Genomic DNA, 72089 nt, shown 5'->3' with positions numbered 1-72089 from the left:
CAGGAACCACTATCTTTCCAGCCTCCAGCTGGTGGATCTTTAAAGCCCTCTGTCCAAACACTTATTTTCCCATTTTACTTGCAGCATTCTGCTACAGATTAGGAATTATGTTTGGCTTCTCATGATATGGACTCAAACACAGGTGCCTTAATAAATTGTTTCACTTTTCTCAAGTAATGGCAAGCTGGGGTGAGGTGACCCAGGGCTGGAACGGAGGATTTGCTATGTCACTGGGGACTCAGGATCTTCCTATCTTTCGGTTCAGTTATCGTGAGCATGTTCTCTCTGACCATATTTCCCAGGCACAAGATGGCTAATCTACTTCTAGCATGCCCTCTGCACTTCTAGCAAGAGAAAGAATGTGAAGGGCAGGAGGCATGTATACACTGAGCACCTATCTGCATCCTTTCAAAGGCCTTTCCCAGAAGTGCCACTGATAACTCATTGGACAGAACTACGTGACCACTGCAGCTCCAGGAAACGGGAAAATGTGTGTTTTTAGCCAAGTCCAGGCATGCTGCCTCTCTGAACTAAGTTGGGATGTTTCAGTAAAAAAAGAAGGGGAGAAAGAATATTGGGGAGGCATCTAGCAGTAACTTCCAGAAAACAATGGCCCACCCAGTACTGGGCTTCATCTCACTATATGAAGATGCATGACTGGCTTCTAAGATTTGATCCTGCAAAGGACCAACCATGGTCTTGAAAACATCAGATCATTACAGATTCGCGTATATCTTCCCAGACACCTATTCTGCTAATAAAGATATTTTCAATTTATATAGGATTCTTTCCCTGGTTATTTAACAAGTTAGTGGGATTTAAAAATGTATTAAAATTGCTTCAGATCCATCACTGTCATGAATGATGTTAGGAAATATTTGCCAGGAGCCAAACATTTGAACAGCTTTAAGCATGGCATCAGAAAAACTACAATTACATTCAGGAAAGAAATGCTTGATGTGTGACATTAAAATGCAGTTCCCAAGGCAACTGAGAGGGAGATATATTCAATAATGACAGAGCTTCCAAGAATTGCTAAGATCCTACAGAATTTGCAACACCTTCTATTTATTTTTCATTGACAGTTAAATTACCACTTGAAAGCATCTACTGACTAGAAAACACATCCTCTACTCTGGATAAACTAGGCATCCTCCAGAAATAACTCCCACGCTAGTTGATAGACGGGACCAGGCAGAAGGCATGAGCAGTGGAAATGTGTGACTGGATATACAGCCTTGCCATCTGACACAGCTGTGTTGGAGATAAATGTTGGTCAGTGTCTAGATCACCTTTGACTCAGATGACAGACTGCCACCCAGTGTTCTCATCATACATGAGTTTGACAACATTTCTTATTGTACTGTGCCATTTCACAATGCCTGGTTGGGAACTCAACAAATTTAGGCTTTACTAGGGAACGATATTCAGCAAAATGCATTGTCTAAAGTATAATTCTGTACTTCCATGATCAGGGGTTGCGCAAAGTGTGCTAAAAAACAACAACAACAAAAGATAAGCCCACAGTATTTACAATACAGTTTTACCTCACTTAACACAATCTATTGCAGAAAAGCTTGAAACAAATCATATTTTTATGGGTTTACATTATAATTTCAGAAATATTTTATTTCAACTTCTGATTAGTTTTCAGTTAGTAAGAGATAACACCAAAGTTTTCTGGTCTGTACTTAGGCTCCCTTAAGTAAATTAGCAATTAAATATTCATTTTTCAAGGGATCTTTCTATAATTAGAATATTCTTTATGTATTTTAAACAGTCTTGCCATTAACAATGGCTAACATTTATCACTCAGTTGTTCTGTCTCTAGTACCATTGCTAAATTCTCTACATAGAGTATCTCAAACTCCCATAACAAGCCTATGACAGATATCCTATTATTATCATACTCATTTTACAGATGAGGAAACGGAGGCTTAAAGAAGCTAGGAAACATGCCCATGGTCACCAAGCTAATAACTGATGGAGCTAAGGGCACGAACCCAGAGAGGGTGACACCTTACGTTGTTTATTAACCACTATATGACATGGCCCTTCTTTTTTCTTTTTTTAAATTAATTAATTAATTTATTGGCCGTGTTGGATCTTTGTTGCTGTGTGAAGGCTTTCTCTAGTTGCGGTGAGCAGGGGCTACTCTTTGTTGCGGTGCGTGGGCTTCTCATTGTGGTAGGTTGTCTTGTTGCAGAGCATGGGCTCTGGGTGCGCAAGCTTCAGTAGTTGTGGCATGGGGCTCAATAGTTGTGGCTCACAGGCTCTAGAGCACAGGCTCAGTAGTTGTGGTGCATGGGCTTAGTCTCCGTGGCGTGTGGCATCTTCCCTACCCAGGGATCAAACCCATATCCCCTGTATTGGCAGGCAGATTCTTTTTTTTTTAACCCTTAGCATTTTCTTTTCTTTCTTTCTTTCCTTTTTAAAATAAATTTATTTATTTAATTTATTTATTTATTTATTTTATTTATTGGCTGCATTGGGTCTTCATTGCTGCACATGGGCTTTCTCTAGTTGATGCAAGCGTGGGCTACTCTTCATTGTGGTGCGTGTGCTCCTCATTGTAGTGGCTTCTCTTGCTGCAGGGCCCAGGCTCTAGGCTCGTGGGCTTCCGTAGTTGCGGCACATGGGCTCAATAGTTGTGGCACATGGACTTAGTTGCTCTGCGGCATGTGGAATCTTCCCAGAGCAGGCCTCGAACCCATGTCCCCTGCATTGGCAGAGGGATTCTTAACCACTGTGCCACCTAGGAAGTCCGGCAGGCAGATTCTTAACCACTTTGCCACCAGGGAAGCCCAGCCCTTATTTTTTCTAATTTGTGAGCTTACCCAGTTTTATTTTTTAAGTGGCAATAAAGTCTCTATAATTCTTCCAATATCAAAGTGAAAAAAAAAAAAAGCACATATGCCTTAGAAGTAGCAACATCAAAGAACTTGTTAAATGAATGAATGGAAACTCCTTGAGGGCAGGGAGTTTTTGTTTCTTTTGTTCACTGTTGTATTCCCTTGTGCCTTACACAGAGCCTGGCATATAGCAGATGTTCACTGCAAATTTGTTGAATGTATGACACCTAATCCTGATAGCATCATGAGGCCAATCTTTCTCCATGGCGATAGAACCCCTCTCTGAAATTTATTAACTCTACCAGAGTAGATTAAAAGCTTAATTTTTGTTAGTCTTTAAAGCCACAAATATTTTGCACATTGCAGGTGATAGACCAAAAAGGACAAACACCTGACTCTGGAACTGACTGAAATCCTGAGAGACTCAGCTCAGAGTGAAAGCATTTGGTAAATTACATGAAATTTTAAATATCTTCTTTTTGGCTTGGATTCTCAATCTCAGTATTCACATCTGGCTTGGGATCCAGTATATTATAGGGGAAACTGTCTCCAGGGAGTCTTCTATCTGTGTCTACTGATATGGACAAGGTTAGATGGAACATGGATGGAAAGAGGCTTGTACTTAATAGCAGGTGTGTAGGTGGTCCTGAACCAGGGCAGTAAATGGAGGAAAGGACTGAAGCTCTACTCCCAGCCCTCATCACCAAGCAGACTGAAGAATGCTTCACATTCAGCTCTCCCTATGAATTCTCCCTAAGGCAACTCAGGGTGTGACAGCTTTTGTTGCCTGACTTTTTTTTATAGCTCATCAGGAAACAGAAACTTGGATTTTGTCCTCTCTGACTGTATTTCCTGTGCTGCAATTAACACATAGCACACCTAGAGAAGAAACATTGCTAAAACAGCCTTCCATGTTTTAAGTCAGTGGCATTTACCTGATTGCTGACTGTGGGCATCAGGATCCAATCTTTGGCTGGGGTTCCACATGGCTTATTCTGTACTTGGGACTTTTCCTGTTTTTTTTTGGCCGTGCTGCGGGACTTAGGGGATCTTAGTTCCCCAACCAGGGATTGAACCCAGGACAAGTGCCGAGTCCTAACCACTGGACCACCAGGGAATTCCCATGTACTTGGGACTTTAAAGTGATTTATAACCAAACCTACCCAGTAGAATGAGAACCATATGAAGTTTACTGGATCAGTAACTAGGAATACTATGCAGTGGCCTCCCAATGTGAATTTCCAGTTCTTAACTACAAGCTGATTGAAACCCTTTGCCAAGTGGCATCCTACCAGAAATGCTATTTTTATTTTGTTTATCTATTTAATTTTAATTTTTAAAATTTTTTAATTAAAAAAATTTTTTTTGAGGTGTTGGGTTTTAGTTGCGGTGCACAGGCTCTTTGCTGTGGTACACAGGCTTCTCTCTAGTTGTGGTGTACAGGTTTTCTCTTCTGTATTTGTGATGCACAGACTCCAGGGCACGTGGGCTCTGTAGTATGTAGCATGCAGGCTCTCTAGTTGAGGTGTGCAAGCTCAGTAGTTGTGGCACATGGGCTTAGTTGCCCTGGGGCATATGGGATCTTAGTTCCCCCACCAGGGATTGAACCCATGTGCTCTGCATTGGAAAGCGGATTCTTTACCACTGGGCCGCTAGGGAAGTCCTCAGAAATGCTATTTTTAATAGAAGCACTTAAATTATTTTATTTGAATTTAATAGAAAAGGGATCTGAAGCAAATCTGAAGGAATCTATGTTGAAAAATCTGTATTGGTAAAGATTCTGCAGAGAAAAAAAAAAAATATATATATGAAGAGATTTATTATAGGAATTGGCTCACATGGTCATGGTGGCTGACAAGTCCCATGATCTGCCATCTACAAGCTGGAAGGCTGGGAAAGCCAGTGCTGTAATCAGTCTGAGTCCAAAGGCCTGGGAACAGGGGTGGAGAGAGCGGGGGCTGATGGTATAAGCCATGCTTTGAGTTGGAAAGCTGGAGAACCAGAAGCACTGACTGATGACTGATGTCCAGGGCAGGAGAAGACGGGTCTCTCAGCTCAAGCCGAGAGAGTGAATTTGCCTTTTCCCAGCCTTTTTTGTTCTCTTCGGGTGCTCAAGGAATTGGATAAGGCCCACTGGCACTGGGGAAGGCAATCTTCACCAATTCAAATGCTAACCTCTTCTGGAAACACCCTCCCAGACACGTCTTGCAAACCAGTCGATTTGTACCATTTTTCTATATTCTGCATATATGTGTTAATATATGATATTTATTTTTCTCTTTCTGACTCACTTTGCATGACAGTCTCTAGGTCCATCCATGTCTCTACAAATGTCCCAATTTCGTTCCTTTTTATGGCTGAGTACTATTCCATTGTATATATGTACCACATCTTCTTTATCCATTCATCTGTTGATGGACATTTAGGTTGCTTCCATGTCCTGGCTATTGTAAATAGTGCTGCAGTGAACGCTGGAGTGCATGTGTCTTTTTGAATTATGGTGTTCTCTGGGTGTATGCCCAGCAGTGGGATTGCTGGGTCATATGGTAACCCTATTTTTAGTTTTTCAAGGAACCTCCATACTGTTCTCCATAGTGGCTGTATCAATTTACATTCCCACCAACAGTGCAGGAGCATTCCCTTTTCTCCACACCCTCTCCAGCATTTATTGTTTGCAGATTTTCTGATGATGCCCATTTTAACCAGTATGAGATGCTACCTCATTGTAGTTTTGACGTGCATTTCTCTAATAATTAGTGATGTTGAGCAGCTTTTCATGTGCCTCTTGGCCATCTGTATGTCTTCTTTGGAGAAATGCCTATTTAGGTCTTCCGCCCATTTTTTGATTGGGTTGTTTGTTTTTTTGATATTGAGCTGCATGAACTGTTTATATATTTTGGAGATGAATCCTTTGTCTGTTGATTCATTTGCAAATATTTTCTCCCATTCTGAGGGTTGTCTTTTCGTTTTGCTAACAGTTTCCTTTGCTGTGCAGAAGCTTTGAAGTTTCATTAGGTCCCACTTATTTATTTTTGTTTTTATTTCCATTACTCTAGGAGGTGGGTCAGAAAAGATCTTGCTGTGATTTATGTCTAAGAGTGTTCTTCCTATGTTTTCCTCTAGGAGTTTTATAATGTCTGGCCTTACATTTAGGTCTTTAATCCATTTTGAGTTTATTTTTGTGTATGGTGTTAGGGAGTGTTCTAACTTCATTCTTTTACATATAGCTGTCCAGTTTTCCCAGCACCACTCGTTGAAGAGGCTGTCTTTTCTCCATTGTATATCCTTGCCTCCTTTGTCATAGATTAGTTGACCATAGTTTATCTCTGCACTTTCTACCCTGTTCCATTGATCTATATTTCTGTTTTTGTGCCAGTACCATATTGTCTTGATTACTGTAGCTCTGTAGTATAGTCTGCAGTCAGGGAGTCTGATTCCTCCAGCTCTGTTTTTTTCCCTCAAGATTGCTTTGGCTATTCAGGGACTTTAGTGTCTCCATACAAATTTTAGGATTTTTTGTTCTACTTTTGTAAAAAATGCCGTTGGTAATTTGATAGGGATTGCATTGAATGTGTAGATTGCTTTGGGTAGTATAGTCATTTTCACAATGTTGATTCTTCCAATCCAAGAACATGGTATATCTCTCCATCTGTTTGTTTCATCTTTGATTTCTTTCCTCAGTGTCTTATAGTTGTCTGAGTACAGGTCTTTTACCTCCTTAGGTTTATTCCTAGGTATTTTATTCTTTTTGTTGCAATGGTGAATGGGATTGTTTCCTTAATTTCTCTTTCTGATCTTTCATTGTCAGTGTATAGAAATGCAAGAGATTTCTGTGTGGTAATTTTGTATCCTGCAACTTTACCAAATTCATTGATTAGTTCAAGTAGTTTTCTGATGGCATCTTTGTTTCTATGTATAGTATCAAGTCATCTGCAAACAGTGACAGTTTTACTTCTTTTCCAATTTGGATTCCTTTTATTTCTTTTTCTTCTCTGATTGCTGTGGCAAGGACTTCCAAAACTATGTTGAATAGTAGTGGAGACAGTGGGCATCCTGTCTTGTTCCCGATATCAGAAGGAATGCTTTCAGTTTTTCACCATTGAGAATTGTGTTTGCTGTGGGTTTGTTGTATATGGCCTTTATTATGTTGAGGTAGTTTCCCTCTATGCCCACCTTCTGGAGAATTTTTATCATAAATGGGTGTTGAATTTTATCAAAAGCTTTTTCTGCATCTATTGAGATGATCATGTGGTTTTTATCCTTCAATTTGTTAATATGGTGTATCACATTGATTGATTTGCATATATTGAAGAATCCTTGCATTCCAGGGATAAACCCCACTTCATCATGGTGTATGATCCTTTTAATGTGTTGTTGAAGTCTGTTTGCTAGTATTTTGTTGAGGATTTTTGCATCTAAATTCATCAGTGATATTGATCTATAAGTTTCTTTTGTTGTAGTATCTTTGTCTGGTTTTGGTATTAGGGTGATGGTGGCCTCATAGAATAAGTTTGGGAGTGAAGAACTCTATCCTTGAAGTCATCCTTATCCTTGAATTTTTCCAGCTTGATGTTAAGCCTTCTGTCTCAATGTTTTTATGTTCTAGAAAACTGTTGTGTTGGCCAAAAAGTTCATTTGGGATTTTCTGTAACATCTTATGGAAAAACCCAAACGAAGTTTTTTGGCCAACCCAATATGTATATTTTTTGCCAACTGTATTTTTAATTTTTAAGAGAACTATTCTTTTTTTTATTGAGTTATAATTCACACACCATAAAGTTCATCCTTTTCAAGTGTACAGTTCAGTAATTTTTAGTATATTCACAAAGTTATGCAACCATCACCACTATCTAATTTCCAAAAATGTTCACCACCCCTGAAAGAAAACCCATACGTGTTAGTGATCACTCCCTATTCCACATTCCCCCAGGCCATGGCAACCACTAATTTACTTTCTATCTTTATGCATTTGCTTATTCTAAACATTTCATATAATAGTATCACAGAGTATGTGACCATTTGCACCTGACTTTTTTCACTTGGGATAATGTCTTCAAAATTCATCCATGTTACACGCTATGCTAGTATTCAAGACTTCATTTTTATGGCTGAATAATATTCCAGTGCATGTATATATCACACTTTGTTTATCCATTTGTCAGTTGATGAACATTTGGGTTGTTTCCACTTTTTGGATATTATGAATACTGGTACTGTAAACATTCATGTACAAATTTTTGTATGGACATATGTTTTTATTACTCTTGGGTTTACACCTGCTGTAGAATTGCTAGGTTATATGGGAACTCTATATTTAACCATTTAAGGAACTGCTAGGCTGTTTCTAAAGTAGCTGGATTTTTTTGTATTCCTACCAGAAGCATATAAGGATTCCACTTTCTTCAATTCTCAGAAATACTTGTTATTACCTATCTTTCTGAATATAGCCATCCTAGTGGGTGTGAGGTAGTATTCAGTCATACCTTAATTTGCATTTCCTTGATGGCTAATGATGTTGAGCATCTTTTCTCATTCTTATTGACCATGTGTATATCTTCTTTGGAGAAATGTCCATCTGAATCCTTTGTCCATTTAAAAATTAGGTTATTGGTCTTTTTATTATTAAGTCATGAGTTCTTATATAGTCTAGATACTAGTCCCATATCAGATATGTGATTTGCAAATATTTTCTCCCAATCTGTGGGTTGTTTTTTCCCTCTCTTGATAGTATACTTTGAAGCATAACAATTTTTAATTTTGATGAAGTCTAATTTATCTTTTTTTTCTTTTATTGCTTCCAGTTTCAGTGTCATTCCTTTCTTTCAATACTATTATTATTATTAATATTTTATTTTATTTTATTTTATTTTTTTATTGGCTGCATTGGGTCTTCGTTGCTGCACGTGGGCTTTCTGCAATTGCGGAGAGTGGGGGCTACTCTTCATTGCAGTGCCCAGGCTTCTTATTGCTGTGGCTTCTCTTGTTGCAGAGCGGGGGCTCTAGGTGTACGGGTTCAACGGTTGTGGTTCACAAGCTCTAGAGCGCAGGCTCAATAGCTGTGGCACACTGGCTTAGTGGCTCTGCTGCATGTGGGATCTTCCTGGACCAGGGCTCGAACCTGTGTCCCTTGCATTGGCAGGTGGATTCCTATTTATTTATTTATTTATGGCTGCACTGGGTCTTCGTTGCTGTGTGCGGACTTTCTCTAGTTGTGGCAAGCGGGGGCTACTCTTTGTTGCGGTGCACAGGCTTCTCATTGCGGTGGCTTCCCTTGTTGCAGAGCACAGGATCTAGGTGCATGGACTTCAGTAATTGCCATGCGTGGGCTCAGCAATTGTGTCTCGCAGGCTCTGGAGTGCAGGCTCAGTAGTTGTGGCACATGGGCTTAGTTGCTCTACTGCATGTGGGAATCTTCCTGGACCAGGGATTGAACCCGTAACCCCTGCAGGCAGATTCTTAACCACTGTGCCACCAGGGAAGCCCTTGGTGTCATTTCTAATAAATTTAATTACCTAATCAAAGGTTATGAAGATTAAAATATAATGCCTATATTTTCTTATAAAAGGTTTATAATTTTTGCTCTTAAATTTAGTCTTAGATCTATTTTGAGCTCATTTTTGTATGTAGTGTGAGGTAGAGATCCAACTTATTTCTTTTGCTACATGCAAAAGGATATCCAATTGTCCCAGTACCATTTGTTGAAAAGACTCTTCTTTGCCCCATTGAATTGCCTTGGCACTCCTGTTGAAAATCAGTTGAACATAAATATAAGCATTTATTCTGGTAAAGATATATGCTTATATTATATCTTTGACTACATTCTCTCATTTGTTGGGTTCTCCACCTCGGAAACACTAGATCATCTTTGTCTTTTATCTGCATTCATTCTCATGCTTTTCTTCATGTCAACAATTACATTTTCAACAGCATCTATTTTGTACACGGTTCTTTCTAATTAATCCTGTAATAATGATGGTCCTCTATTTCCTTAAATCTGCAACTCTTTCTTTCAATTCTATCATTTTATTATCTTGGTTTTTGATTATTGAACTCATGTTTTTATTAAGTTGTTGTGTAGCAGAAAAACTTTGTGAGCCTCCACCTTCCGTTTTCCATCGTTGTGCTGCCTTTGTGGCACCCGAGCCTTCAATGTTGGGCCCCAATGGGGACCTGGGCATGCCGGTGGAGGTGGGTGCAGAAGGAGAGAAAGGCTTCAGGGAAGTAGAATATGCTGCCATCATCTCCATGTTGAACCAGATAAACTCCTGTCTGGACCACCTGGAGGAGAATGACCACCTCTACGCTTGCCTCCAGGAGCTGCTTGAATTCAACAGGGGAGGCCCCCAGCCAGGCCCCAACCCTGTCTCCTTGAGCCAGGCTCTGGTCTGAGCACTCATTATCTGGCTTAAATACCTTCTCAAGAACTGGCCTACAGATCTCCTGCCTAGGCCACCCTTCTGGTACTTCCCTTGGAGTGCCTGGATCAGCCCACACCTCCTGGCATCCCCCTGGGGCCAGGTGTGGGCCAGTGACCCACCCACCGTGCCTGCCTGCCCAAATCCTAGATGCTCCCCACTCTGCCCAGGCCTTGAGTGTCCACATTAAATGGGTCTCCAACAACCAAGCAAACAAACAAATAAAAGCATTTGTGAGGAATTTTCTTCCATTCCATGGGTTTGTTTCCTTTTCAGTTGCATTTTTTGCCGTTGTGCCTTGTACATGATACTTTATTATCTTCCTTTGTTTAGTTTTGCTCCGTCAGGCCATTGCATGTTTGCACAGTTGCCATGCTGCTTCTCAGCCTCCTGTCCATGCCTTATATTATTGAGGATGACTTCTTTGTGTTTCCTATCACAGTGGAAGCCTGTTTGTTTTCCCGGCTCTGCTACAGTTTGGGGCTGGAGGAGATTGTGTTGTATTGAGTTTTCCTCGACGGATTGTGACAGGGCAGAATTCAGCTGTGGTGGCTGGACTCCCCATTAACAGCCCCTTTTTTAGCATCGGCCCTGTCTTCCAAGATGGTACTATGTGAAAGATTCTCTATCAGGGACAGGTGACTATCTGGGGTATGTTTGTTCCTCCCTTGTGGGGCACCTTTGGGCTATGGATAGTTTTCTCAACTCACTGAGGTGCCCTTGTGCCTTCCCTTCCATCTCAGATTGTCAGCTCAGATTCTCCCATTTTCTCTCTGGTTATATTCCTCCTCATTTAGAAGAGAAGAAACATAAGGGCCTCCATTCACTTTGCTTCTCCCTACATTTGGGGGATGTAGTGAGACATCTCAGGATTGCATTGACTTCACAGGCTAGCTTCTGGAAGCTAGGTGTGGAACAAGGACACTTTTCTTGTGTCTGCCTTGTTATTATCTATGTCCAATCTTGATCCAGAATCTCCTCCAAAGTTTGAATTTTAAAAAAAGAACCTCCAACAAGTACACTTAGAGAAATTTCCTTTTTTCCAGTTACCACTGCCAAATGCCTAATGCTGGTTTACTTGTTACCCTTGGCAAGTGACTACATATGTCTGTAGCCCTGAAGTATTTTCAATCTTTAGTGCTGTGTATCTCACTCATCTGCTTCTCTGTTTTGCTACTGCCCTAGAAATGGGAGAACTTATAAAAATTTTTTTTCTTGGCTTTTTAAAAAACATTTATTTATTTATTTATTTTTTATTTATTGGCTGCATTGGGTCTTTGTTGCTGCATGTGGGCTTTCTCTAGTTGCATCGACCAGGGGCTACTCTTCCAGGGCCACTCTTCATTGCAGTGTGTGGGCTTCTCATTGCAGTGGCTTCTCTTGTTGTAGAACATGGGCTCTAGGCGCATGGGCTTCAGTAGTTGTGGCTTGCAGGCTCTAGAGTTCAGGCTCTGTAGTTGTGTTGCATGGACTTAGTTGCTCCGCAGCATGTGGAATCTTCCTGGACCAGGGACCGAACCCGGGTCCCCTGCATTGGTCGGTGGATTTTCAACCACTGCACCACCAGGGAAGTCCCTCCTTGGCTTTTTGATAGAAAGCAACTCCCAGGTTGGGTCCAAGGTGAAAATGAGTCCCTTACTGGGTTAAAAACACGAATGCTGTTGTAATTCCTGGCTGCAAATGCTCATAGTTTCACTACTGAACTATTTTATGCTAATTAATTCTGTGGGCTATATCCCTCCTCTTTTAATTTATTCCCTCTTCTTCTCCTGTTTCTACATATAACCATCCCTGCCAATTACCTACATTTCACTGTTAAACTGTTTGCATAGTGTTCATGATTTTAAAGCTTCCTTGAATTACCTTTGGGCATTTGGCTGAAATGCACTGCCTCCCTTTTACAAGTAAATATATAACAAATCCAGAGACCTTGTACTGGTAATTGGCAACAAAGGTGCTAATGCCTTAGTGGCAGTGTTTATAAGAAAAAATGTTAATTTTTAGGGTAAAAATTTCATTAGAAATTGCTTTGGGAAATATATTAATGTTTACAAGTGCTTTTAAAGGAAGGCAAGTGATTGCCACTAAAAAAAAAAATCTTATGGAAAGTATCTCCATTGAATCTCTCCTTTTTAAAAATACCTCACTTGGTATCTTTACTTTCATTTGTTAAATACAAGGCCATTCTTTAATGCTGCCTCCAGCTTGAAATAGTTTGAGACCCAGTGGATAATTCTGACTAGAAGTATCACTGGACAGTGGGCAGAGCAGTTAGAGGGAAAAAAATATTATAGGACCTTGACGATGGGGAGGGGGGAAACACTTACAATAAATATTAGGAGAATGACAAAGAGGCTTTCCAAGGGATGTTCGTATTTCTTGATCTATGTAATTTGATATTTAATATATCTAGAAATCCAGTAACTATTTTAAAAAACCCCACTTACACCAATATTTCTTCTACTTTAGACTAAAAGTGCCTAGGAGGCTAGGTATTTCCCCTATTTCTTTCCTTAATATTTAGAACAGGGATATGCCTGGAACAGACATCCAATAAACACAAATTACTGATAATAATGAATGAGCTACTTTATTAATATAGAATAATTCCGAGGGCTGCCCTCCTGGTTTGTCTGATCCTAAGCCTTTAAATACCTGTTTATATGTCAGAAAATCAGCCTTAGAAACTCTCTGGGGCAAATCATAATAATTTGATACATGTTTTAAAACTCACCTTTGGTATTATGAAATAATCCCTCTAGTGAGAAAAAAAAAGTTCATTTTAAAAATCTTAAACAATCAAAGCAGATGTCACTGGTTAAGAGACCAGTTGATCAGTAACGTTTCACAATCTCTACCAACATCAGGAGAAAAGCTCTTAGCACATCACTCGTAAAACGATGAGCATCAAATTTCAACAATTGCGTTTCTACAAAACGCAAATGGGTTTTTAATGAAAACCCTAATCTTTCTTCGCTTGCAAATCAATTTCTGCAGGGTCAAAATTCTGGCTATTACAGATACCATCCACCTAGATACAGGGACTCACTTAAGGCCATTTGGTGTAACATTTTTCCTGACAGTGGCAGGAGGCAGGTGCGTTGGCATACTTTTAACTAACGAATGCAAGCTTTTCAATGCATATAATTCTCTTGCCCTAAAAGAATAGGAGTTGATTTCCGTACCCACATGTTAATTCAGTGTCTTCCCCAGCGAGGCCACTTGTTTTCACAGGGCGAGGGGAACAGAACACTTCTGGATGCAGCGTACTCTTTGCTCTAAGAGGAGAGGGCTGACTGGGCACCCAAACCTTGCTTGCCCTCGCCGAGGTTCCGGCTCCGGACACCTGCCCTTTTTAGGATTCGGTTCACCCGGCAACAGCCTAAGGGGTCCAACTCAAGCCTTCTGGCTGGCGCGGCAAGGGCTGGGACAAGGTCCACCTCGCTGCCGCGGGCGCCCCGGTCACTGGCGGAGGGCGGGGTTGGGGGGCGGAGTGAACGCCGTGACGCAAGGAGGCTCGGCCAATGGGAACGCCCCGCGGCGCCGGCCGAGCCGCCGGCCCTTAAAAAGGAGGCGCCCCCGCGCTCTTCAGGCGCGTCTGTTCCGGGCTGGAAGCGTGCAGCCGCCCGAGGCCTACCTTCCTCAGGTGACCCGGGGCGCAGCCCATTGCCCGCCTGCGGAGTTCACTTGCAGCCCTTGGCGCGTCCGAGGGTCCCTCCGGAGCGGCAGCGGCAGGTCCATGGAGAAGGGTCCGGGGCGGGTGCCGGCGAAGCCGCGGGACTCCAGGTGCAGCAATGGGCTCCCTGAGGGGGAGCCGCCGCGGCCCGGGCCCAGCACGCCCGCCGAGAAGCCGCCGCGGCCGGAGGGCAAGAGCGCGCAGCCGGCGGACGGCTGGAAGGGCGAGCGGCCCCGCAGCGAGGAGGACAACGAGCTGAACCTCCCCAGCCTGGCAGCCGCCTACTCGTCCATCCTGCGCTCGCTGGGCGAGGACCCCCAGCGGCAGGGGCTGCTCAAGACGCCCTGGAGGGCGGCCACGGCCATGCAGTTCTTCACCAAGGGCTACCAGGAGACCATCTCAGGTCAGTGCGCCGCCGGCCGGCGTGCCGGGAACGGGCCGGGGCTCCGGGAAGCGCGTGCCGGCCCCGGGAAGTTTCCGGAGTTGCTCACTCTCGGAGGAACTCCGCGCGGTCCCTGTCCCCGCCCTCGGCCCCGGCCCTGCGCGGGGCGCGTTTCGGGCGCGCTGGGAGTCCGCGGCCTCTGCACCCGGGGACCGGCTGCGGCCGACCCCGCGGGGTCCTCCCGGCTCGCCGCAGGCATCCCTCTCCTCCAGCCCGGGTTGGCGGGATCGCTGTCACGGAGCCTCCCCCCGCCCCCGGCTGGGAGCCTGCAGCCTGTGTCGCCTGAGCGCCCGGCGCCGGATGCCCGAGGAATGTGCACCTGGGCTCGTGCAAGTGACGGCTTCCTAGGTCGTCCCGGTTCTTGAGGTCTCATTTTTGGTAGATCTGGGGTGAAGTCTTGGCTTCGTGTGTTTGGAGCGCCGGGGGTGAGTCTTCGCTTGCAGACTCTGGGACCCTCACTCTCGCTGACTTGCCAGGGCACCCGGGTCTTCCTAAAGTCGTAGTTCTCTTTTGTTCACATCAGGTTCACTCCAGCTCAGGACTTGCCCAGAATTTGGCATAGTTCTGGGCACGGGCTTTCCCGGAGTTTGAGATGTGAGGTTTCTTGGGTTAGTTTGCTGCTTAAAGCCTTCTCCCCCTTTTCTCCCTCACTCCCCAAACCCCAAAGCAGGAAAGCGACTCCCTGGGAGTCGGGGAGGTTCGCTGGGCTGTGGGACCCGGAGTCCCTCTATCACGCCCCCCCCCCCCCCCCCCAATCCCAAAGGAGCCGGATTGGCCCAGTGCTATCTTAGCTTGAGGAGGCCAGGAAGCAGGGGGCATGGGGTTGGGGTGGAAAATGACTGAGGATCGCTGCCTGTTTGCTGGGTGAGTGATGTTGCTCATTAATTTAAAAAATAGAGAGAGAGACAGGAAGTAGAAAAAGCTCTGACTTACACAGCTGGGACCAAGGATGTTGTTTTCCAGTTCACATCTTCTGTAGGTCTTGGTGACGTTTATTACTTTGGCCTAAGAAGCCTTCTGCCTTCATCATTTCTCAAAGAATAACCGTGCTGCTTTGCAGGGTAACCTCCCTGCTCAGGTTATTTCCCCAATCAAGTTCCTGGAGACTCCCTGAATAGATTCTGGGAAAAATAGTTATTTTTGCCTAGTCTCCTCCACCCCAGAGGAAGGGTGGGAAATCAGTGTGAGAGGGTGAGGCACATAAAGGAAATGACACTACATCCTAAAGCCAAGAAATGGATATCTAGTTCTGTGTCCAAGTTTACTTTTTTACCCCTTGTTAGTAAACGTTTAAAGTCTCAAATACAGAATTTCCAAATGCAAAGACTGAAGAATAAACATTCTTCATTTGGTGATATTCCACAAAGTAATGAAGAAACATCTTCTTAGGGCCTTGCTCAGTCTGCCTCTTGTGGACACTGAAAGTGTCCACTGCATTTGGTCAGGCTTTGGGAATCTTGTCCTAAGAGAATTCACAGGAGAGAGGGATTTCTGACCCTGCGACAGGTCACAGCATTACCTAAAGTGTCTCAAAAGGTTAACTTAAGAAATGATTAGCAGAAGTTTGTCTCATGAGGCATAGGACTAATGACTGCAAAGAACACTTCATTCTACCTTAGAAAATGGTTCCAGTCAAGTCTTAATTTATTATTTAAAAAGTCCGTGGACCTAGGAACAGAAATCAGATTAGCGTGAATCTAATCATCATCCTACTCAAGAGGACATGGGGAGGAGGGTGGAATGGGGAGTGACTGCTTAATGGGTACCAGGTTTCCTTTTGGGATGATGCAGATATTCTGGGACCAGAGAGAGGTGATGGTTGCACACATTTGGATGTGCTAAATGAATTGCATGTTTCAAAATGGTTAAGATGATGAATGTTATGTATATCTTACCACAATAAAAAATATCATGGACCATTTAAGAATTATTCATAGCCATTTATTGAATACTTTTTTATGCTCTGTTTTATGTGTATGGTCTTGGTTAATCCTCATTTTTGAGGTGAACGCTGTTCTTTTACCCCATGATAAGGAAACTGAGGCAGAGGGGTTAACAGCTTCAGGTGGCAGAGCTGGTGTTTGAATCTAGGCAGGTTGAATGCAGAACTTTTTTTTTTTTTTTCCTTCAGATCTTTATTGGAGTATAATTGCTTTACAATGCTATGCCACTTTCCGCTGTACAACAAAGTGAATCAGTTGTATTTATACATATAGCCCCATATCCCTTCCCTCTTGAGCCTTTTTTTATCTGCTTCCTTATGTTGTTTCCTAGTGAGATATGTCAGTGTATTTTCTCAAGTAAGTATTTCAAACTGAGTTCTGACCTAATACTTGGGTCACCAGCATTAAAATAAGGTGGAGTAGAATGGAGAAAATCAGTCTGTCATATGTAGTATGGGTAAATGTTTTGAGAAACTTCCAAGTAGGTTTTATAGGTATGTTTTTTTTTGGGGGGGGGGTTATGTACTGGCTCTAGATGTAGAATGTAATATTTCTTATATTTGTTGTGGTCAAAAGTTTGAAAGCCTCTATCTAGAGGACCACACTTAAGGACTTAATATTGATTTCTTAGAGGTACATAAAGAGAAGACAGAGAGGAGAGGATGACAAGGATGATGCTGAACTTAAAGGAAAGATCCTGAAAATGGTGGTGGGAGAAGGAAGGATACTTTAAATCCATAGAAAATATGGAAGTAAGTAATAGAGAAAACACTCCTATCCAATCGCTAATTTTTATTTCTTTAGAGACCATAAGTCAATGACCACTCTAGATTGTTTTGGATAGAGACAAACTTCTTTGAAACTGTCCCTTTTCTATGCTTGTAAATAAGATACTTTACACCCTTTATATCTCTGTATATTAATTACTGATTACTATTGTTGACTTAAGTATTGTAAAGTATAAAATAAATAAAATAAATTGGTACTTTATATTCTCCAAATTATTATTTTTTTCAATTCCTCCTGAGTGGATTGATGCTAACTTCTAGTGTTTGGGGAATTTGACAGTTCTCCCTGCACTGTGCGTATTTTCATGACCCTTGCCTAGTACACCTTTCTTTACTTTCCAGTATGTACCTTATTATGGGTGCATCTGTGGTCACCTGTAATGGGGCTGTGTCAAGGTTGTGCAAGCCTCCTGGTTACTGTTCACCACTGGGCAGTAGCTTGTAGTGGATGGAGGACTGGAAGAGACACTATCACCTCTCCCAAGACCTGGCTGTCCTTTGAATAGCATCACAGGGTGATCCTTGGACCAGCTCATCTTTATCTGTTGCTGCCCCATTTCAGTTTAACCATATCCTAGTTCTCTTACATATTCAGAGAACCTTTGTTGAGGCCTCCTTTCTGTTTATTTCCTGTATTTCCACTATTTTTTTTTTATTCAGAATCTTAATTAAATTGGAGGGTCTACTGTTTTCTGAAGTCTTTGATCTTCATGTCCCTGTGTCTGACCCTTCCCTTTCCCTGTCCTCTCCTGGGTATAAATGGGAATAACCTCTTAGATAGTATTATCCACCAAAGTTTAAGTGAATATAACTTGTCTCAGCAATTGTCCTTTTTATGAGTTTATGGGAGTACACAGAGTCTTGACTCTTCTGTCACATTCTAGTTGAAGTAGGTTTTAGCTTGTCTTATCCAGGATGCCAAGGCAGTTTTCATAAATCATGTTGACAGTGTCCCAAATTTGGGAAGCCTGGGAGCCTGTATATAATGCAGGAAGAGGAGATTGTATCACAGGTGATGGTCTTCTTGGCTGTTTCCCCACCCTGCCTCAACCATGTTCAGTACAAGGTGACAACTATTCTCTAAAGGTAAAGCGAGGCAATTAGATACTTTATTTACACAAAAATGAGTCCCAGCCACTTCATACTGAAATGTGCCAGCACTCACAAAAGGTTTTCTTTTTCTTTTTTAATCACAAACTTCTGTGATTTACCAAATCAGACTGCCACAATGAACTAAGAATTGTAACAGCTTCTAAGATGTGAAGGAGGGGCAAAAAGTCAGCTTATTTATTATCCTCTCCCATATTGTGGGCAAAAGATGAGTTTATGTCCCATGTTTTAAAGTGTGTTGTAGAGAAGTTAATCTTATTATTGAGAGGTGCTGTTTTGGATGTGTGTAGTTCATTTAAATCTTGATTCACTAATAAGTTTTGTTTTCATTTTGTTAATGAATACTTATGTAGGACTTAGTTCTCTGTGTTGCCAGAAAAGGTACTGTGAATAAAGAAGAAAAAATAACAAGGCTGTTGAAGTATATGACTGGAATTTGGGAATAGTCAAAGTTGATTAAAGCTGTTGAGAGTCATTGATAATGGAGGAGAAAATCTAGTCTCACTAGTTCCTTTTAAAAATGTATTGTCTATTAACATTTTTTTCTGGCCTGGGAGGAAAAGTCACTATACATAACTTTGAAATACCAAACAAATTGGTACTTGTTTTAGTTTCACTGGACTGCCATAACAGAGTACCACAGCCTGGACTGTTTAACAACAGAAATCTATTGTCTCACAGTTTTGGAGACTAGAAGTCTGAAATCAAGGTGTTGGAACCATACTTCCTCTGAAAATCGCAGGGAGGTGGGGGGGTGTCCTTCCTCACCTCTTCCCAGGCTTCTGGTGGTAGCTGTCAATCCTTGGTGTTCCTTAGCTTGCAACGGCATTATTCCCATCTTTGCTTCTGTAGGTATCCACATTTTCCTCTTTTAAGGACGTCAGTCACTTTACTCCAGTATGCCTTAATTTAGCTAATTACAGGTGCAGTTACTCTATTTCCAAATAAGGTCACGTTCAGAGGTACTGAGATTTAGGACTTCAACTTACCCTCAACACAATGTAACCTATACCAGTGTTAAATGCTATTATTCATAAGACTGCCTAGGAACTTTATAATTTCATTTAATTTATTCATTGAGTGCCAACCACGTGCTGAATGCTGGGAAACAGACTGAGCAAGACCAGGTGTGGTTCCTTCCCTCATGGAGCGGACAGCCTGCTGGACTAAAACAGATATTCATCACAATCACATGAATGAGTGTATGATTACAGATTGAGAGATCTAATGATAAAAAGGATACAGCTCAGAGCATTTACCAAAGGAACTTGATCTCTGCTAGGAGATGGGAAGGGTGAATGCTTGAGCTGACATCTGAATAACAGCAAACACTGCTGATTACTATGTGCTGAACACAGTTGTGAGTCCTTTACATGTATTGACTCATTGATCCTCAAATAACCCTACGGGGTAGGTAATATTAGCCCTGTTTATAGGGATAAGGAAACTGAGGCACAGAGAGAACTTGTGCAAGATCATAATCTGAAAATAGCAGCATTGGGAGAATGATAGAGAATGAGAATCATCAAAATCTTTCATAGTCTATTTAATTTTAGTCATAATATTTTACTGATTTATTTGAATCACCACCGCCTCCCCTCCCCTTCCCTTTTTGTATCTTCTTTGCTGTTTTCTTTGTCCAGCTCTAGAAACTCTTCCATGCCTGGGCATTCCCCCACTGACTCATTTGCAGTGTACCTCTCTAATTTTAGTCCAGTATTTGGTTGAGTCAGACTGCAGTAATAAAATTTGCCAGAAGAGGGCCACTATCTAATCTTTAATGAATCTTACATTATGAATCCTAGATTATATGAACAGCTCATAACTCCAGCTTATATAATGAATATGTTCCCTCTGGTTAAACATTTTCCATTGAGTTTATGGCAATTAGATTGAGGGATAATTTAGACTGGAGTTAATCAAAGATTGCCTGAGTCGAGGTAAATTTGTTATACTCAAGATTGAGAGGACATTTACTCACTAGGATTTGGTTCTATTATAGCCTCAGTCACAGTTTTTTAGAGGAAGAGGGACTGTCTGTACTCACCTTTGAATGCCTAGCAAATTGCCCAGCACATGTAGACGACTTCATGAATGTTTGAATTAATATCTTAAAGACAGGGACCCCTTCTTGGGACTTCCCCGCTGGTCCAGTGGGTAGGACTCTGCGGTCCCAATGCAGGGGGCCCAGGTTCAGTCCCTAGTGAGGGAACTAGATCCCGCATGCTGCAACTAAGACCCAGCACAGCCAAATAAATAAGTAGTAAAAACAATAAATAAATAAATAAATAAATAAATAAATAAATAAATAAATAATAAATAAAAACAAGGACCCCTTCTTAACACTTGTCTTTCTCTTACCACAATGCTCTGTGCATAGGTGCTCAATAAATGCTGGCTTTTTTATATACTAAAGAAAAATGTAGGGGATTAGCTTTATGAAAAAGCCGTGGAAGTTCTTTCTACTGGATTTTCTGAACACTTCTAGGCCAGAGGTCATCCTTTAGACATCTTTGTGTCCTTCATCATAGAGTCCTGTACCTGTAGAAACTCACCTGTTTGGTGAGATGGCTTCTTCTATACCCAGTCAACATATTATTCCAAGGTATCAATTGAAACAACTGGCCTGTTTCCCTGGCACATCAAAATTCTCATGGGGAAGAATCTCTAGAAAATTTGTCAGGATTGCAGTCAGTTTTTAAATTCTTGTAGAAGTATTCAAATGTATGCAAAATTAGAATAGTATAATAAGTTTCTATGTGCCCATCACCCAACCTTTAGCTTAAAAACATAGGTGTGTCTTGCTTCGTCCCTCGTCACACACCTTCCCCTGCTGAATTATTTTAAAGCAAATCCTAGATATGTCGCGTCATTGGTAAATACTTTATCTCTAAAATAGAGACTTAAAACTATTATCATACTTGAAATCAACAGTAATTCCTTAATGTCAAATATCTAACCGATGATTTTTGTTACAGGTATCTCTTTACAAATTGGTTTGTTTGTATATGGATTCAGACAAGAGTCACACATTATCTTTGATAAATGTCTTTAATTTTTTTTCTTAATTTGTTAGTTTGGTATTCCTTTTTATCCCCTAATTTGTTGAAGAAACAGAGTCATTTGTCCTATAGAATTTCCCACATTCTGGATTCTGCTCATTATTTTCTCATGATGTAGTTTAACATGTTCCTTTAGCTCCTGTGTTGCTTATATACTGGTAGTTAGATTTAGAGGCTTGCCTCTCTGTGCCTCCCCACCCCCACCCCCACCCCCACCAAATAACTCTTAAATTTAGTCAAGAATACTTCATAGGTGGTGGCATGTGCTTCCATGGGTAAGCAGCTAAATATCTACTTGTTTGTCTTTTGTGATGTTAAAATCAATTAGCTTTAAGTGTTATCAACCCAGTTTGTCCATTACAGAGCTTCTCAGGCCTTTCACTTACTGGTTTTAGAAGCTATTGGTGATTGCCAAGACCCAGTATTTTTTAGAAGTTGAAAATAATGATGTTTGGTTCTTTAATTCCTTCTGAATTTAACTGGAGTTCTTCTATAAAGAAGATATATGGGAACTCTTTAGGCCTTCTTTGCAACTATTCAGTAAAAGTATTTTAAATAAAACTTAAAGATATATAAGATTGTTAATTCCTCTTATATATTTCTTTCATTCTGCACTGGAGGTTGATCAATCTAGAAGCCATAAAAGAAAATAATTGGTACTTTAGATAAAAACTAAGAATTTTCACAGGTCAAATACTAACAGAAATGACAAACTGGGAAGAAATATTTATAATTCATATTATAGACAACAGGATAATCATACTAATATAAAAGAGATGCTAGAAATTAATGTGAGAGAAAGGCCAAAAACAGGTGAAAAATTGGCAGGAGATGTAAACAGACAATTCACAGGAAAGGAAATACAAATGAAAGGAAAGGAAATTTAAATATATGGAAAGATGCTTGACCTCACCTTCAATAGGAGAAATGCACATAGATCACCTAAAGATACATTTTTTCCTTGTTTGATTGGCCAAAGTCTAGAAACTTGATACTGCATTACATTATGGAAGTTACAGGGAAACAGATATTACTGTTGAGAGTATAACCATCCTTATGGAGGATAATTTGGCAACATCTATTAAATACAAATACCTATATCCTATTTAAAAATCCTGCCTCTGGGAATTGCATACACAAAATGACATATGCTCAAGGTTAGTCACTGCAGCCATGAAAGGAAGCATCCGACATGTCTAGCCCCTTAGAATGGCTAAATGATACAGAGGAGTTATGTTGGGGGGACAGTAAAATGTTGTTTATATTGGCATTAAGAACTGGAGGATACACAAGTGGTTACATGTTTTTTACAGTTTTTTTCCTGTAATTGATTTCTAATCTCATAGTGTTGTGGTCAGAAAAGATGCTTGATACGATTTCAATTTTCTTAAATTTACCAGGGCTTGATTTATGACCCAAAATGTGATCTATCGTGGAGAATGTTCCATGTGCACTTGAGAAGAATGTGTAATCTGCTGTTTTTGGATGTAATGTCCTATAGATATCTATTAAATCAAGCTGATTTATTGTGTCATTTAAAGCTTGTGTTTCCTTATTAATTTTCTGTGTGGATGATCTGTCCATTGGTGTAAGTGGGATGTTAAAGTCCCCCACTATGATTGTGTTACTGTCGATTTCCTCTTTCATAGTTGGTAGCATTTGCCTTATGTATTGAGGGGCTCCAATATTGGGTGCATATATGTGTATAATTGTTATCTCTTCTTCTTGGATTGATCCCTCAATCTTTATGTAGTGTCCTTTCTTGTCTCTTGTAACATTTTTTATTTTAAAGTCTATTTTATCTGATATGAGTATCACTACACCAGCTTTCTTTTGATTTCCATTTGCATGGAATATCTTTTTCCATCTCCTCACTTTCAGTCTGTATGTGTCCCTAGGTCCGAAGTGGGTCTCTTGTAGACAGCATGTATATGGGTTTTGTTTTTGTATCCATTCAGCCAGTCTGTGTCTTTTGGTTGGTGCATTTAGTCCAGTTACATTCAAGGTAATTATCGAGATGTATGTTCCTATTACCATTTTCTTAATTGTTTTTTGTTATTGTTTTTGTAGGTCCTTCTCTTCTCTTGTGTTTCCCACTTAGAAAAGTCCCTTTAGCATTTGTTGTAGGGCTGGTTTGGTGGTGCTGAATTCTCTTAGCTGTTGCTTGTCTGTAAAGCTTTTGATTTCTCCCTCGAATCTGAATGAGATCCTTGCTGGGTAGAGTATTCTTGGTTGTAGGTTCTTCCCTTTCATCACTTGAAATATATCATGCCACTCCCTTCTGGCTTGCAGAGTTTCTGCTGAGAAGTCAGCTGTTAACCTTATGGGAGTTCCCTTGTATGTTATTTGTCGTTTTTCCTTTGTTGCTTTTAATAACTTTTCTCTGTCTTTAATTTTTGTCAATTTGACTACTGTGTGTCTTGACATGTTTCTCCTTGGGTTGATCCTGCCTGGGACTCTCTGCACTTCCTGGACTTGGGTAGCTATTTCCTTTCCCCTGTTAGGGAAGTTTTCAACTATAATCTCTTCCAATATTTTCTTGGGTCCTTTCTCTCTCTCTTCTCCTTCTGGGACCCCTATAATGTGAATATTGGTGCATTTAACATTGTCCCAGAGGTATCTTAGGCAGTCTTCAGTTCTTTTCATTCTTTTTTCTTTATTCTCTTCTGCATCAGTGATTATCACCATTTTGTCTTCCAGCTCACTTATTTGCCCTCCTGCCTCAATCTGCTATTGGTTCCTTCTAGTGTATTTTTCATTTCAGTTATTGTATTGCATATCTCTGTTTGTTTGTTCTTTAATTATTCTAGGTCTTTGGTAAACTTTTCTTGCAACTTTTCAATCTTTGCCTCCAGTCTCTTTTCAAAGTCCTGGATCATCTTCACCATCATTATTCTGAATTCTTTTTCTGTAAGGGTGCCTATCTCCTCTTCCTTCAGTTGTTTTTCTGGCGTTTTATCTTGTCCCTTCATCTGGTACAAAGTCTTTTGCCTTTTCATTTTCTCTGTCTTTCTGTGGTTGTGGTTTTCAGTTCCACAAGATGAAATACTGCTGATACTACTTGATTCTGCTGTCTGCCCTCTCGTGGAGGAAGCTATCTAGGAGGCTTGTCGGTGCTTCCTGATGGGAGGGACTGATGGTGGGTAGGGCTGGGTGGGCGGAGCTCAGTAAAACTTTAGTCTGATTTGGTGGGGGGAGCTCAGTGAAACTTTAATCTGCTTGCCTGCCAATGGATGGGGCTGTGTTCACACCTTGTTGGATGTTTGACCTGAGGCTACCCAGCACTGGAGCTTACAGGCTCTTTGGTGGGGCTCATGGCAGACTCTGGGAGGGCTCAAGCCAATGAGCACTCCCCAGAACCCCTACCGCCAGTGCTCCAGTCTCCTCAGTGAGCCACAGCTGTCCCCCACCTCTGCAGATAACCCTCCAACACCAGCAGGTAGGTCTGGTTCAGTCTCCTGTGGAGTCACTGCTCCTTCCCCTGGGTCCTGGTGAGCACACTTTTTTGTGTGCCCTCCAAGAGTGGAGTCTCTGTTTCCCCCAGTCCTGTGGAGATCCTGTAATCAAATCCTGCTGGCTTTCAGAGTCTGATTCTCTGGGGATTCCTCCTCCCGTTGCTGGACTCCCAGGTTGGGAAGCCTGACGTGGGGCTCAGAACCCTCACTTTAGTGGGTGGACTTCTGTGGTATAACTGTTCTCCAGCTTGTGAGTCACCCACCCAGCATTTATGGGATTTGATTTTAATGCGATTGCGCCCCTCCTGCCGTCTCATTGTGGCTTCTCCTTTGTCTCTGGATGTGGGGTGGTTTTTTTTGGTGAGTTTCAGTGTCTTTCTGTCAATGATTGTTCAGCAGTTATTTGTAATTCCGGTGCTCTTGCAAGAGGGAGTGAGCGCACGTCCTCCTACTCCGCCATCTTGATTCTGTCTCCCAAGTGGTTACATGTTAATCAGGGATATGAACTGGGCAGATGGCAGACAAGAGGAGAAGCAAGACTTTTCACTATATTTTCTGTTTTTGATTTTTGAAGTATGGGCATGTATTTTCAGATAAATAAATTAAAAACATTGTGACAAAGTTGTTTCAAATCTAGGAGCGAAGGACATACAGCTTTTTAATGGCTAGCTAATAAGAAAAATCTGGTTACCGAAAACTTTTATCCTGGAATTAGAGAAAAATAGATGTATATATTTGCAAGCTTGATCTTCATTGTGATCCATATTGTGTAAAGAAAGAGACTGAATTTGAATGTGACCTTGTCCCTTAATTATCTGTATAATTACTGGCTTGTCTCTAAACTTAATTTTCATCTTCTCTTTTTGTAAAGGATGGTAATACCTGCTTTGTGTGGACTCTTACAAGAATTAAGAAGGTATGAGAAAAGCACCTGATGCTTAATATGTCCCTTCTTTTATGATGAAGAAGAACTGTGGGGTTGGCGTAAGTGGAACGTGTTTTAAGAATGTGGGACACTGGAGCCCTGAGCCACCATGTAAAAAGTCCAGTTATTCTGAGGCTCCATGGTGTGAGGAAGCTCTGCCACATGGAAAGGCCACAACTGGGTGCTCCAGCTGATAGCTTTAGCTGAGATCCCACCCAGCAGCTAGCACCAGCCACTAGACATGCGAGAAAAGACTCCTCCCGGTGATTTCAGTCCCTAGCCAACGAGTTGTCCCCACTGAGCACCAGACGTTATGGACCAGAGGCCAGTCATCTCTTCTGTGCCTTGTCTGAATTCCTGACCTACAGAATCCCAGGATGTAATAAAATAGTTGTACACCACTAAATTCTGGGGTGTTTTGTTGCGCACCAAAAGCAACTGGACCAGCTTTTGAGATGAGGGTATTTAGAGTTTGCATTTGTGCAGAGGAAAAGGGAGTGACTTAAACAGGCCAAGAGATGGCATGATGCTTTACGGCTAGAAATTCAAATTTGTGAATTATCAGCGTAGAGCTGACAGTTGATGCTAGGAGAGTGCCTAAGCTCCTCAAAGGAGTGAGAGTAGGAGATGTCAGCATTCCAGCAGTAAGAAGAGTGAGACAGGAGTCCGCAGAGACAGCCCTAAAGGGAGGTGTGAGAGGCAGGAGACCCAGGAGTGCAAGTGTTGGCAGAAAATGGTTTTGAAAGGAACAAGGAACAGAAGGGAAAGGTCCCAAGACATAGTAGACTTGTCAGATTGCCTGGCTTCAAATCCTGTTACTGACCAATTGTACCTGAATTGCCTCATCTGTTAAAAGGGGCAGTTAATAGTACTCCTCCATCTTACAGGGTTCTTGTGAGGATTAAATTGGTTAGTCCACATAAAGTGCTAAGAGAAATGCCCAGGGTGTATGAAGTGCTATAGACACTTTGTATGTTAGCAGTGAGTATTGAGATTTTATTTGAAGGTGATGTTACTACTTTCAATGGCTTAATGTGCTCAGAAGCCAGATTGTAGGACTTTACGGAGTAATTTGACAAATTACAGAAAACAAGAAAAAAATTTTTAAAATAAATTTATATATTTATTTATTGGCCGCATTGGGTCTTTGTTGCTGTATGGGCTTTCTCTAGTTTTGGCGGGTAGTGGCTACTCTTTGTTGTGGTGTGCAGGCCTCTCATTGTGGTGGCTTCTCTTGTTGCGGAGCACGAGCTCTAGGCACGTGGGCTTCAGTAGCTGTGGCTTGTGGGCTCTAGAGCACAGGCTCAGTAGTTGTGGCTCATGGGCTTAACTGCTCTGTGGCATGTGGAATCTTCCTGGACCAGGGCTTGAACCCATGTCCCCTGCATTGGCAGGCGGATTCTTAAGCACTGCACCACCAGGGAAGTCCAAGAAAAATTTTGAGGTATTTTTGCCTTGACTGGTAGGATCATGTGAGCTTCTCCTTGGTGGGTATCAAGGCAGCAGCATGCTGGATGCTGGTGAATGAAAGTATTAGGTGTTGAAGAGAAGAGCGTGGGTACGCAAACCCTGGAAAGTGGGCCAGGTTGTATGTGTGTGGTCTCATATGATTCTCCTGTCAACTTGGAGGTCATGCTCATTATAAAGAGATGGAGGGGCTTCCCTGCTGGCGTATTGGTAAAGAATCCACCTGCCAATGCAGGGGACATGGTTCGATCCCTGGGCTGGGAAGATCCCACGTGCTGTGGAGCAACTAAGCCTGTGCACCACAACTACTGAGCCTGTGCTCTAGAGATGTGCTCTAGAGCCCGTGAGCCATAGCTATTGAGCCCATGTGCCACAACTACTGAAGCCCGTGTGCCTAGAGCCTGTGCTTTGCAACAAGAGAAGCCACTGCAATGAGAAGCCTGCGCACCACAACGAAGAGTAGCCCCTGCTCACCGCAACTAGAGAAAGCCCGTGTGCAGCAGCAAAGACCCAACACAGACAATAAATAAATACATAAATAAATAAATATTAAAATAAAATAAAGAGATGGAAACTGAGGGACCTCTGGTCAAGTGACTTGCCAGAGGGCACAAAGCAGAACCCAGATGTATGTGGCTGTAGTGCTCATGTTGTAGCCAGCATCATGCCCCTCGGGTTCTAAGTACCTACATTACATTTTCATGTGAAGGTCCATTTGAGGTGTGAGAAGTGTGGTCCGTAGGATAATCCTGTTTTGCTTCCTGAATTCCAGCAAACAGCAAGCCAAGATTTTTAGTTTTGAGGCATTTCTTAACATCCTGACTTTAAGATAGTTCATGAAATTTTTAATCAGGGGAATTTGTGAATAACTGCAAGCAATTTACCTAACATATTCAATACTAAGGTGAATTAATAACTAATAAACTTTCCCCCACTTAATATTTTGAGGGAGATGTTTGAAAATCAAAATTTTATACATTTTGTCTAAAGCACATTTAATTATATTATGACCATTTATACTTTAAAAATGTGTTTGTTTTATTTTATTATTTATTTTTATAAATTTACTTATTTATTTATTGGCTGCGTTGGGTCTTCATTGCTGCTCATGGCCTTTTTCTAGTTGAGGCAAATGGGTGCTTCTCTTGTTGTGGAGCACAGGCTCTAGGCGTGTGGGCTTCAGTAGTTGTGGGACATGGGCTCAATAGTTGTGGCTTGCGGGCTCTAGAGGGCAGGCTCAGTAGTTATGGTGCACGGGCTTAGTTGCTCCGTGGCATGTGGGATCCTCCTGGCCCAGGGATCGAACTCATGTCCCCTGCATTGGCAGGCGGATTCTTAACCACTGCACTACCAGGGAGGCCCAGTGTGAGTCTGTTTTAATGGTTTTACTATTTGAGGCTTTTCGGTTCTGTTTTAAATCTTTGTTTTTAGGGCTTGTACTTTTTCTTGTTTTGTCTTTTTTTGCTTTGTTTTAATTTTATTTTTGTGCTTGTACTTTTTCTTAAATGCAGTTATAAATTCTTAATCTTTCCTTCTATTTAAAGTAATTTTTTCTATAAATATAATGGTATGTAAATTTCAGAGATAATTTTATCTTCTCTATGAATAATTGGGCAAAATAATACTACATAATTATGTCTCATCTCTACCAGCTTACCCAGTTGTGTTTCCTGCTGCATGTTTGCAAGTGTGTTGAAGTGCATACAGTTGAATGTTGTATACTCTTGTTGTTTTGTTTGCTTGTTTGTTTTGCTTTAAAATATACATAACATAAAGCTTACCATTTTAACCATTTTAAAGTATTTAGTTCAGTGGCATTAAGTACATTCACATTGTTGTGCAACCATCAGCACAGTCTATTTCCAGAATGTTTTCATTATCCCAAACTGAAAGCATCTTTGTTAACCGATAACCCCCTGGTCCCCTCTCCTCTGAGCCCACGGTCACCTCTGTTTTACTTTCTGTATGCATTTGAGGATTTTAGGGACCTCATATGAGTGGAATCATACCATTTTGCCCTTTGTGTATGGCTTATTTCACTTAGCATAATGTCTTTAAGGTTCATCTATGTTAAGAACATCATTTTAAAATTAGAAAAGACCCATTTGGTCCTCGTTTGAGCCAGTAACTCATTCTGTAGGATGTTGTATGTTCTTAAATTTGTAAGTATTATATTTTTCTCTTTTTTTTTTTTTAATTTATTTTATTTTTGGTTGCTTTGGGTCTTTGTTGCTGCTCATGAGCTTTTTCTAGTTGCGGCGAGCGGGGGCTAATCTTCATTGCAGTGCACAGGCTTCTCATTGCAGTGGCTTCTCTTGTGGAGCATGGGCTTTAGGCACATGGGCTTCAGTAACTGTGCAACACAGGCTCAGTAGTTGTGGTTCGCGGGCTCTAGAGCACAGGCTCAGTAGTTGTGGCGCACGGGCTTAGTTGCTCTGAGGCATGTGGGATCCTCCTGGTCAAAGGCTCGAACCTGTGTCCCCTGCATTGGCCGGTGGATTCTTAACCACTGTGCCACCAGGGAAGCCCCTATATTTTTATTTTCTTATTTTAAGAAATCTTTAGAATTGAAGATACATTAATTGTGTGTATTTATTTATCAAACACCAGGTCTGTGAATGATCCTGAGCTAACTGTTAAAGAGGAAGCAAAACTGGTTGGCCTTGGCTTGGCCCTTAAGGAGCCTGTGGTCTGTGCTAGCAGGAACCAGACACTAAGTTCCTTCAGAAAGGAGCAAGTGGGGTTCTGTGTGGTCAGAAGGAAGGCAGAGAGACTTGAAACCACAGATGACTATGGAGGGGGTAGATTTTGAGCTGAACCTAGAAGGAAATTCATTTTGATTTTTTTTTTTAACAGAAATAGTCCATGATAGTCGAGAAGATTGTGCTCTTAGGTGTTCTGGAATAAAAATAATACACTAATATTCATAGTTGTCTGTACCATAGAGTTAAAATTAAATGAAGCTTTCAAAGCAGTTAGGTTTATTTTGAACTTTTTAAAGATTAGCATGGGAAGGCTTTAGGGCTGGCTCCTTTCTCTGATTTTTTTAAATTCCATTTTGATCAGTCAGCCCTTGTAATGAACAACTTTACCTGAACACACATTGCTAGCTGGTACAGACTTTATAATCTGGTTGTTCATTTCATCTTCTGTCTCATAACTCCCCTTGGTTACTTGTGCCCCAAGTGCTGACTCTAGTATTTCCTGAGTATCTCTAGACTCTCTTACCTTCTCTTGCTCTAACTCTTAGTCATCTCTCACCTTAAGTACAGTAACTTCTTTACTGGCTGTCTTGCCTCGTAGCTTGTCCTGCTCCCATCCGTCAGTGCCAGCGTGATTTTACAGACACCGAATAGGTCTCTTCCTTCCGAAAGCACTTGACTAATTTCCTCCTGTCTTTCCTCACCATGGCTGTGATGTTTTGTTGTGTTCCAGCTTCTTGCCTGTGTTTTTAAATTACCTTCCATCACTGTTTCCTCACAAGGGCCATTTAGCATTTTAGTTTAGTGCATAGTTTAGTGCACAGCCTGTTTTGAAAAACCACTCTGTCTCCTTCTCACACTGGAGCTCTAGACTGAGGCAGAAGTCCTACATGAGGCTTGTTCTGCAATATTTGGCCCTTATGTCTGTTCAGTTCCTCTAATTTTTCCTTTTTTTTTTTTGTTTTTTTGTTTGTTTTGGTTAACCATTAGAATCTCCCCCGACCCCCACCAATCATAAGACTCTCCCTCAACCCCAACCAGTCATAAAAGTCTCCCCCGACCCCCACCAGTCAACATTTTTTGCCTCTCTAGAGTCCTGTGAACAAGCACCCAGGTTTAGGTGAGGAAATTGGCAGTTGCTAAGTTCTGAGTTGAATTTTTTTGAAATCTGATTGATCCAGATGCTATTTCAGTGAAGTTCATGGCTATTGATGTGAGGCATGATTTTTTTTTTTTAACTTCTAAATTTGTGGAAATTTATTATCTAGCATTAGAAAAAAAATACAAGGACTATTTAAGAAGCTACAGTAGTACATTTGGGCTTCTACAGATTCACATTTAATTCCAAGATTACAAAAATGGGTAATGTTCTTATATGTTCAACATCTTTTAAAATTTGGTCTTTTTTTTTTTTTTTTTTTTTTTTTGCGCGGCATGATTTGTTTTATATACATGTGTTAGTTTTTATTCTAAGTAGGAATCAGAGCCCAGTTCAACAGGGGCTGTTGACAAACATCCCAAAGAAGGCATTTTCCTCTAAAATAGCTTAAAATACGACACCACTTGCATGGTTTGTGCGCTCATGGTAAGAGGTTCATGAGCAGTGGTGAAGGTGCTGGGTGCGGGAGTTAACTTGGCGAGGATGCTGCAGAACTCCAGGTTACTTTAAGGTAGAGCTGCTGTAGATCACACGTCTAACTCAGTACCCGTTCAAGATATAAGTACTTCTGTTACTGCGCAGGCAACTGCGGAGGTATGCCACTCCGGTTGCCTGTCAGAAACAATTTGCCTTGCAGCCATAAGGGTAAGGTACAGTTAGCTGACAGCCTCCAGCTGTTAGCGCCTTCAGGATTTGCCTCCATGGAAGCCCAGCTTAGCCCATGCTGTTTTTTTCTTTCATTTTAGTATCCATTTCTTTCTTTCTATACCCCCTCCGCCACAATAAAGTGAGCCTTTTCGGGGGTGGCCATTTACAAGTGAAGTAGCTTATAAGACGGAGACAAGTCTTTTAGCTACATATTTAGCACATTAGACATGTTCAGTGATATAATACTAAGGGTCCATTTGGTGTTTCTCAAACCATTTTAGTGTGTTAACAAAGACTTATCCTGGTATAATGGGAAGAACAACTAGTCTGGACAGTCCACACTAACTGGTTTATGACCCTACACAAGTCACTTTCAAGACTTGTGGATCTGGTCTGCTGGGAGAGGAGTTGGACTGTCTTGCCAAGGTCTCTGTAGTTATGGGCACGCTTGTCAGCACCGTCTCTTTGCTCACTCTTTTGACTTCCAGCAGCGGACACGTGAGGTCCTAGCAAGGACCTCGGGCTTCTTTTATTGCTAGAGGTGCTGTTTTCCTTTGAAACAGTCAAGCCAGCAGATAGTTTCTGTGGTAACAGGTCTCTCTTATTTTTCTTGTGACACAGATTTTTTAAAAGGTTCTTCATCAATATGCTCTTGGGTTGGTAGTCTTCTAACCTATAGCCCCTTTGATTGGACAAAGCCTTTATTTAAAGACTTTCCCCTCAGGAGTATTGTAGACTTCAAGAATAATAAGCAGTTCCTAGTCATACTAGCACTTGAGGTTTTAGTCTATTAATAAAGCTTCATATCAATTAGAAGAGGAATTATCGGATTCGTCAGTTAAACAATAATACCAAGAAAACTGATATTCTGTTAGAATCATGACATTTTATTTTACTTTTCTAAAAATAAATTTTATTTATTTATTTATGGCTGTGTTGGGTCTTTGTTGCTGTGCGCAGGCTTTCTCTAGTAGCGGCAAGCCGGGGGCTACTCATTGTTGTGGTGCATGGGCTTCTCATTGTGGTGGCTTCTCTCATTGCAGAGCATGAGCTCTAGGCACTTGGGCTTCAGTAGTTGTGGCATGTGGGCTCAACAGTTATGGCTCGTGAGCTCTAGAGCCCAGGCTCAGTACTTGTGGTACATGGACTTAGTTGCTCCATGGCAAGTGGGATCTTCCTGGACCAGGGATCAAACCCATGTCCCCTGAATTGGCAGGCAGATTCTTAACCACTGTGTCACCAGGGAAGCCCTTTATTTTACTTTTACTTTTTATTATGTAAAGTTTCCAAACACAAAAGTAGGTGAAATTGTATAAGGGACCTCTATATACTTACTACACAGACTCAAAATGAACATTTTATCGTATTGCTATGGTCTGTTCTTTCACTGAGAGCAACTCAGAGATGTGTATTTCGAGGTGAAATGTCACCCTCGAAGGTGTTTTTCTTCTTAACCATTTATACTATCCTTAGTAAAACTATTAATTCCTTTATATCATTTAGTACCCAGTCTACATTCAAATTTCCCCAGTTGTCCCAAATGTCTTTCACTCATGATTTTTTCAAATTAGGACCCACTCAGTATCCATACATTTGCATTTGATTGTTAGATTTTAATCTAGAAAAGTTCCTACTACCTTCCTTCCCCCAATTTATCAGAGATTGTCAGCTGTCCTGTAAGATTTGTGTGATTCTTTACTTCTTGTTTTCATTTAACTTGTTTCTCTATCCTTTATATTCCTGGAAACTGAAGGTTAGGTCTAAAGACTTGATTAGATTCAGGGAAAACATTTTTAGCAGGGATGCTGTTTTCTTCATTCAATATAACAATCAGGAGAGACACAATATTTGAATCTTGAAGATTATGAGACTCCAGTTGGTTTGAAAAGCAATCTTTTACTGGTTTCCTAAGGATAAACTTCCATAGAGAAGTTCTTTTTTTTTTTAAGAAAGACTTTTTATTAGTTTGAAGATTTAATGGGATTCTCCTTTCCCCTGAAACTGTTCCAATTTGATTTCGAAAAGTAAAGGTCAAAGTAGCATTAAATTACTGAATTTTCCTGCATATAAACCAAATAAATAGTTAGTAAAACAGGATTTTGCCACCGAGGTGCACTAGCTCTGGGCACTAGCAGCCGGTTGGTTATCAGGCTACTCTTTCTAGCTGCTCTCCAGGGCTGGCAGTTAGCTTGACCCTCTCCTTTCCTTCAGCCTTCATGTTTATAGCTACTTTTATTTTTCTTTTAAAAAACTAGGTTTGCTTTGTTCATTTCCTTTGCTGTCATTTACTTTGGGCCTTGTCATCTCATGGATGCAGCAACTCTTTTTTTCTAAGAACTTTTATTGAGATACAGTTAACAGACAATAAACTGCATATATTTAGAGTGTACAATTTGGTATCCCAATCTCCCAATTCATTCCCCCCCAACCCTCCCTGCTTTCCCCACTTGGTGTCCATAAGTTTGTTCTCTACATCTGTGTCTCTATTTCCGCCTTGCAAACTGGTTGATTTATACCGTTTTTCTATATTCCGCATATATGTGTTAATATATGATATTTGTTTTTCTCTTTCTGACTCACTGCACTCTGTATGACAGTTTCTAGGTCCATCCATGTCTCTACAAATGTCCCAGTTTCAATCTATTCATCTGCTGATGGACATTTAGGTTGGATGCAGCAACTCTTGATTTGGCTTTGTAGCCACTGGGCTCACCAGGTACAGACTTCTGGTGGCTGGTGATCAGGCTCTGATCTGGAAGTCAGCGGACAAGGGTCAAAATCTGGCTCTCGAACCAGCAGTTGGCTCTTCTTCAGCAGGCACTTAGTGTTTCCAAATGGAGCATCAGTTTCCTCATATGTCAAATGGGGATGGTAACTTTTGACCAGTGCAGAGTGTGGCAGGACTTGAAAGAAGTTATGAACTAAATGTAAATTTTAACTTCAAAAATGCTCTAAATTAGAAGGGAATCTAGTTTCTACGCAGTGCATGACGCATTCAGGCAGTGCATCTTTCCTTTTATTGTTTCCCACTTCTGTATTTCATCTCATGTAGTACCTCCTTTCCTCACCCCCCCCAGAAAACCCTCTCTTGCTTTCCTCCTATCCATCCTTAAGGCCTGGCTCAAATCCTTATCTTCAGTTGAGCTGCATTTCTTCTCCTGGCCCATAATTTTCCCTTTATGTGAACTATTGCTTTTGTAGTTTAGCTATAGTCATCCTCCAAATATTTTTACACATAGGTTTTTTTTTTTTTTTTAAGAATTGTATTCAAGGGTTTTTTTTTTTTTAAGATGTATTTTATTATGTATTTATTTTTTTGGCTGCATTGGGTCTTCATTGCTGTGCAGTGGCTTTCTTTACTTTCAGAGAGCGGGGGCTATTCTTTGTTGTGGTGCTCAAGCTTCTCATTGTGGTGGCTTCTCTTGTTGCGGAGCACGGGCTCTAGGCACATGGGCTTCAGCAGTTGTGGCACATGGGCTCAATAGTTGTGGCTTGTGGGCTCTAGAGCACAGGCTCAGTAGTTGTGGCACACAGGCTTAGTTGCTCCATGGCATGTGGGATCTTCCTGGCTCAGGGCTCGAACCTATGTCCCCTGCATTGGCAGGCAGATTCTTAACCACTGCACCACCAGGGAAGCCCAACACATAGGCTTCTTATTTCCTCAGGTCTTAAGGTTATTGACATCACAGTTTGATATATTTGTGTCCAGCTTGGAAACTAGTACAGGACTCCTATGAAAACTTGATCATGTTACCCTTGAAACTGATTTCTAGTGCATTGACTGTAGGGGCCAATTGGTTTCTTTCTTTTTTTCTTTCTTTCTTTCTTTCTTTCTTTCTTTCTTTCTTTCTTTCTTTCTTTCTTTCTTTCTTTCTCTCTCTCTCTCTCTCTCTCTCTCTTCTTTTTAAAATTTTATTCTGTCAATTGGTTTCTTAAATGGCTGATATTTTTCTGGGAGATGGGTAAAACTTTCTTGTGTGAGGTCCTCCTTCCTTTACTTTCTGCTGGACCATGTGGTCCTTTCTGCCACCTACTGTGAAGGTGGCTCCAGCTTCTTGCCTTCGTCTCTCCTCCTGCCACCCACTCCATTGCCCCCAACCTCAGTCTCTCTTCCAGATCTCCGGTGCCGAGCTCACAGTGTTCCGCACGAGCAGTCACCCTCTGACCTGGTGACAGTAGTCGAGGTTTATGGTGAGGAATCATATTGCCCACTGTCTGGCCTTGCTGAACAGCATATTGGAGCCAGTAATGGGTCCATTCTCAACCCCCATCCTCTCTCACCCCTTAAAAGCTTATGTTTCCCAGCTTGACTGGTTATCGGGATCGCTTGAGTTTTTAAAAGACATAATCCTGGGATCACCTCCACACCCAGTGAATCAGACTTTGTCAGGGTGGCTTGGGAAGCTGTATTTTCCAAGGCTTCCTATGGATTGGCTATATTTGGGAGCCACTGTTCTAAAAGATGATCCCTTGTCCCTTAATCATTTGTCTTGAATGATAGAGGCTTGCACACCTGCTGGTACTTATTTGTCGGAAAGCATTACATATGGTTCCATAACATCCATCAGTATGAAATCTCATGGCATAAGTGAAAGGAGTCTGATATGGGATGAGCCTATTAAAGGCTTTGAAGCAAATGGATAGTTTATCAGATTGGAGTGTTCTTTCTTTAGAACTGCTGCGAACCAGACCTTGTTACCACCATCTGTTTTGTAAATTCCATTTTCATTTTAACAGCTGGATTGTGAAAGATATACAAAATTATCCAATTAAAAAACTAAATTTGACAGGTGTGTGTTTTTTTTAAATGAGTCCTTGAATACACTGTGCTTCTTTCTTTAAATAGCCTTTTAAGAATCGTATTTTCATCTACCACAGATTTTCTGAGTAGTAAACTATGACCAGATGAGAATTCTTTGGCTTAGGTAACTTTGAGAGTTAATAGTGTATGTGATTAGCAACCTTCAGTTTTATCCATGAATAAATCTGAATAGTTTAAAACAGGTGCTTTTCTCTCCCTCAATACAGGAAGCCACAAGTCATTGCTATGCACATCTCAGAAGCTGACTAGTGGGGTGAGAGGGTAATTCCATTGTAATTTGGCATCGATTTCCCCCAGAGATGTGCAAGGCAGGAACCTGAGAGTCATGTTAAGTTTCTTTTTTAAAACTATCCTCTTACCCGTGAGGACCCTGCCATCCAGGTCATAGTCTGCACAGAGCTTGAAAGAGAACTCGGGTCTCTGGACTCTTTTAACCCAGTCCTTCTACTTTGCCATACTACTTCTTCAGCCACTGTGTGTGTGGTTCCCTAAGAGCCAGTTAAGTAATTGTGGGTAGAGAGATTTTATGTGCTTCCATTTTCTCATTTCAGTATTATAATGTCTTATAAACTATAACGAACATTGCTGTTGTAATCAAGAAAAAGGTCTTAATTAACTTCGTATATGAAGCGTGCCTCTCACCAATAGATGTGTTCATTACAAGGCCAGCTGAGAAGATGGGAATAGCGCACTGCTACTTTATTTGCTGAGTGAAACATGCATGTCAGTATTCTTTTGAGAGCAGCCAGCACATTTATTTCCATAGCCTTGTCTCTGTATTTTTTTTCCAGCTTTATGAGGATACAATTGACATGTAACATTGTGTAAATTTAAGGTGTGCATTGTACTGATTTGTTACACTTATGCAATGATTACCACTCTTTTAAGATCTACTCTCTTAACTTTCAAATATGTAATAGTATTGTTAATGATAATAAAAAAGCTGTGCATTAAGTCCCCAAAATTTATTCATCTTCTAACTGGAAGTTGGTACTCTTCAACTAACCTCTTTGAATCTCCTCCACCCTCCCAACTTCTGTAACCACCATTATGCTCTGTGTTTCTACAAGTTCGGCTTTTTTAGATTCCACATATAAGTGAGATCATACTATCTTTCTCTGTCTGACTTATTTCACTTAGCATGATGCCCTCAAGGTCCATTCATCTTGTCTTAGCTATATTTTAATTGCTTAGAAGCAACATGGGAATTTATCTCTGTGAAAGATGGCAGGAAGGAAAATTTCCAAAATAACCAGACTTACTTTCTTTGCATTGCACTGGATCTTTCCAGCTGACAAACTAGCAGTTTATGAAATAAATTCATGGAGCATATCAAAGCTGTGCAGCAGCTCTGCCTACTCCAGCAGATGGTGTAAACGGTTGTCTAAAGTCATCATAGTTTCTGGCATTATGTCAGTCTGTGGAATGTTCGGGTACATGCTTATTTTGGCCAGTTTATAAATGTTAGCTTTATCTTAAGTGCAAAAAGCTGTGCCTGTTGGAATATTAACAAGAGATATAGTACCATGATGGAAGTGAAAGCAGAGATAGATCTTTTAATTTGTTTTAATGTTACTCCAGCTCATAGGACAAACTTTTCAAACAGGAGGTAGAAAGCAAAGAGTTTCAATGCCACACTCAGGGCAGAAGGCTTTGTTTTGATTGCAGAGTGTGATTTAGGGAAGTTTCTGAAGGAGTTTGTAGCATTGCATGAAGCAGGCTGTGCTTTCCTGTGGAATCCTCCTCTAGTCCCAGTCCTTCTGTGCAAGGGTAACCTCAATTGCTTGCTTTTTTTCAGGAAAAAAACAAAACAGCAGCATGTGTATGAACTCCTCAATTAGAAACAATTTTTTTAATTAATGAAATGTCTCATGTATACAAGAAATATAAAGAACTAGTTTAGCCAACATTCATCTGATTTTAGCAAACCTTAATATTTTGCTATAGTGCTTTAAAAAGTACAGATAAGCTCATAGTTATCTCTGTCTGATCCTGTTACCCTCCCTCCACAGAGTTAACCACTATCCTGAATTTTATCTCATACTCAGGCCTATTTTTTAAAAAATTTATTTACGTGTCTATCTGTCTGTCTGTCTGTCTGTCTGTCTGTCTGTCTATCTATCTATCTATCTATCTATCTATCTATCTATCTATCTATCTATCTATCTATCCATCCTGCATTGGGTCTTCCTTGCTGTGTGAGGGCTTTCTCTAGTTGTAATGAGCAGGGGCTACTCTTCATTGTGGTGTGCGGGCTTCTCAGTGTGGTGGCTTCTCTTGTTGTGAAGCATGGGCTTTAGGCACGTGGGCTTCAGTAGTTGTGGCACACAGGCTTAGTAGTTGTGGCTCATGGGCTCTAGAGTGCAGGCTCAGTAGTTGTGGTACATGGGCTTAGTTGCTCCGCGGCCATGCCTGTGTATATACTTTCATTTTATGTGTATGCCCACAAACAGCAGGTAGTATTGTTTCTGCTTCATTTAAATGGATCATACTCTTGTTGATGAAAAAATTAGTCAATAGTCAATCCAAGTAAGAAATGGAATTTGAGCCAACGGGAGGATTATAACCCGAGAGACAGTCTCTCAGAGAACTTTGAGAGCTGTTCTGAAGAGGTGAGTGGGGAGCTCAGCACATGTGTGATTTTGACCAAGGGGTACGTGCAGTCAAGCACACATCTTGGTAGAAGGTTATTGCTACTCACAAGGAAGAGATATCTTAGTGACTGGCTTTAGTGCTTTTCTAAGTAAGGTGTATAATTGTTCTTCTGATGCACATAAGTACCTAGTATTTGTTATTACCAATAATGCTGCAATAAGAAATCTTATGTTCCCTTGGCCACATATCTTTGGAGTCTCTTCTATTTTAAGGAAGTAAATCACAGGGTAAAGACTGACATATTAATTGGATAAAATGGAAGATCTCTGTTTGGCTCTGGCTCTGTGCATGGCATGTAGGGTATGGTGTGGAAACTCCAAAGCCGTAAGCTACAGTACTTACCTCCATAGTTGGGAGAAATCAGCACATGTAACAGTGGTACCAGGAAGTACAGTGAAGTAAGTACTGCATGACTGTTGAGGCAGCTCTAATGTTCGAGGGTTTGGGCCAGTGATCCAGATCTCTCTCCACTAAATCAGATGGGCTTATCTTTATTAGCCCCTTGAGTTGATTTAACTCCAGCCAAGAGCAAAGAGGCCTGATGCTTGTTAGGTCTCCCTCTCTGCGTCGTGTTCTCTCTTAATTCTAAAACTGGTAGGCAGACCCCATTCTCTCTGTCCTGTCCCTTAGGATGGCGCATGTTCAGTGTTCCAGGTCTTCTTCCATTGTCTTTTTTTTTCCCCACTTAGAATGATGTTGGCTGTTGGTTTGTCATATGTGGCTTTTATTATGTTGAGGTAATTTCCTTCTATGCCCACTTTCTGGAGAGTTTTTTTTTTCAAGAACTTTTATTGAGATACAATTGACATACAGTAAGCTGCATATATCCAAAGCGTACAATTTGATATTGTTTTTCTTATTAGTAATGTATGTATGGCAATCCCAATCTCCCAATTCATCCCACTCTTCCACTGTCTTTAAATGCTGTCCTCCAGGAAGATCCATCAACTGTGCAATTCTGACTTCCCCAGAGAACTCTAATTTTTGGTGCTGATCACAAAGCATCCAGGATGTGCTAATTACTATTACCACTCATGCAAAAGAAACTTGATTAGATGTAATTTTCCTTTTGTGTGGAATTTCTCCTAGGAGTTTCCTTTTACCCCAACAGAAACAGGTCTGTGTTCCTTAATATATTGTATATGATGTACGAGTAGGAGCATTTTGAGGGTGTAAAGGTTCTGTGTAGAGGCACCAAACATGGAATACTTCAAAGCAGCAGCTCTCAAAGTGCGGTTCCCAGACAAGGAGTGTTAGCTTCTTCTGGGAACTTGTTAAAAATGCAAATTCTCAGGCTCACCCAGACCTCCTAAATCAGAAGTTCTGGGGTTGGGGTCTAGTGATTTGTATTTTAACAAACTCACTGGGGGAATCAAAACTTCTGCTTCAGAGGGTGCTTAACTATGTACTTTGGGTCATATTTTAGGCCTGCTTGACTGTACTTTCATGCAGGGACTAAATACTGCCCAGCACGGTTGTTTGTTATCATTGCTTAGTCATTAATAACACGAGAAAGGTACAACTTTATACTTTTTGAGTGTGGTATTGCTGTAGAAGGCCTTTAACTTTTGGAGGTGGCTTTGGTATCTTTTGTTGGTTATGACCAACAGTAGGAAATAGAATGCCATAAATTCTTGTTTCCAGGGTTACCTCCTTGCTGCTGATAACAGGCAGGAAATTAAAACAATCTGTGATAGTGTTTTGTTCTTATTAGCCACAGATGGTAGCTTTCAGATATGTTGGAGCAAAACATAAATAAATATAGCAGGGAGACTTCATTACTGAAGAAAAATGATTTGGCTGGGTCAAGTTTATAGTCTGGGTCCATTTTAATGAAATGAGATATAGGCAACGCATCAGTGATCCATTACCACACAAAGCATTGTGACATATGGGGTCGCTGGTTTTTTTCTTTTTGGTTTAGTTTTGAGTATGTAAAATATTTACATGATTTCAAGGTCAAAAACATAACAAATTTTGTTCAAAGATGTCTCACTTGCATTGTATCTCTTGTTCCCTGTTCTCTTAGCCCTTTATGGGTAATCATTTTTATTTGCTTTTTGATTTAGTCTTCTAGTGTTTCCTTTTGAAGATGTTTATGTGTGTGTATATGTTCGTATCTCCTTTTACACAGAACATTGCATAATATACCACAGTTTTTTTTAAGTTGACTCTGATAAGGTATAACATATTCAGTAAAATTTACAAACTTTGTGTGTACAGTTTGCATTTTGACACTCATACAGTTGCATAGCCACCAGTACAACAACAAAAATTTAGATGGTTTCCATCAACCAAAAAAAAATTTCTTCATATCCTTTTGCAGTCAATCTTCTTTCCCACCTCTGTGGTCTCTGGTAAACTATTTATCTGCTTTCTGTCACTATATTTGCTTTTCTAGAATCTCGTATAGTTTTTTTGTGTGTATGTATGTGACTTCTTTCACTTAGTACAATTCTTTGTTAGTACGTGTATCAGTATTTTTTCCCATCTTATTGCTGAGTAGTGCTCCACTGCTTATATATTCCAGATGATGGACATTGTTCTGTTGCTTTTTTTTTAAAACTTTTTATTTTGAAATACTACTTTTAGACTTACAGAATAATGACAAAGATAGTATAGAGAGATTCCATATACCCTTTCCCCAGCTTCCTCTAATGCTAATATCTCACATGGCCATGGTACAATCATCAACACAATGAACTAAACTACAGGCTTTATTTGAATTTTAGTTTTTTCATTGCTTTTATTTATTTTTATAAATTTATTTTTTTATTTTTGGCTGCATTGGGTCTTTGTTGTTGTGAGCGGGCTTTCTCTAGTTACAGCAAGCAGGGGCTTCTCTTGTGGAGCATAGGCTCTAGGTGCACGGGCTCAGTAGTTGTGGCTTGCGGGCCCTAGCGCACAGGCTCTAGAGTGCAGGCTCAGTAGTTGTGGTGCACAGGCTTAGTTGCTCCATGGCACGTGGGATCTTCCTGGAGCAGGGATCCAGCCCGCATCCCCTGCATTGGCAGGCGGATTCTTAACCACTGTGCCACCTGGGAAGTCCTTGTGTCTTTTTTTTTTCTTATTTATTTATTTATTTATTGGTTGTGTTGAGTCTTCGTTGCTGCGCGCGCTTTCTCTAGTTATGGAGAGCAGGGACTACTCTTCATTGTAGTGTGCGGGTTTCTCATTGTGGTGGCTTCTCATGTTGCAGAGCATGGGTTCTAGGCATGCAGGCTTCAGTAGTTGTGGCACGTGGGCTCAGTAGTTGTGGCTCACGGGCTCTAGGGCACATGCTCAATAGTTGTGGCACACAAACTTAGTTGCTCCACGGCATGTGGGATCTTCCCGGACCAGGGATCAAACCCATGTCCCCTGCACTGGCAGGCGGATTCTTAACCACTGTGCCACCAGGGAAGTCCCGTCCCTGCGTCTTTTTAAAAAGAGTACTTGTTTAGGTATTTTGTAGAATGTCCCTCAGTTTGTGTGGTGATTAGACTGAAGTTACAGAGTTTTGGGAAGAATACCACAGATGTGATGTGCCCTTCTCATGGTCTTATGTCAGGAGCTACATGATAGTATGTCTTATTACTTGTAAACTTAACCTTAATTACTTGATTGAAGTAGGTCTGCCAGGTTTCTCCATAGTAAAGTTATTACTTTTCCTTTTCTGTAGTCTGTTCCTTAGAAGCAAATTATTGTTTTTTCAATTCTAATGTACATCAATGTGCATGGAACATAGGTTAGCAACTCTCTTAATTTTAATTATAGTAATAGTAATGATATTATCTACCACTTACCCCACTTGCATATTTCTAAACACAAGTGGATTATCTCATTTAATCCTCAGGATATCCCTGTGAATATGCTTTTTCCATGATATCACTTTTTTCATGCCCATTTTACAGCTGAGAATATTGAGGCACAGTGTGCCTTGCCCAAGGTTCAACAGTTAATGATGGAGCCAGATGCTAACATAAGCCTAACTCGGTCAGCATTTAACACGTGCCATATGGTTAATGTCAGAGCTTAGAATGGGGATGCTATCATTCTTTGCCAGAGGAAACAGATGAACACTTTGTATATTTGGCAATTTTCTTTTGTTCTTTAAGAGAAGTTTTTGTTTGTTTTTTTGTTTTACTTTCAGGACGATTCCTTATGTGACTAGAGATTTTAATAAGCTATGCGTGGCAATAACATTACATTAAAATCATGGAGAACTCCAGGATACTTTGGGGAGCTCTGAGGATCTATTTTTGGACTTCTTTCCAAAATACAACTGAAGGTTAGGGCAGAGTATTCAGAATAGAAGACTGCTTTTGCAGAAGGAGTATTTACTTACAGAATGACCCTGAGCCTGCTCCCCCTTGAATTTTATCAGTCGTATTTATCTGTGTGTCTGAACCCGGCATGTTCACTTTTGTTTACCATGCTAATGACTGCTCTGCTACACAGTCAGATGTGTCTCTGAATAGCCTAAATCGGGGGACGACAACTGTGGTTAAATGATGACTCAATATCTGTGAGCCTGTCTTCTAGTAGCAACACAGCCACTGAAGGTCAGGCTGTGTGGGTGGACATTCGCACATCTTCGCTGTGACTCACTCAGCAGTCTGCCTTTTCAAGGGGAAATAGCAGTAGGTGGCTACAAAGCTCTGTTCATCTCCTCCCTTCTGTCTCACTCTGTGTAGATTGGGTAATCCCCCAATCCTTGAAATCAGGCAGCTGGATGGCTTGAATGTATCTAGTCTGCCAGGCTGTTCAGATATGAGTACAGTTTTTAAAAATAAAGTTTTTGCTTCTAAATGTCTGTTGTAAGCCTAGCCATATGTGACAGAGTCCAGAGGTTAAACAAGACACTGTTTATCACCCAAAGCCAACCTGGACAGGCACACACATAAAAAATGTAGTATTAATTTCCCTAGGAAGGGAGGAAGGCAACTGTTTAGAATGAGTCTGATGCTTGCATACAATAACTAGAAAATTTTATAAGAGTAGAAAAATTTTCAGGGTATTAATAACAGAGAACAAGTTTATATGGGTATCTGGATCTAGCTTCAGAAGTACAAGAGCTAAGGATTGTTTTTTTCTCAGATATGGTTTTCTATACATTTATTATAGAGAAAGTGTTAGGTACAAGAAAATGAAAGGAAGAAAGTGAAAGTAGACCATTTCTAACACCAGAAATACCCACTCTCTTGTTTTGTGTAATTTATCTCCTTTCTTCTCTCCCTCTTTTTGTCTCCCTCTCTATGCTGCAAATACATTGGTAATCCTGCATTTTTTAATGTAATACGATATGATAAGGATTTTCCCCACCATTTAAAGAAAAAGACTGTGCTAATTTGGTGGGAGAAAACTAGTTTTAGTTTAATTTGCATGCCGTTAATATTTTAGTTAGGATTAATGTTCTTATGTTGACTGTCAGTTTATTCTTACCTACAGGATGTTAGCTTTTCTATTCTTTATCTTACTATAAAATTGGAAACGTTACTAAAGCAAGCCTTTGATTTCAGATGTCCTAAATGATGCTATATTTGATGAAGATCATGATGAGATGGTGATTGTGAAAGACATAGACATGTTTTCCATGTGTGAACATCATCTAGTTCCATTTGTTGGAAAGGTAAGTTTTTCTCTGTTGTTTCCTAACAGTGTTTAAAAGCACAATGACAGTTTTAAAGTTAGGATAATTATATTTTAAATTGTCACCTGCAGTTTCTTAATATCCCAGATATTTAGAATTACACATAAACATTTACTCTTTATCAACCCTACTAATCTAATAGCTGGAAATTAAAAAAAGAAAAACAAAGTAGCAGAAGGCCCTCTGGGCAAGCATTTCACAGTAAATACCATGTTAATAGGTTAAAATAATGAGATTAAAGACCATCTTTTTTTTTTTAAGGTAGCTGCTGCAGGCTCTGAAAACCTTTGCCCTTTATTTTGACTAAATAATATTTGATCCAAGATATACTTTTGTATAATATGACATGAACAGTAATGATTGCAGAATTTCTTGTGGCAGAGGTTATAGTATTAGTGGATTTAATTTGTTTCCAACCCTTTCTGTTTTAGGAAAAATGAATCTGTGAGCTAAATAATGTTATCTAGCTTGTTGTAGTTAAACGTCTCTTTGAGAACATGTGGGCTACCAAGAGTTGTCCTCTTTCTTCCCTCCCTGCATATCATAATTTTATTTTATTTTGACTTTTTATTAATACTTTTCAAATAGAAGACTTACAGGAAATAGTGGTATGAATATTTATACACCCATCACTTAAATGTGTTAACATTTGCTTCACATTTTTTTATTAAAGTATTTTTTCATTTTTTATAGAAGTGAAATGTAGAAAAATGCACAAATCATTAGGGTATTTCCTGCTACCTCACAGACCAAGAACTAGAACATTATCAGTGTCCTAGAAGCTCACCTTGTGCTCCTTGTTAATCCCTAACCCATCTTGTTCCCACAGGTAACCAGTATATGGATTTCTAACATTATAGATTGATTAGTTTTGCTTGTTTTTCAACTACTATATATAAATAGGTGGAGTCTACAACATGTACTCTTTCCTGTTTAGCTTCTTTTGTTCTGCATTGAAAGGGCCATTGATGCTATTGCCTGTCATTGTAGTTAATTTCATTGCTATGTATAATTCCGTTGTGCAAATATACCACAACTTATTCTCTTCTTGGAGGATAATTGTATTGTTTCTTCTCTCTCTGTTTGGGTTTTTTGGTTATTGTTGGTGGTGGTTTTTTTGTTTGTTTTGTTTTGTCTTTGGCTATTACAAGCAATACTGCTACCAGCATTCTTTTGGTGCACAGATGCATGCATTTCTTTTTTAATTTTTTATTTATTTTTTATTTTAATTGTCTGAAATTTTTTATTTATTTTTTTATTGGTCATGCCACATGGCATGCAGGATCTCAGTTCCCCAACCAGGGATTGAACCCAGGCCACGGCAGTGAGAGCCCGGAATCGTAATCACTAGGCTACGAGGGAACTCACTAATTAATTTTTTAATTTAAGTAGAGATTAAATTACATACGATTTACAATATCGTTTGGTTTCAGGTGTATAGTAAAGTGATTCAGCTATACACGTGCGCGCCACACACATTTCAGATTATTTTCCATTATAGGCTATTATAAGAGATTGAATGTAGTTCCCTGTGCTATACAGTAAATCCTTGTTCCCTATATATTGTATGTATAGTAGTTTGTATCTTAATTTATCCCTTTCCCCTTTGGTAACCATAAGTTTGTTTTCTGTGTCTATTAGTCTGTTTCTGTTTTGTATATACATTCATTTGTATTATTTTTAAGATTCCACATATAAGTGATATCATATGATATTTGTCTTCTCTGTCTGACTTACTTCTCTTAGTATTGTTTTCTCTGGGTCAACCCATGTTGCTGCAAATGGCAATACTTTATTCTTTTTAATGGCTTGTATATATATACCATATCTTCTTAAACCAGTTGTCTGTTGATGAGCACTTGAGTTGTTTTTGTGTCTTGGCTATTGTAAACAGTGCTGCTCTGAACATTGTAGTGCATGTATCTTTTTGAATTAGAGTTTTCATCTTTTCTGGATATATGCCCAGGAGCGGGACTGCTGAATCATATAGTAACTCTAGTTTTTTAAGGAACCTCCATACTGTTTTTCCATAGTGGCTGCGCCAGTATACATTCGCACCAACAGTGTAAGAGGGTTCCCTTTTCTCCACACCCTCTCCAGCATGTATTATTTGTAGACTTTTTGATGATGGCCATTCTGATCAATGTGAAGTGATACCGCCTTGTGGTTTTGATTTGCATTTCTCTAATAATTAGCATGCTGAGCATTTTTCATGTGCCTGTTGGCCATCTGTATGTCTTCTTTGGAGAAATGCCTATTTAGACGTTCTGCCCATTTTTTAATTGGATTGTTTGTTTTCTTCGATATTGAGTTGTATGACCTGTTTATATACTTTGGCCATTAACACCTTGTCAGTTGCATCATTTGCAAATATTTTCTCCCATTAGGCAGGTTGTCTGTTTTGTCGATGGTGTTCTTTATTGTGCAAAATCTTGTAAGTTTGACTAGGTCGCATTTGTTTATTTTTGCTTTTATTTCGTTTGCACTGGGAGACTCATCTAAGAAAATATTGCTATGACTTATGACGAAGAATGTTTTGCCTGTGTTCTCTTATTGTGTCATATCTTATATTTAGGCCTTGAAACCATTTTGAGTTTACTTTTGTATATAATGTGAGGGAGTGTTCTAATTTCATTGATATACATGTAGCTGTCCAGCTTGCCCAACACCACTTGTTGAAGAGACTGTCTTTTCTCCATTGTGTATTCTTGCCTCCTTTGTAGTAGATTAATTTACCATAAGTGCATGGGTTTATTTCTGGGCTTTCTATCCTGTTCCATTGATCTATGTGTCTGTTTTAGTGCCAGTACCATGCTGTTTTGATTACTGTAGCTTTGTAGTATTGTCTGAAGTCTGGGAGGGTTATGCCTCCAGCTTTGCTCTTTTCCCTCAGGACTGCTTTGGCATTTCTGGGTCTTTTGTGATTCCATCTAAGTTTTAGTATTACTTGTTCCAGTCCTGTGAAGAACGTCATGGGTGTTTTGATAGGGATCACATTAAATTTGTAGATTGCTTGGGGTAGTATGGCCATTTTCACAGGATAAATTCTTTTAATCCAAGAGGATGGGATATCTTTCCATTTCTTTGAATAATCTTCAGTTTACTTTATCAATGTTTTATGGTTTTTAGTGTATAGTTTTTTATCTCCTTGGTTAAGTTTAGTCCTAGGGTTTTTTTTGGATGTGATTTTAAACAATTTTCTTTTAACTCTCTTTCTGATATTTCATTGTTAGTGTAAATAAATGCAACAGATTTCTGTATATTAAGTCTTGTACCCTGCTACCTTGCTGAATTCTTTTATTAGTTCTGATAGTTTTTGTGTGGAGTCATTAGGGTTCTCTATATAGAGAAATATGTCATCTGCAAATAGTGACAGTTTTACCTCTTCACTTGCAATTTGGGTACTTTCTCTTTTTCTTGTCTGATTGCTATGGCTAGGACTTCCAACACTATATTGAATAGGAGTGGTGAGAATGGGCATCTTTGTCTTGCTCCTGAATTTAGTGGGAAGGGTTTCAACTTTACACTGTTGAGTATTATATAGGCTGTGGGTTTGTCGTAAATGGCTTTTATTATGTTGAGATATGTTTCCTCTGTACCCACTTTGGTGAGAGTCATGGGTGGAAGTGGAATTTTTCCAAATAATTTTTCTCCATCTATTGAGATAATCATGTGGTTTTTGTCTTTCCTTTTTTTAATGTGGTGTATCACATTGATTTGTATGTTGAACCATCCTTGCAACTCTGGAATGAATCCAACTTGATCATGGTGTATGATCCTTTTTACATGTTGTTGGATTTGGTTTGCTAACATTGTATTGAGGATTTTTGCATCTATATTCATCAAAGATATTAGCCTGTAATTTTCTTTTATTTGTAGTGTCTTTGTCTGGTTTTGGTATCAGGGTGATAGTGGCTTTGTAGAATGAATTTGAGAGTGTTTCCTCCTCTTCAGACTTTTGGAATAGTTTGGGAAGGGTAGGTGTGAGTTTTTCTTTGTATGTTTGGTAGAATTCCCCAGTGAAGCCATCAAGTCCTGGACTTTTGTTTGCAGAAAGGTTTTGCTTTTTTGTTTTTGTTTTTTAATTTTTATTGCAGATTCTGTTTTACTTCTAGTGATTGGTCTGTTCAAATTATCTTTATTTTTGACTCAGTTTTGTCAGGCCATATGGTCTAGAAACTTTTTTTTTTAAAAAATAACACAGTAGTATACAACATAATGAATACAACACTTTTTTTTTAAGATTATTTACTTATTTGGCTGCATTGGGTCTTTGTTGCTGCATGCGGGCTTTTTCTAGTTGTGGCGAGTTGGGACTACTCTTCATTGCAGTGTTTGGGCTTCTTATCACGGTGGCTTCTCTTGTTGTGGAGCACAGGCTCTAGGTGTGTGGGCTTCAGTAGTTGCGGCACGCAGGCTTCAGTAATTGTGACTTGTGGGCTCTAGAGCACAGGCTCAGTAGTTGTGGCCCATGGGCTTAGTTGCTCTGTGGCATGTGGGATCTTCCTGGACCAGAGATTGAACCCATGTCCCCTGCATTGGCAGGCAGATTCTCAACTGCTGTGCCACCAGGGAAGTTCCTGTTTCTAGAAACTTGTCCTTTTCTTCTAGGTTGTCCAGTTTGTTGGGATACAACTGTTCATAGTATTGTCTTTTGTTTTTTGTTTTGTTTTTTTTGTTTTTGGGGGTATTTCTTCAGTATTGCTTGTTATCTCTCCTCTTTCATTTCTTGTATATTTGGGTCCTTTCTCTTTACATCTCTATGAGCCTGACTAGAGGTTTGTCTGTTTTATCTTTTCAAAAAAACAGCTTTGGGTTTTATTGATCTTTTCTATTTTTTAAAATCTCTCTTGTATTTATGTTCTCTCTGATCTTTATGATTTCCTTCCTTCTGCTGACTTTCAGTTTTGTTTGCTTTTTTTCTAATTCTTTAGGTGGTAGGTTAGGTTGTTTGAGATTTTTCTTATTTGAGGGAATCCTGTATTGCTCTGAACTTAGAACTGCTTTTGCTGTATTCCATAGATTTTTGTAAGGTTGTGTTTTTATTGTTGTTTGTCACATGGTATTTTCTGATTTCTTCTTTGATTTCATCATTGATCTATTGGGTTTTTAGTAGCATATTATTTAGCCTCCATGTGTTTATTCTTTTCCCATTTTTCTTTGTGGTTGCTTTCTAGTGTCATACCATTGTGGTCAAAAAGGATGCTTGAAGTAATTTCTATCCTCTTAAATTTATTGAGATTTGTTTTATGACCTAGTGTATGGTCTATTCTAGAGGATGTTCCATGCATGCTTGAAAACAAATTTTTTTTTTTTAAATGTAGTGTCCATCCTATAGATGTCAATTAAGGCCAACTGGTCTAGTGTCATTTTAGGACCTCTTTTGCTTTATTGATTTTCTGTCTGAAAGATCTATACATTGATATCAGTGAGGTGTTAAAGTCTCCTGCTATTATTGTATTCTTGTCACTTTCTCCCTTTGTTAGTATTTTTATATATTTAGGTACTCCCATATTGGGTGCATATATGTTGAGTGTAATATCCTCTTCTTGTATTGATCCCTTTATTATATGATGTCCTTGACTTTCTTTATGGACTCTGTTTTAAAGTTTATTTTGTCCAATATGAGTATTGTTACCTCCGCTTTCTTGACATTCCTATTTGCATGAAATATCTCTTTTCATCCCTTCACTTTCAATCTGTGTATTTTGCCCTGAAGTGTGTCTCTTGTAGGCAGCATATTTTAGTTTCTTGTCTTTTTGTTCAGTGTGCTACTCTATGTCTTTTGATTGGAGCATTTAGTCCACTGCCATTTAAAATAATTGTTGATAGGTATGTACTTATTGCCATTTTAAACCTTGTTTTCCAGTTGATTTTGTAGTTCTTTGTTCATTTCTTTGTTTTCCTTTTGTGATTTGATGGTTCTTGTTTATATTATGCTTCAGTTCCTTCCTTTTTGTTGTGAATCTGTTGTATGTTTTTGATTTGTGGTTATCCTGGTTTTCAAGTATATTGACCCATAACTATATCTACTTACTTTAAACTGATAATCATATCATATAAATTTGAACACATTCTAAGAGATCTACATTTTTATACTCTCCTTTCCCACATTTTATGGTTTTGATGTCCTGTTTTACATCTTCATGTTTATTCTTTTGCTGTTAATTATAGTTATAATTGCATTTACAAAATTTTTGTTTTTTACAGTGTTTTTTTAAATAATTTCTGTTTAAGTATTTAATGTCATCTTAGTTTCAGGTGTACAGCACAGTGATTCAGTTATTGTTTTTTAATCTATGTACTGACTTATTTAAGTGATCTTCAGTCCTTTTATATATTTACTTTTCCTATTGTGATTTTTCCTATCTTATAGATTCTTTGTTTTTAATAAATTTATTTATTTATTTATTGGATTTATTAGTATTATTTTTTTTATTGGCTGTGTTGGGTCTTCATTGCTGCACACGGGCTTTCTCAAGTTGCTGCGAGTGGGGGCTACTCTTCATTGTGGTGCATGGCTGCTCATTGTGGTGGCTTCTCTTGTTGCGGAGCATGGGCTCTAGGTGTGTGGGCTTCAGTAGTTGCAGCACATGGGCTCAATAGTTGTGGCTCACAGGCTCTAGAGCACAGGCTCAATAGTTGTGGCACACGGGCTTAGTTGCTCCAAGGCATGTGGTATCTTCCTGGGGCAGGGCTTGAACCTGTGTCCCCTGCATTGGCAGGCGAATTCTTAACCACTGCACCACCTAGGAAGTCCTGTCCTGTAGATTCTTGCTTCTCTTCTGTTTAGAGAAGACCTTTCAATATTTCTTTTAGGGTAGTTTAGTATTGCTGAATTCTTTTAGTTTTTGCTTGTTTGAGAAATTCTGTCTCTCCTTCTATTCTAAATTATATTCTTGCTGGGTAGAGTATCCTAGGTTGCAGGTTTTTCCCTTTCAGCACTTTGAATATATCATGCCACTCCCTTCTCACCTGCAAAGTTTCTGCAGAGAACTCTCCTGCTAGCCTTATGGGGGGGTTCCCTTATAACTATTTTTCTCTTGCTGCCTTTAGAATCCTTACATTAACTTTTGCCACTTTAATTATGATATATCTTGGTCTGGGTCTGTTTGTGTTCATCTTGTTTGGAACCCTCTATCCTTCCGGTACCTGGGTATATTTCATTCTTTAGGTATGGGAAGTTTTCAGCCATAATTTCTGATATGTTTTCGATCTTCTCTCTTCTTCTGAAACCCCTGTTATGCATCAGTTGGCATGCTTTATATTATCCCACAGATCTGATATGTTGCTTTCATTTTTTTTGTTGTCTTTCTGTCTGCTGTTCTGATTGGATGATTTCCATTATTCTATCTTCCTGATCATTTATTCATTCTTCTGTTTTATTGCTTCTAGATTGGTTTTTACCTTGGCAAGTGAGGTGTCTAATTTTGGTTGGTTCCTCTATAGTTTCTAGTTCCTTGTTACAGTGAGCTGCATTTCTATCTATAATCTTTAGCATTTTTATTACCTCTTTTTTGAACTTGGGGTCTAGTCGACTGGTGAAGTCTGTTTATTAGTTCTTTCAGGGGATTTCTTTTGTCTTTTAATTGTGAGTAGTTCCTCTGCTTTTTTGTTTTACTTTATCTCTGTGAATTTAGGATAAACAGTTTCCTACTGTGGTCTTGAAAGGGTGTTTTAATGTGGGAGTGTCCCTATGTAGACTGTGGGAGTCCACTGTTTTTGATGCAAGGGCTGTTTTTGGTATGCATGCCAGCTGTGTCTTTCCTCAAAGTGTACTGGCCATTATCCTCTTGACAGTGGATGTGATTGGTGTTGTGTCCAGAGCCAGAGCTGGATGTTGGGTGGAGCATCCTCTTTGATCCATGGCTGTCACAGCACTGTCAAGGGTGGGGTCTGCTCCCCAGTTGTTGGAATAGAAGCCCAGAGGGTCAGGTTCAAAAAAGGCTCAGTTGCCCCTGAATGCATGTCCTATCTCAAATGATGTGGCTGCTGAAGCAAGCGAGGCCCACATTGTCACAGTGAACCTAGGCACTGCCCATGCAGGTGTCTGCGGCTGTGCTCAGAAGCAGCCCAAGGTCATGTCCCTTTCTCCGTTGTGTTTGTCCCAGACCTAGCGCTAGGCTGTGATGTGGAGTGGGCTGGTGCTGGTGGGCCAGGGTGTGGTGACTGCAGGAATCAAGGTTGTTGTGCTGCTGCCTGGGACCTGAGCTGCCTCTCTGGCAGACCTCTTCCAGGACCAGTCTGCCCCAGACCTGGCATCAAGCTGTAGTGTGGGGTGGGCAGACCTGGAGTGCCCCTACCAGGAAATGAACCACTGTTTACGCCTCCCCAGGGGTGTCCACCCAAGATGTTTCTGTGGTGCCATCCATTGTGTGTGTTGACAAAGTCTGCCATGGCTGGACTGCCCCACCGTGTAAGTGCTGACAATGGGCTTCGAGGTTCGGCCCAGGCCCCCTGGACTGTCTCTTTGCAGCTAGACTGGGTCCTGTCTCAGGACTTGTCCATCCAGGATTCAGTGCCTAACCACTGTGTGTACTAGCAGCACTCTTCCGACCCGCCTGGACTGGGAAGCGTGGCCAGGCGGAAGCCATCAGTGCCCATCTCTCTCCCCTGACTGCTAGCAGGCCAGCAGTGTGCACTCCTTGTGAGTAGAGTCCAGGCCCCTCCAGCCCCTCTGTCTATTCTGGCAAACCTCCCAGTGGACAAGGGGGCTACGCAGGGAGAGGGCCTGCCCCTGTGGACCTTCCCTCCTTCACAGATACCTCCCAGGGGTGCTGGTCCTGTCCTGGTGCCTTTTTTTTTTTTCATCTTACCTGGTTACATGGAGAACTTTCATATAGCTTTGGTTATGTAAGAAATCTTCTGCCAGTTTCCAGTTTTCTATGTCAGTTGTTCTACGTATAGATGGACTTTTGATGTGCTTGTGGGGGTAGATGAGCTCCATGTCCTCCTGCTCCACCATCTTGATCCTCTTCTCGCATGCATTTCTATAGGAATATACCTAGGAGTGGAATTGCAGGGATACAGGGTGTACCTATGTTCAACGTATTAAATACTGACTTTTAGTTTTTCAAATTGGTTGTACCAGTTTACATTTTGTATATTCTCATAAGTCCTAGTCACTTCATATCCTCATCAACATTTGGCACTTTCAGTCTTTTTAAAAAGTTCAGTATTCTCATGTGTGTGTAGTGGTATCTCTTTTTAAAACCTTTTATTATAGAAAATTTCAAACATATCTAAGAATAAGTAGATTAGTATATAACATTCCATGTTCCCATCAACCACTTTCAACAGTTATCAGTCAAGGACCACTCTTGTTCTATATATGTCCCCACTGGACTACCTTGAAGCAAATCCTAGATAACATTTTTTTCCTCTAATTTCTTCCAGCATATTTCTCTAAAAGATAAGGATTTTTTTTTTTAAGAAACATAATTCTGATTTAATTATCAACCTAAAAACTTGTCAGTAAATCCTTCAATATATCAAAGTATGTTAGACAACATGACTCTTCATTACTAATTATTAATACATATCTCTAAAATATTCTTCCTTATCCACAGTAGCACCACCATAGACAAATATAACAGTAATTCCTAAATAGCATCTAATAACTAACCCATTTTACATTTTCCCAGGTCTTAGCTGTCTTGCTATTGTTTAAACCAGAATCCAAATAAGGGTTACACAATTGTACTTGCATAGCATTTGGCTGTTATGCATCTTAAGTCTTATTCTAAAGTAGTCTGTACTGCCAGCCTCACCCCCACCCCCATCCCATTGACATTCTCTTATTGAAGAAACTAGGCCAGTTTTCTGTAAAGAGTGTCAGTTTCTGGATTTGCTCCATTTAATCTCTGGATTTTTCTGTAACCTGGATTAGATCTAAAACTTCCTATGTTTAAGGTTAAATATATTTGACAAGAGTAGTTCATCAGGGTGCTGAGGATTCCATATTCCATCACATGAGGAGACACATATGGTCTGGTAGTCCCACAATTAATGATGCTGGGCTGTGACAGCAGGGCTCAGGATTTTCGGAAATGAGGGAAGCTTTGAGCTCATGGCTACCTTTTATTTTAAGTGAGATTATCAGGCCCAAGAGGCTATGACTTGGCCAGACCCAGGAGTTTGATCTTATATAGTCAGGCTCTCTCCACCATATCCTTTTTTTTTTTTTAATATATATAAATTTATTTATTTATTTATTTATTTTATTGGCTGTGTTGGGTCTTTTTGCTGTGCGCGGGCTTTCTTTTTTTAGTTGCGGTGAGTGAGGGCTACTCTTCATTGTGATGCGTGGGCTCCTCATTGCTGTGGCTTCTCTTGTTGTGGAGCACGGGCTCTAGGCACGTGGGCTCCAGTAGTTGCAGCACATGGGCTCAATAGTTGTGGCTCACGGGTTCTAGAGCGCAGGCTCAAGAGTTGTGGCACACAGGCTTAGTTGCTCCGCGGCATGTGGTATCTTCCTGGGGCAGGGCTCGGACCCATGTCCCCTGCATTGGTAGGTGGATTCTTACCCACTGCGCCACCTAGGAAGCCCCTCCACTATATCCTCTTACCTTCTGCTCTAATTACTTCTGTCTGTGTTCTTACTCAGTTTTTAAACATATTGTTCAGTGATGATTGTCTAAAGTGGCCATTTACAGGAATTCCCTGGTGGTCCAGTGGTTAAGACTCAGTGCTTTCATTGCCGAGGGCCCAGGTTCGATCCCTAGTCAGGGAGCTAAGATTCCACAAGCTGCATGACATGGCAGGAAAAAAAAAAGTGCCCATTTAGATGACAGGAGCTTTGGGAAGACTAAAAATAGTAGAAACAAATTTATAGCTCTGCATATAAGTATATAAATTTTATATAGTACTTCTGTACCTTGGTTCTGTGGGACAGTTTCAACTCTGATTTTTCTTTGAAATACCCAATGTGCAGGTGCTACTTAACTTTTTCCTTCTGATGACCAGGAAGGCAATGAGTTGGTATTCTCAGATTCCCAAAGCATAGTGCCTAATATATGGGGGAAAGAAAACAACACTAATTACTCCTATATTCAAATGTACAGTAAATATTAGGTGAACAAATGCTGGCAAACCATGATGCAAATGAGTTGATCATTTTATGTTAGATAAATTGATTGCCTATAAGTGACCGTTTATTAATCTTTTTGGAGAACTAATGTTCCCTTATACTTAATACTTGGGCTGAAAGATATGTGACATTTTCATATTAGATATTATCAGTGCTTTTTAAGATTACAGAAGTGGCTTTGCCTTATAGTAGGTCCTACAGAAGTTAGGTCTTAGGACCCAGGTTCTTTCTGAGTTGTAACTTGTAGCTGTGTCCTTTTTTTCCTATCAGGAGGATGGTGTTCTCCAGCAGCTCAGAAATGGGGCTGCCCAGCATGACAGAGGGCATGGAGACCCTCTTTCTGTGCAACAGTGAGATTTTTAATGCCACCACGATGTGTGGAATGGCAGTATTTATAGTTACAGTTTTCAGCCATTTCTTAGCTATATTTTAATGTTGTTGTGGGATAATTTGCACTTTCTTGAGAAAGTTTACACTCAACAGAGGAAAGATTTTAAGAATTGTATCAAGAGTTTAACCTCACCAGGAAATACCATGACTATACTTCAAATTTGACATTTTATTAATAGTCATTCTTATTTTCCTTTTACTTCATTTATGTAATTTTTTAACTGCTTATGTAAGTGCTTCATTTTTGTATGTCTTAAAGCTTCTAGATGTTTTAAAAGTATGTTTTCATTGTGTTGAACTACATAGTAAGTATACTGTGTTGTTTCCTTTTGTCACAAAGTACTGTGTCACTTAGCTCGTGATTTCTGTCTTTTCTCCAAAGGTCCATATCGGTTATCTCCCTAACAAGCAAGTTCTTGGCCTCAGCAAACTTGCTAGGTAAGTATGACTGTGTAGTGAATAAGACGACAGGTTTATAGGACCTGCCTGTACATGGTGAGAATCTTATCAGGCTTCGTTTGTCCCTTGATCAAGTGTGGATCTAATTTGGAAGGTACATTCCAACTTACTGTCTATATATTGTCTCTGCAACTATAAAGTAAGTATAGTCTAAGACAGATGTAGAGGATCTGAAACACAAATGCCCTTTCCTTTTCAGTCCCCTATATCCTGCCTTCCTTCTCTACCTCCCACCTACATATCCTTGTAGCCTTACCTCACACTTCTTTCAGTAGTCTTCCCTGACTGGAGGGGACCTGAGGTTGCACTCAGTTCAGCCCTCATTTTTTAACAGTGGTTTAGCTAACAGGGCGGGAGAGGAGACCTGGGCAGAGGTCTAACTGCACTACACTTTTCACTTTTAAACAAACCATCATTGGGGCCTCAACCCTGCCTTCCACTGTACCTGGGTACCTCCACACATCTTTCTGGGTCCTTCAGGGCCAGCTGGTTCACTTCTGGTTCTTTTGCCTCTACAGATCCAAGACTTTGCCTTCCTTGGCTTTTTCAGGTTTGTTTGTTTTTTTTCCTTAGCTCTATTCTGAGACAATACTTACTCTCCTTTCTCAATTTCGCTTTTTGCTAGTCTTTTTTCATTATTTATCCTGTGGGTTCAGGCCTTTGCTACCATTTTTGAGTTTTAGGAAAGAGTGGTGATACACAAGCATGGCTGCCTGTGTTTAACTAGAAGTCAACTTGAGGGTCAGTGTTCATATGTCTCTGATAGGGACAATGAAGTATTGAGGGCTAGACCTAAATACCCTTTTGTGTAGTTTCCTTGTTTAGAATTAATGAGTTGTGGGTGATGGGGAAATACTGGGAGGTGTGTGTATCGAAGGAGAGTTAAAATGAAGGAGTAGGTAATGAAAGCAATCAAGTGTCCCCCCTCCTTCTAAAAATAAACCAAGCTAAGTTCAGATAACTTGATTGAGGTGAAAGTGACCATATCAAAGCTGGAATAAACATACCTTTGTGACCAACTTACTGTTCTGTGGCTCTGGTATGTTCCTGCTTCTTCTCTACTTAGACAATCCTGAAATGGTGGTCCAGATCTTTTTCAATTCTCTGTTGGACTCTGTAAACACCACCCCTGCAATCTGATGCCTGCTTTCCACAGCTGTTCTTTTTACTTTGTTTTCGCTTCCACCTTCTTACTCGTTTCTTCTAGGGATTAAGGAGAAAGTAGGTAGAAGAGAGAAATTTAACTTCCCTAGTTTCTGCTCTCATTCCTACTCAGCAGTCTCACTACCAGACCGGGCTACTTGGTACCATGAAAAGATGTTCTTTCATCATAACTATAATTGCTTCACTGCAGTCAGGCTCTTAATACAAATATGCAAACATGTTGGTGCCTTTCAGTGATCTGTACCCAATGGCAGTGCCAAGGAGTGGCTGAAAAATAGTATTGGTGGTGATGGGGTAATTAACCTTATTACAATTTCTGTTAGCAACCTCCTCCCCAATAACTTACTCCCAAGAGATAAAACTATAATAAACTGAATACAAGTGTCTTTATTGGTAATTCTTACTTTTGTAATGCATAGTCTAAGATCAACAGGCTTGCTCTGCAGACATAGCTGTAGGACCAGTCCCCTGGTGTCCTCTCTTCCAGCAAGGTTGCCAGTCCTATACCTTATGTAGAAATCCTGGTACTGCTCTTGCCTGTATCAGACTGTCCACAAGTGAAAGGTGTAGAATAGATAGTTTTCATATTATAAAAAGCTTGGCAGACCACACAAGGCAGAGTCTTAATGTAAGCAGTCTTCTCTAGAAGACCACACTGTGTGGACCATGGGTAACACTTTATAGAAATGGATTTGAGAGTGGTCCAGTGAGATCTTGGAAAAAGTGGTGACTTGGGGGTAGAAGGAAATACTCTTTGGTTGTTTCCTTTCCTAATGAAAGGAAAATCTCTCCAATAATTAAGCTTTTATGAACAATACAAAGGAGTTTATTAGTATGGGGATTAGTCCTTATACTAATAGGATTAAAACGTAAGAAAAAAAATGGAACAGTAAACCAAAGAACTGAACTCAGATATTTTGTAAAAATTTTGAATAAAGGGTCTGTTAAATGAAACAGAAGCCTAAGATATTATCTAACTGCTTATTCCTTATAAGAAGTTGGAATATTTAGGGAATGAAGAGGAATAAAGAAAGCTGAATATCTTAGCAGAACTTCACTGCGCATTTTAATCTTGTATGTGAAGTTTGTTATATGCTTGCCTTTAAACGAATGACCTTTCAGTGCCAGGGAAGTCAAATATCAAACAGTAAAGCTTTAAGTACAAGAAAATGCCAGAAGTGAGTTGATCTGGTTTAACTCTAGTAGAATTCTAGAGTAAATTTAGTTTGAATAGAAATTCCTTCTGTTGCTGAAAATGCATTGAACATTTTCATGCCTTAGAATAATTGAGTGAACACAATTAAATCTTGAATATAGAATTATAGTGCTTCAGGTAGCCATGGTTCAACTATTGGGCACCTACTGTGAAAGGACACTGTGCCAGTTAGTGTGGTTGCTAGAGAGAGGTAGGACACAGCCCCTGCCCTCAAGGAGAGCAGACAGTACGAGGCCGCAGGTGTCACGGGCGTGTCTGGTTAGGAGCTCTGAGTTCAGAGGAGCCAAGATGGCTATGACCTGGCAGGGTTGAGGAGACCCAGAGGTGGAGGGCTGAGCAGAATTCTAAAAAGAAGTTCCTCTAGGTATAGTTAGTGCATAAACAAAAGCAAATCAGAGGCTTGGAGGCATATTCCAGTGGATAGGGAGCAGGTTGATTGATAGAAGAGATTTAGGCAGAGGTGACTGGGAGATAGTTAACAAGGGTATATTAGATTACAAAGGGAACATTAGACTACAAAGGGCACATTTTTTTTTCCTATTTCTCTCTGCTGTGAAAGTAACATACCAGTTAAATATAAGTGAGAGAGTAAAGGGAAAACTTTTCTTTCCTATTTAACATTCCCCACTAGAGATCTTTCACTATCCTTCTGGAAGATTTCAATGCAAACACAAGCATGTAGGCTTAACACTGCTAGCTAAACAAGGCAAAAGGGGAGATCATATCCTACATTCTATACTACTTTTTTTTGAAACTTAAAATACTTTGAAATTCCTTGGACATCTTTTAATCTAAAAAAGTTTTTAATGGCCACAGCATTTCTTTAATATAATGCATTTAACCAGTCTTGGGTATAAGTATAGCTTACAGTTTGAGACTTTTGTCAAAAATGGGGGGGAAAAAACTTTGGTGCACATTTAAATCTATTTCCATACTTTGAGTCTGTAAAATTGGAGTAAGATTTGCTCGGTTAAGGGTAGCTAAATTTTTGATGTTACCAAATTGCTCTCCAAAAAGATCATACCAATCTATACCCTAATAATAGATTAAGGGCATGTGTTTCTCTGCCCTTTGGCCAAATACTGAAAAGTGTGAAACCCAAACAGGTAATTAAAAAAAATGGTACCTATTGTTTTAATTTGCGTTTAATAGAGTCAGGTTGAATTTTTTCAGAAACTTCCTGCTGTTAGTCTTTGCTGATTTTTCCACTGGATTGCTTGTCTTTTTAATACTGATTTGTATGAGCTCTCTGAATGTTAAAGCTGCAAATAATTTTTCCAGGCTTGTCATTTGTCTGTTTTCTAAACAAATTATTTTTTTACGAAGTTTAAAACTTACGTAGTCATAAATTCATGTTTTTTGGGGGTTATTTTTGTGGCCTTATTTTTATATTTAGAGTTTTTGCTTCATCTGGAAATGTATTTGGGCCAAGGAGTGAGGGGGAACCCATCCATTGCTTTGTATGATCACTCACCCCCTTTAACACCCCTACTTCCCTCACATTACCATGCTGCCTTCTTGCTGTCCTTGCTGCCACTCTCTGGGCCTTCATGTTCCTCCTGGACTATGTGTTAAATTCCTAACTCTTGTCCTTTCATCTCTTAGGATCCTTAAATCTGCTCTCATATGCTGCTAGGATGTTCTTTCTCAAGTGTGGATTTGACAATGCTGCCCCTTTACAGCTCCATAGCTTTTAATACAATTCAAACTTCTTACCTTAGCTAACAAGTGCCACTGTGATCTGGCTCTATTTCTTGCTGTTCTTTCACTTTTTGCTCTAGCCATACTTGAGAATTTGCAGCCCAGTGTCAAGTCTAGCTTGTCAAGTTATATGAAGGCATGAGAAATACTTCTCAGATTTGCAAGAATTAAATTATACCATCCACGGGTTGTTCCTGGAAAGGTATCACCATATTACTTTCCTAGTTGCCAGAGGAGGAAGAGAAGAGAAAGCAGAGGACCTAGCACAGATATTATAAGACCAGTAAGTGGGCTATTTAAATGTGTCCATTGGGTTAAATGTAGTATCCAACCCTGTCCCCCTTTAAAAAAAAAAAATTTAATGAAAATGAAGGCAAAATTTGTCAAAGGGGATAAAGTGGGTCTTATTTAATAAAGGTGGTCACGAATCTTCATCAGATGGGTTCAAAACAAGACATGAACTGGCTGAAATGCACAGAGAAACTGACAAACTTGAAAGGAGTAGGAACACAACCTCTCAGTCTTTGAGGTGGACAAAAAGGTATATATATACACAGCAGATAATACAGTTTTGGCCCAAACGCAAGCTTAAATTTAAAAAATTGAACAGGGTGGTGTTGTGTAACAAGAAAACTAGAAATTCAAGACTAAAACCCCAATTAATTAAAGTCAAAATTTTAAAGAATTCCTTAGACATGATTAAAAAAAACATGATGCTATCACTATATATATAAATTGTATACAGTCTTTACTACAAAGCCATTCTTTGGAACTAATACCAACCCTCCCCAAACTCTTCCAAAAGACTTAAGAGGAATCCTTCCAAACTCATTTCAAGACATTACCCCAATACCAGACCAGACAAGGCCACTACAAGAAGAAAATTACAAGCCCATACCCCAGATTAATATAGATGCAAAAATCTACAATATAATAGCAAACTGATATCAGTAATACAATAAGAGGATCATACAGTATGATCAAGTGGGATTTATTCCAAGGGTGCAAGGATGGTTCAACATTCACAAACCAACAAAATGAAGGATAAAATCATGTCATCTCACTAGATATAGAAAAGCATTTGGCAAAATTCAATATCCATTCATGATAAAAATTCAGACTATAAAGGCAACGTACCTCATTGCTTTGTGTAATAAAGGCTATATATGACAAGGCCACAGCTGACATCTTACTCAGTGGTGACAAGCTGAAAGAATGAAAGTCTATCATAAGTTGCTTATAAGTCTGAGAATAATTTTATCTAGAAATGAGGGGTTATGTAACTAAGAATATGTTTTAAAAACTTAAAAAAAAACCTTACAGATTAAAGAAAAGGTGGCCAGGAATGAAGCAAGCATTAGCAAACCTGGATCAGCTAGTAACCATTAGAAAAAGTAAAATTAATGTCGGGAGAGGGGTGAAGGGGAAGGAGCTGGACCCAGTCAATTTACTAGGCATTCTTTCAAAGTTCTAAGTAACCACTAATTTTCATGTTGTATAAGTAGTTCAAGAGCATGGAAAAACCTGAAAAGCTATACAATTAATTAGATGAAGCTGCCTGTCCCTGATAACAAAGCCTGATAAAACTGTTATAGACTAATCTTAATTATGAGCGTAGTCATAAAAATCCTAAATGTCAAAAACCCTACTTCAGTAGGCTGTAAGTACTGTTTTCATCATCGAAGGAGCCTTACTTCAAGAATACAAAAATAGGACTTCCTAGGTGGTGCAGTGGTTAAGAATCCGCCTGCCAATGCAGGGGACACGAGTTCGAGCCCTGCTCTGGGAAGATTCCACATGCTGCGGAGCAACTAAGCCCGTGTGCCACGACTGTTGAGCCTGTGCTCTAGAGCCCGTGAGCTGCAAATGTTGAGCCTGTGTGCCACAACTGTTGAAGTCCACGTGCCTAGAGCCTGTGCTCTGCAACAAGAGAAGCCACTACAATAAGGAGCCTGCACAACACAATGAAGAGTAGCCCCCGCTCGCATCAACTAGAGAAAGCCCGTGTACAGCAATGAAGACCCAGCGCAGCCAATAAATAAATAATTAATTAATTAAAAAAAAATACAAAAATAGTTTAGATTAAATAGTTGAGAACTACTGATGCCAGGACAATGGTAAACTAGATTGTAATGATATCTTGCTATAGCATACTAAGATATAATGTGTATTAACATTTCACACATTGGGGGAAATATAAAGCAATTACCGTAAGAATCCAAAGAAATTAGCCAGCCTTGGAGCCAAAGTCAGGGTTTTGTCCTCCCTATTCTACACTAAATGTTCTGGGGAGAGCAGGAAGAACCACCCCTAGGGACGTATTCACTTAGGCATGGGGTCAGAATTCACGTTTAAGATGTCACTAAGGTAGCTTTCTAGCACCTAGCAGAAACAAGTGCATGTTTGGGTACTTTTATCCAGGCTTCAAAGAATTTTCACAGATGTTCTTAAGAGCATGTGTTCACTGAAAGTAAAAGAAAGTCACCATGAGCCAGAGGCAGCTAAAACAAATGGTCAAATAGGGCAGATACTGAGTTATCAGATACAGAATATACAACAAGTATGTTAGAAGAATAAGAGTACTGAAAGTTTGACAAAGATGTAAGAAACTGTCTGAATTAGGCAGATTGGAAAAGCAACTAAATATAACTTGTAGGAAAAAAAAAGATGTGATAATGGAGTCTGAAGTTCAGTACACGCACATTAAACAGATTTGGCACAGCTGAAAATTAGTTAACCCGAAGAAAGGTTTGAAGGAACTGCAGAGATTACAACACAGACAGGTGGAAAGTATGAATGAGAATGTAGGACATGGAAGACTGAGAAGGTCTAATATACCGTTAATTGAAATTCCTGGAGGTAAGAGGCAATGGGGTGGGTGTGATATTAGAGAAGTTAACGGCTGAGACATTTCCAGAGCACATGCAGCCTATCAGTCTTCAGATTCAGGAAGCCTGATCAATTCCAAACAAGGACAAAGGAAATCAAATCCCCATCTAGACACAACATAGGCAGAGCACACATACTTAAATAACATAAAAACAGCCACACAGAAAAGCATTACCTACAAGGTAACAGCAATTAGACTGACTATTGATTTACCAATGGCAGTATTGAAAGGCAGGTAAATGTCAGTGTCAAACTAGAATTCTATTCCTAACAAGTACCTCTCAGCAACTTATCTTGACAAATGAGGGCAAAATAAAGTTTTTTTCAGTTCAGCGAAGCTGTATGTTGGGCTGCACCTTGCAGGCCTGCAAGCCCTGTAGTTGCCCAGCCTCGAAACTGAAGAAAGAACCTAGAGATGCCCATAGTTGAGTGGACAAGGGGATCTTACTAGTCCGAAGAAAGGTCCTGGAGCGACACCTCACTGTACTCAGCAACAGCCTTCACTACTCAGGGGTAGGAGGCTACCATTTATAGGGGGAATTGATGTCAGGTTGGCTCATCAGTTACCAGGGAAACCAGCGGCTGGGGCAGGGGCAAGCACAAAGGTTGTTACTGATGGAGCCCTATAACTAGGAGGATTGCATCATCATGTGAGGGAAGCAGGAACTAGTCGAGCAGGAGAGCAAGAGAACAGCCATCTTGAATGACCTGACCATACCCTCTACCCTTATGTACCCTGCACGACCCTTACAGCCTTGGTCCACCCCTCTTCCGCGACTTCCCTGGGGTCAGGTATGTAGAGGGGCACCGCAGCCAGACACAACAAATGCAGTACAGACAACAGCCGCTAAAGAACAGCAAGAGAAAGCCAGGTACTTATCAGGTCAACTTTCCTTGGAAGTCCAGAGGAGGACGACAACAGCATCTCACTGTAGACCCAGCAGTCAGACTCATTTTGCAGTGAGGCCACTGTTGTCACCCAGCCCTCAAACAGATTCCCTCCCCTCAGGCTAGGGATGAAATATAACATGTTTAACAGGCACAGTACAGGGAAGATCATGACCATTAAGCAAAACATAAGCAATGATAACATACTGAGATAACATGGTTGCTGTCCTGGCCTGTAGGACCACACTGCCTGTCCTGGTATCGGAGAGGTGGTGTGACAACCAGCCACAGGGTTCATATAATGCTGCCTTTCTCCAGTAGGGGCCCAGACTCAGTACCTCAGTAGTCTTAGGTGGGGCCAGGTAGAAGACAGGTGAAATCTCTAATTCCCTTTCTAATCCTATTTTCCAGTGGAGTGGCAAACCCAAACTACCTGGGACTTAACGTGCCAGTTCCAGGGCCATCTTATAATGTGTTCCCTTGGGGATAGATCCTGTGACAAGGGTGAAAGTAAGTTCCTGTCCTTTGGTGGTCAACAGCTGAACTCGGATGGTGTTGACTAGTTGCCTCTGGGTGAACATGACATAGGCACTGAGACCATTGCTCTTGGGATGTTCGGTTATAGTTTGTAGGGCTTGTTAGCCTCCTGGTCCACGTGTTGAGAGAGCGGGTTTCCCGTCTCCCGTTGTTAAGTAGTCCATTCAGCTTTTTAATTAGCCTGGCAGCAGTGGGATTGTAGGGCAGGTGAAAATGCCAGTGTGTCATTTCTGTGAGCCCATTCCTGTACGTCATGGCTGGCAAAGTGGATTCCTCGGTCATTATCGATGTCCACGGGGGTCCTGTATGTCATGCATTGTTCTAGACCCCAAACACTAGTTTTGTGCATTGCTCGATGCCTCAGGCATTTTGTAACGTCTTCCACCGGTTGTAATGCATTGTAGACTGCATATGGCTGTTGCTCTGCCCCCGTCTGTAGCTGGGACAGAAGCCGATGGGTACTTGTATCATTTTGCTGTTGCCACAGGCCCCAGCCGAATCCTTCCAGGTAACTGGTCATGTCCAGTTCGCGAGCCTGCCCCTCAGTTAGTATCCCTAAAGCCTGTGCCTGTAATTGTTTAGGGGCAGTGAGTTGGGGTATGCTTATATTTTGTAGGCCCTTGAGTTTTGCCTGTGTTCACCAGCCACCCCCGTGCAGTCAGATGAACTGTGAGTGCAGGGCTGCCCCTTTTAACCTGGAAAGAGGCTCTGAGGTTAACAGGCTATCATCAGTATGATGGAAGAGAAACGCATCTCTCATGGTGGTCAGGTGCCACAGGGTCCCCTGTTGCTAGTGGACGGCCACCTCAGGATCTTTCCCACACCTTTCTGTTCCCCATCTGTATTTCCCAGTATCTCTGCACTCGTGGGAGTTTCCGTGGCCTCCTGGCTGGCTCAGCAGTCGTTGGGCTGCACCTCGAAGGCCTGCAAGCCTGTGATTGCCCAGCCTTGAGACCGAAGAACAAGCCCAGAAACAGTGACAGAGACGTCAGCTATTTGGTGGATAGGAGGACCTTACAAGTCTGAAGCAAGGTCCTAGAGCAACACCTCACTGTGCATGGCAACACCTTCACTACTCAGGGAGAAGGAGGCTACCTTTATAGGGGGAGTTGACGTCAGGTTGGCTTATCAGTTACCAGGGAAACCAGCGGCTGGGGCAGGGGGCAAGCATGGAGGCAGTTACTGATTAAGCCCTGTAATTAAGAGGACTGGATCGTCGTGTGAGTGAGGCAGGGACTCGTCAAGCAGGGGATGTGCAGAGAGCAAGACAACAGCCATCTTGAATGGCCTGACCATACACTATGTGATTATCTGTAATGCTGAGAAGACAGAACTCTGACACCTGTTCTTTATTTGAAAAACAAACTAGGAATAAGAAACGATAAACTCTGAGCATAGGGACCCTGTTCACCACATAATCATAGGCACTCCATAACGGATGACTCTCCTGGCATGGCAGCCACTATCTACCAGCAACAGGCAGGCACCATGGGTAGCAGTGAAATGTCAGCGGCATTCCTGTTAGAGTAGGTGGCCTACCTGTGACTGACTTCATCAGCTGTCCTGGGTATAAAGAAGCAAGTCATCAGTTCTGAGTGGCCAGTGCAGGAAAGGGCCATAACACACCTCGCAGGTAGGCTGATCCTTAAATTAAGTCCAGATTCATGACTAAAAGGCCAAATTTTAAAGAAAAGATCCTTCACGTGAATTGTGATCCTCAAGTGTGTAATTCCGTGGCCATCTTTACATTTTACAGCCAGAGTAAAAGATGTGGAAAGGGGAAATTCATCACTTGACAGATTGTGTTATAAGCTAAGATCAGGGGCTTTTATTGGGGGGTTAATCCTACTGAGTGCTTATGTAGACCTGTGTTATAAAGAGATATCTGAAGAAGTCTGTTTAGCTCTAATCTGATTATCCTAATAGGTTTAGTTGGTACGTAGTTGACATTGGTCTGCTATTAATTAACATAGTCTTTATTTTTAACTTGAGCTTTAAGCTCTGATTAAACAATGTGATTAATTAGAACACTTGAGACGCGGCCTAAAATTGATGACTTGGGAGCTTGAAAATTGCTCACCTCTAATTGTTGTTCTTCCTAAGTGAATATTATACTTAATTCTCTCTGTCTTTGGGGACTTAGGGAAGCACCATTCTGTGTTGTGGTTGGTGGTCTCCTTTAGACCCTCCCTCTTCTCATTTACTTGCAGTTTTAGTATCTTTCTGTCCTCCTCCAGTCAGCATTTATCCTCTGCCCACACCCTACGATGACTTCCGTAAAGCAGTTATTCTTTACACTTATGGGGAAGGCTTACCAATTTCACTTCAAACAATTTATAATTAACTAAAACAATTCTTTCTTTTCTAGGATTGTAGAAATCTATAGTAGAAGATTACAAGGTAAATTTTTAAACTATTTATAGAAAAACATTTTTTATTAAGGAAAAAGTATTTTTTGTTCTTATTACAAGTGTAATACATATGTCTTATAAAAATTAAGGGAATTCCCTGGCTGTTCACTGGTTAGGACTCTGCACTTTCCCTGTAGTGGCCCAAGTTCAATCCCTGGTCAGGGAACTAAGATTCCCCCAATCTGCATGGTATGACCAAAAAAAAGAAAAAATTTAAAACCTTGTAGGAATATAAAACAGAAAGAGAAAGTCTATGTTTCAAGCCTCCAGAACAAATCATTGTATTTGCACATTCCTTCACATTTTATTGCAAATACCAACATTTAAAAAAATCAGTTTACTTTTATTATAGTATTTGAAAATTGGCTTCACCTTCTTTTTTCCCTGCTGTTTTTTCACTTACCAAATCTTAAACATTTTTTTTCACATACATGTAACCATGTATTCATTTTGCTGGCTGTTCAGCATTCCATTGTACAGCTATGCCGTGGCTTAATTTAACCAATTCCTGCTTTGATATTTGGGGATTTTGTCAGTTTTCAAATAGATGCAATATTGAACACTTATGTTTTCAAAGATGTTTATTCAGCACAGGAACTGCATTGTTTAGGTTAAATCGTTGGTTTTCAACATTGCTCTGAGTATAATTCAATATTTGGACTGTAGCCCCTTTGTTAATCCTGTTGCAAGCTATTTATTCATTTACTTTGCCTCCTTGGGGGTGTTTGTTGTCAATATTCTATTAGTCTTTCTGCACACCTAAGAGACAGTCATCATTCTAATCCATTCCCTGCAGTGGTGCTGGAGGGCAGCAGGGGTTCCTGAATTCCCTTTGGGACCTGTACTGCAGGCCAGGGAATTGAACAGGGGCGTGCTATGGCCTAGGCAACAGAGCAAGCAAACTGGAAAAGGTGGTGTGTCTTGGTTCTTAAACCTCACTGAAGTCTTGCTTTTTAAGATTTTAAATATTCTAGAGACAACAAAAACTTCCAGCTCTCTGTTCGTGTCAGACACTTAAACTGAGCTCCTTGTCACATCCACAGTTCAAGAGCGCCTTACGAAACAAATTGCTGTAGCAATCACAGAGGCCTTGCGACCTGCTGGAGTGGGGGTAGTGGTTGAAGCAACGTAAGTCTTTGTTTGCCTTTAATAATGTCCTGTTGGTTTTTTGGGTTGGAGGCGTAGGGAGTCATAGGCTTAGGTGTAGTGAATTTGCACAACAGTAATGTTTTATGTCTTCTCTTAATTTCTTTAGCTCTTTGTTGCTCTGAGCATAGTTTTCCTAATATTTTGTCACACATTAAAAAAATAAAGAGTTGGGGAGATTGGGATTGCCATATGTACATTACTAATAAGAAAAAATATATCAAATTGTACACTTTAAATATATGCAGTTTATTGTATGTCAATTATATCTCAGTAAAATATATTTCTTTAAAAAAAAAAGAGTTGTACCTAAGAATAGCTACAAAGGGCAACTGAAGACACTTCTTTGGCTTGAGTGAAGTGGAGAATTGTGCACACCTGTGGGCAGTTTTCACTCACTCTATCATGGAGTGAGCTGTGCCCTGTGGGTGCTGTCCAGCTGCATCCACTGTGGTCACCATTCTCTGGATTCTGCCTGGTGAGACCAGCGTGCTTCAGTGTTTCTCTGAACACCTAAGCCAGCTTAGTGCTGTCTTGGTCCTAATGATGGATCAAGTGAGAATTCTGAATTTCTTTTTATCTGGAAGTTGTGTATCTCTGCAGACACTTTGTATTAGTTTCACCCAGGAAGAATATTCTGTTTTACCCCCTGCAACTGGATGCCTTAAGGACTCGACCACTGATAAGAATAAAAGCTGTGAGGCTTAGGAACTTAAAAAGAAAAAAGTTTTAGGCCAAATTTGTCTAAGAAGTGACATTTTGATATACTTGGTAACTGTGAACTCAGTTGAATCAGATTTAATCTTTCAGGCTGCTTTTATTTTAAAGACCAAACCAGCAACTGTCTACTCCTTGAAACCACCTTTGTTGCCTTGTTTTATAGCCACATGTGTATGGTAATGCGAGGGGTGCAGAAAATGAACAGCAAAACCGTGACCAGCACCATGCTGGGGGTGTTCCGGGAGGATCCGAAGACCCGGGAAGAGTTTCTGACTCTCATTAAGAGCTGAACCTAGGTGTGTGCCACGGGGTTTACAGGTTGTGCAGCTAGTAGCATCATTGGTCTGGTCTTAATTGTTTGTACCTTCCATTCCCAAGTGTTACAGATGTGAACTTTATTCCTTGTCACTAATTGTATTTAATAATTATTTATAGCAAGTCGAATAAAGATAATTAATAAAGGGGTGAGCCCTCTACTTTCTTCTTGCCACCTTTTAGTGGCAACCTTCAAGCAAACTGCCAATAGTGTAAGTTACTTGCATAAAACCATTGCCTTTCAGGTAACCTGAGGGTGCTGGGAAGGGAGAAGAATCCATGTATTTTGTTCAGAGTGTGGTAATTTGATTCAGAAGCACAGGAGTGTTGGGAGTGGGAGAAAACTATGACCAATATTTATCCTATCTTCCCCAAACAAAAATGGCGTAGTGCTTAAAATAACTTATGTGCAGTGTGCAGCATTGCTCTGCAAATTCAAAGTCCAACAGGCTCCACTTTAATCATGTTTATTTAACCGCCAGTGACACTTTATTTTTTATATATTTATTTTTTAACTATCCAGTTGTGACGTATGTCACCAACGGAAGGTAGTGGAATATCTGTGTTTTTTAATTTCACTGTGAGTTAAAAAGACAATTTCTATCTTCTATTCTTTTTAAAAATTCAAGTACAGGGAATTAGTTCCTGGAGTTGTTTACGAGTGTATTCTCATGTCAGTATGCAGGGATTTAGACATTTAACTCTCTGTGCCTTGATGAGAATATCACACTATTTAGAGTGTAGAGACCTTTGCCTTTTTTTAAAAAAGCCATTATTTTGTAAGACTTAGTAATGACATTGCAAATAACTACTTCTCACAGTTCTACCTTTCCATGTTTCTTGGGAGCTTACTTTGTGAGTTCCTTGTATATGCCTCAAAACTTTTTTTTTTTAACTTATCAAATATTTTTCTAAGTATTTACAGAAACTTTTGAAAGTGTCCATCATTTTCAGGTCTGCAGAACCATAGCTTCCGTGAATATGAATTGCACTGTGGACTGTGTTGAGCTATGTCCCATGTCTAATGAAAGCTGTATTGTTGGTGTCTATGAAAATGCACCATCATTTTCTGGAATGGCTGGAAAATACCAGAAGCCAGTGTTCTGGTTTCCCTTGTGGTCCATGTGGATCTTGTCTTCGGTGTAACTGTTCAAGTGGGATAGGCTTTTAGTCCAGGAAGCTGCTGCCTTATTAGTGATTATCTTAAAATTTCCTCCACTGGGGCAGTGTGGGCCAAATTATAACAAATGAAAAAAACCCCAACTCTCTGCAAAAACAAACACAGTTATTCCATGGAGAAGTCTCTTGTTTGGTTGACAATGTGCTCTTCAAATTTATCCCGTTACCTTAACAGGGATTAATTAACTACAATGCTTGCGGTAACTCTGGTAGTGCTGGCTCTGCCACTCTGATGCCATTTGGCTTTTGCTAGGGCAAGATGGCAGAGGTGTTTGTTTTTTAACTTTAACTCTTCCCTACTTCTAGTTCCTATATTTTTTCTATATTTGGAGTTTCTAAAGTAGGGTGGAGGTTGGTTTTGAATTCCTTTTAAAATCTAACCTGATATAGACATTATCCTGCTCAACATTTAGACAAAGATAGAATTAAACATTCAGCTCACATTTGGTATTTTAAAGTTTTTACAGCTGTGACTTGGAGGACCAAAGAAATTGTTAGCTGTTAATTCATCTTTCTGAGATCAATTGTATTCCTTTTTAATGACTTTATTCTAACATTCCCTAGAAGTGTTCTCGTAAAAGTCTAAAGTATCCACAGTATTGGTAAATGCAAAGTAATTACCTTGTCTGTTTTACTCTGGTCTATAGTACTTCAAAGTTACCTTTTCATATTCATGGCCTTGAGTTCATTTTGGGGATTTTTAAGAATTTGATGTCTTTAAATACGCTGTTCAATTTAATTGTTCAGATTTTATGTATGGTGTATATTGTTCCTGAAGTTGCTTTTATTTAAATTATTAAAGTATTATGACTTTGTTCTTGTGAAAGTCGTTTCTTTTTGAACCACTGGTATAGATATATCAATAAATTCAATTATTTTTATTGCATTCTGTTTTAGCAAAGATACCCTTCATAAGGGCTTCTCTCAGCCATTACGCTATTAGAATATAAATCCCAGAATATAAATTTACCCCAGGCTTTCTTTCTCCCTTTGGTATTTAGTTTGGCTATTACTATCCTCACCCTCTTGCAGTAATGCGAAGGGGAGATCTGAGGTAAGAGTAGGGAATCTGAATGGCCCTCATGTCCCTATTCTAAGCCTAACTTTGGGTAACTGCAGCTCCTGAGAACTGGCACTGCTTTCTGTGTGGAAGCAGCTGAGGAGGGAAGAGCTGGCTGGGGCAGGGAGCTGGGCAGTGCAGGGAGTAGAAGAGTTTCCCTCCCTTTTATAAG

At 40.3% G+C, this 72089-nt stretch overlaps 1 protein-coding gene across 1 annotated transcript; it reads left to right on the top strand.

The window, feature by feature from the left end:
* Positions 1–13880: 13880 nt before the first annotated feature.
* On the top strand, positions 13881–71641 carry GCH1 (GTP cyclohydrolase 1). The gene is made up of 6 exons (XM_057730190.1): positions 13881–14346; positions 44623–44732; positions 56615–56670; positions 67455–67486; positions 68541–68625; positions 69527–71641. The coding sequence occupies exons 1-6, from the start codon at positions 14007–14009 to the stop codon at positions 69651–69653; spliced, it is 750 nt and encodes a 249-aa protein (XP_057586173.1). The 5' UTR covers positions 13881–14006; the 3' UTR covers positions 69654–71641.
* Positions 71642–72089: the final 448 nt, after the last annotated feature.

This window comes from Hippopotamus amphibius, chromosome 4 (assembly GCF_030028045.1).
Source record: "Hippopotamus amphibius kiboko isolate mHipAmp2 chromosome 4, mHipAmp2.hap2, whole genome shotgun sequence".
NCBI classification, from domain to species: domain Eukaryota; kingdom Metazoa; phylum Chordata; class Mammalia; order Artiodactyla; family Hippopotamidae; genus Hippopotamus; species Hippopotamus amphibius.
The sequence above is the reverse complement of the archived record's forward strand: the minus strand, read 5'-3'. Positions and strand labels throughout refer to the sequence as shown.

Excerpts from the sequence above, each read along its gene's own strand:
- GCH1 (XM_057730190.1), top strand. The coding sequence starts at position 14,007 with ATGGAGAAGGGTCCGGGGCGGGTGCCGGCGAAGCCGCGGGACTCCAGG. Across the intron at positions 56,671-67,454 it reads GGCCTCAGCAAACTTGCTAG|GATTGTAGAAATCTATAGTA; the intron begins GTAAGTATGACT and ends TTTCTTTTCTAG. Across the intron at positions 68,626-69,526 it reads GGGGTAGTGGTTGAAGCAAC|CCACATGTGTATGGTAATGC; the intron begins GTAAGTCTTTGT and ends CTTGTTTTATAG.